This window comes from Pteropus medius, unplaced genomic scaffold (genome assembly GCF_902729225.1).
Source record: "Pteropus medius unplaced genomic scaffold, Ma_sr-lr_union100, whole genome shotgun sequence".
Lineage (NCBI taxonomy): Eukaryota > Metazoa > Chordata > Mammalia > Chiroptera > Pteropodidae > Pteropus > Pteropus medius.
The window spans coordinates 1,575,117-1,632,749 of NW_024352787.1; the positions used below are offsets into that span (position 1 = coordinate 1,575,117).

At 45.5% G+C, this 57,633-nt stretch overlaps 2 protein-coding genes across 2 annotated transcripts; one reads left to right on the forward strand and one right to left on the reverse strand.

The window, feature by feature from the left end:
• Positions 1-12,178: 12,178 nt before the first annotated feature.
• Positions 12,179-21,230, reverse strand: ZIC5 (Zic family zinc finger 5). Its single transcript, XM_039849262.1, has 2 exons — positions 19,449-21,230; positions 12,179-15,054 (listed from the first exon to the last, which is right to left on the reverse strand). Exons 1-2 carry the CDS (start codon positions 20,920-20,922, stop codon positions 14,612-14,614), a joined length of 1,917 nt encoding a protein of 638 aa, XP_039705196.1. The 5' UTR covers positions 20,923-21,230; the 3' UTR covers positions 12,179-14,611.
• A 9,736-nt stretch (positions 21,231-30,966) lies between these two features.
• ZIC2 (Zic family zinc finger 2) lies at positions 30,967-35,893 on the forward strand. The gene is made up of 3 exons (XM_039849265.1): positions 30,967-32,373; positions 34,143-34,306; positions 34,496-35,893. The coding sequence occupies exons 1-3, from the start codon at positions 31,302-31,304 to the stop codon at positions 34,841-34,843; spliced, it is 1,584 nt and encodes a 527-aa protein (XP_039705199.1). The 5' UTR covers positions 30,967-31,301; the 3' UTR covers positions 34,844-35,893.
• Positions 35,894-57,633: the final 21,740 nt, after the last annotated feature.

The window sequence follows — 57,633 nt, forward strand, 5'->3', positions numbered from 1 at the left end:
GGGAGTGGACAAAAGAGAGAAACTGGGATGTAACTGCGAGGACTGAAAAGCCCCGCGGGGGAGGGGCGGGGGAGGAACCGCTGCCGGCAGGAGGGGTGGGCTGGCTGCATGCTTGGCTGGCCGCAGCCCAAAAAACTTTAACTCAAAGGAGTCGTTTGAGTTTAATCCTCCCCCAGGACTGGGAAAGAGGAAAAAGGAAGGGGGGAGTAAGTTAGAAATCTCGAGAGGAAGGAGCTTTTTGTTTTAAAGGACTACCTCTTGGGCCTGTCCCCAATTTTCTGGGTTTTGTTCCTGGTTTAAAAGGAGAAGTTTTATGTCACCCATGAGAGTCTGCATTTTTGTGGGATTCAAATATTCCTTAATTAGGTGTTGTCTCTTTACAGAAAGAAAAGACGCCTTTTATTTCATTTTACTTTGCCATTTTAATTTACTCCCTTTCGTGTTTAATAACTAGGTAGGGAATGTTAAACAGCTGCTGTAAAATATTACAAACCCTGCTCCCTGGGAATTGTCGAGAAGGAACTTTCTAGTGCTGTCTCCTATCTCAGAGAGAAGCACATGGGAGGGGACCCACAAATCCCAGCTCTGGGGTGGAGGGTGGAGGGAGAAGGAATGTGTGATTTCTCTCGGAACCACTGGGCCCCCATTCCCACCCTGTCAACCTACACACTAGTGTTCTCTTTAGGTTGAGTTGGTGCAGGAGTGGGGGAGGGCGGAGGGGGGGTGCGAGGAGGTGGTGGATGTTTGAAAGAAGAGGGAGCGTTTGGGGGAAGGTGAGAAACATACATCCATCTCCTCCAAGTGACCTGCTTGTTCCTTTTCTTCCACACCATCATCCTAACGAAGGTTGAAACTACTCATTCAGAACTAGAGAATTTTCCCCATGAAACTGTGGAAAATCAGGGTGTAAAAATCACACCAGAAAAGCAGAAGTGACTAGAAAAATGTTCGGCCTTGGTCTATGGGAGACTAGATTTCTTACTGTGTTCTAAGTTTGAGGAAAATGACAGAAAGGGAAGGACTATAGTTCTCCTACTGCTAAAAATGTGAGGGGGGCATTCTCCCAGTAGAGTTGTGGGCCAGCGCTTCAGCAAAGGGTCAGTAGTTGTCCGCAAATTGCAGAAGCTTCCCAAGAGACCTGGAACACAAATTTGCGGGGCAGCACAGGGCACCAGTTTCCGTCTACCGAGCTGTGTATGATGCTTATACGCTCATTTTGCTGGCAAAAGGGCCTGTCATAAAATGTAATACTGACTATAAAACAAATCAGCGCTTTGAAACGACTTGCTTCAGATGTTTTCATAAATCCCTAATGGCTCAGGCACTGCCTGCTATTGATAATATTAATGTGTTAATAGTTCCTCTGAAGCAGCAGCAGCACTGGTGGGGACTGGACCTACACACACACACACACACACACACACACACACACACACACACACAGATGGAAATACCATGGAAATGGAAAACAATGCTTTGGCTCTCCCTTGAATTCCAGCTGCACTTTGTTGACCTCAGAAAGCCAGATCCAAGTGAGATATCTGATATTTTAAATTCTTGGCTGGAGCTTCCCTTTAGTTTAAAGTGTTTTACATCAGTTCATAAAAAAGTATATAGGTACATATGTACATATAAAAGCATGTGAGCACACTCATGTTCCTAGTAGCATTATTCACAATAGCTAAAAGGTGGAAACAACTCAAATATCCATTGGCAGATGAATAGATAAACAAAATCATATATATGATTACATATCACATATAATCATATATATAAAATCATATATATGATATACATAAATTATATATTTTTGGATATACACATATACCCATGCATTGGAATATTATTCAGCCGTAAAAAAGAATGGAGTTCTGATACATACTACGACATGGATGAAATTGAGAACATTATGTTCAATGAAATAAGCCAGACACAGAAGAACATATATTGTATGATTACACTTACTTTAAAGGTCATCAGTGGCTAGAGGGAGGGGGAATAGGGAATTAGTGTTTAATAGGTACAGAATTTCAGTTTAAGAAGATGAAAAAGTTCTGGAGATGGTTGGTGATGATGGTTGTACACAACGTGAATGTACTCAATGCCACAAAACTGTATACTAAAAAATGGTTCAAATGATAAATTTGAAGTTATAAGCATTTTACAAGGATTTTTTTAAATGGGGCAGAAAAGAAAGTGAGTAATGGGCATTATCTTCCCTACAACTTCCCATGTCCTTTGCTACTTGAGTTCCTTGCACTGGGCCCACAGCTCTGTCCCCAGGGCCTCAGAGCAGCACTCCAAAGGATGCTGGCCCCAGCTCCTCCAGGACCCACGCAGGGCTTCCTTTGCCCTTAGGGAAATGAGAAGTTTTATATCTACAATTCCCCAGACATCCATCTGGCCCAGGGAAACCTTCCCATTAAAACTCCGTTTCGACCTCAAAAAGGAATTTAAGGAACCCAAAATAATACTTTTCATGATGTAATTTCTCTGCTGCCTTCCTAATCTGCATCGCTCAGATTGGAGTAGTCTCAGAAAATAAACACTCTAATCTCCTTGCCTGTGGCCCAACACTAAAGTTCTTTCAAGGCATATTTCTGTCTCTGGACCACCCCAGGCCTCTGATTTATGGGGTGGATAGAGAGGTTCTAGAGAGTCAAAGTTAGAAATAACAGGGGGAGTGAGTGAGGAAGGGTGGCACTGGTTAGATTGCAGCATTTTTCCTGGACTTGCCTTTTCTGTCTTTTGGGGTTCTTCCTTCCTGGTAAGCACTGCCTAGAATCACTACATGACTTTCCCCCTCACAGTTATAAGCAGAAGAACCTGGGAACCACCAATGCTGTTGTGTTTAAGGGCAGGAAGGGTGGTCCAAGCTAAGGCCGGTGTCTACCCAGAAGAATCTCTCAGTAACACAACAGATACTAGATCTAGGCCACAGGTTTTTCTGATGCTTGCTCTTTGGGGCCAGTTTATTTAAGAAATGGCCAGAGCAATCGAACTTTTGCTCTGTGCCCCAAAGGGAGACGAACATTGGCATAAGCCAAGTCTCCAAATCTCCCTCGTGCCTTCCCTTCAATTCCTCTTACACATCATTACCCAAACCCAAGCTGCCAAGAGCTCCTGGGTCCCCTCACACAGGCTTTGGCTCAACTTTGCATCTACAGTATGACAGTGCCAGGCCTTCTTCTCCTTGCCAGGTCAGAAGGATGAAACCTGCAGCTGGTGATGAGAGAAGCCTATTAAAAGCCCTATGTAGAGATGACAGAATGTGAGCATGATGCCTGTTAGATTCAGGCTGACCGGCCCAATGGTATGGACCCCAGACAAACAAGAAGAGTGGGCTAGTAAGGAAGGAAAGTTCCATAGGAAGGAGATGGGGAACAGAGTACAGGGCCCCCACTACAGAGAGGAGGCCTCAGGTAAGGTGCCAGCGATGTATAGAACCCAGTAAAGTCAGAATCAGAACGGAGTCTGAGATGTGAGCCAGTTAATGGGCTAAACACTGTGAGGACTTGGAGGAGTAGAAATGCATAATCCGAATATCACTAAGAAACCTTTGCAGCTAGCAGCCAAATTTTCTAAATCAACCGCTTCGCCAAATTTCCTGCCAACTCATAAAATGCTTGCCTGACTTGCCTTCCTTTCTCCAAATGATGTTATTTTATTAAGTGGTGTTGGAGGTGATAGGGAGGGAGAAGTGAAGTCTGGGGTGAATTACAGTTAAAATTTATTTTAAATGTAATCTTTCTCAGTTTTGCTTCTTTCAAGGCTGTCCTACCTAAATTTGGTTAGGTCCAGGATATGTATGCCCTGATAATTTGCAGGTTGGATTTAAATATGCTATAACAGTGTGTGTGTGTGTGTGTGTGTGTGTGCGCGCGCGAGCACGCGAGCGCGCGTGTGTGTACTTGTCTGATCAAATATACATTTAACGTGCATAGGTATTCATTATACCAGAGCATAAATGTGTGCAACAGACTCTAAAGAGTGTATGTATTTACAGTGTTTGGAGATATATTCAAGATATATGCTTTATACATACATCTGATATTGCTCCTTGTAATTCTTCTGGAAGCCTGATCATTTTTTTAACTACTCCAGCATGGGCTCACTTTTGTATGGGGAGGGGAGAGCAAAGTTGCAAAGAGCCTTTATGTTTTAAAAGATGCTTCTCTCTGTTCTGATTGCTGACTTGCTGGTTGATGGGCCTTCTCTGGATCCATTTCCTGTTTTTCAGGCTGACCCAAGCTCTCAGACCATGGGGGTAGACAGGCAGCAGCTGAGGATCTCAGTGGGATCTCTGCAATTCAAGGGAGCCTATTTGGAAACAGGATCTGAGCTGCCCCCTGCCTCTTTCTCATCCTTGTATCCAGCAGGCACAAGGATGTATAAGACTCCTGGGTAGAGGGCCAAATGACCTGTGGGACAACTTTGCAAAAAAGGAGACAGAAAAAGGAACACAATGAGTGTAGAATGGTGAGACCTGAGGAAAAGGGAAACAAGAAGAATGGGGGGCTGAAGAAGGTGGAGATTTAAGACCCCCTCCTGGGAGCCCAATGCATTGTCATGGGTATTGGCTCACCAGACTGGAGGCCTCAGGGGAACCCAGGTCAGAGTCCCTGGCAAACTAAACTGCCACTCACAGTAACATAACCATACTCAGTTGAATCCAGAGGTCTTTAGGCCATATCTCAACCCTCTCCTTCTCCACTCCCACACAGGACAGACGCTGTCACCATGCAGCCACCCACTGATGCACCAAGCTCTCTTTGGGCCCACTAGAGCACAAACACTCCAAACGCTGATTCAACAAGGCAACAACCAACTTCACATATTCACTGTCTGCAAATATGATTCTGAATCAAACGGGTCTGGCCACAAAAACAAAAAAACAAACAAAAAAATAAAACAAAAAAAAAAACAGTGGAGAAATTCAAGACTCTCTCCTCAAAACTCACAGATACATGGGGTCCACCTAAGAGACTAACCTCGTGGATCCGCTGAGACCACTATTTATTCTGGAAGCCTACTCGTGAGGTGTATGTTCCATGGGCCTTTTCCTAACCCCACAGTTGTGCACTCTCGCCCTTTCCTGAGAGAGTCTGAGCCGGATCATCAGTGACCCTTCGCCTCCCCCGGCGCCCCCGGACCCCCTCCATTTCCTGAGCTGGGATCGCCCGCAGAAGTTGAGCGTTTCCTGTGCTGGAGGGACTTCCCTAACTTGCAACGGAAATCGTATCCACAGCAAGGACGCAGAGGCGCATCGCCCAAGTTTCTGGCCCCGGGAGCTAAGACTCCTACGATCCGCACGGTATTTGGTCCGCGTTGCAGCGTGTGGGGAACGATGATTACACTCGAAAGGAATCACGACTCCTCGCGGAGCCATTATTTGCGTCGCTCCGCACGCGCAGGTTCTGGCCCGGCTTTCTGCAACTACCTCTCCTCGCTAACCACTCGCTCGTAATTTGTGGGCCGCCGTGGAGCTGCGCCCGGTGCTGCAGTCCCCAAATTAAAGCACTTTTGCAGCTCAGACACCCAGCGAAACAGCTCCACATTCTGCTCGCCCTCCCCTCTCTCCGCCCAGCTCCCAGGCAGCTAAAATGGATGTGATTTCACGCACACCCTGCGCGCACACATGTGTGCGCGCGCGCGGACACACGCATTCTCCCTCTAACGCCGCCCGCACACACGCACGAGCCTGGACGTTTGCCTTTTGTGCTTGATTTGCAGGACGTGCTTTCCTGCTCCTGGCTTCCTCTTTTCGCTCCCTTCATCTCTTCTTCCTCAGCCACTTTTCCTACTGAGTACCCCTGGTCTGGCTCCTTTCTCTCTAGCCCCTCTGTCCCGGTGGCCGTCCCTCGCCCTCTCCACCCGGGAGGAGAGGGGGCCGCAGAGACGCGCCCTGCGCGCAGAACGGGGGCTGTATTCTGCGGCCGGCTGGGACCGCAGGGCTGGCCTCCGGCCTGCGCCCTGTTTGTTTTCCCTTCGCCCCTTGAATGCTAGATTAAGACGTAAAGATTACCCGGGCCGAATAATGCCGGGAGTCAACACTCCAGCAAACAAAAGTGCTTGCGCAACTCCACCAACCCCGCTGGGACCTGGGCCGCGGGCTGGGGTAGAGAACGCACTCCTCGCTGCTAATTACAAATAAATGATGATGTGCTCACTAAGTAATTGATTTAATGAAGTTCCTATGAAACTATTAAACCCGGGTGGAGGTCAGGCTGGAGGCGCCCCAGAGCGCCCATTGTGGGCTGTTTAACTCCACCAGGCTCCTCGGAAAGACATCGGGGCTAATAGGTGAAGTCACAGCTGCTCGCGCTGACTTCTCGGTGCGCCCGGCCGGCTGCGGGCACCCTCGCGCCCTCCTGTCGCGCCCTCGTGCCCCGCCGCCCGCGCCCCGCGCCGGCTAGCTTACCCACGCCACTCCCAGCCCCGCCGCCAGCTCCCGAGGGTCTCTCCAAAGGGATCCCGGCTCTCGTTAAGAGCGGGAAGTTAAGCACTGAACTTGTGCGCATCGCCAGCAATCCGCGGCATCCACCGCGGCCCACCCCTCCCTCTTCACCCCACCCCGCCGTTTTGTGCAGGAACTTCAGCCAGTGTGCCACGCAGGGTGCTCGCGCGCTCTTGGCAAGGTGCCTGGAGCCCGAGTGTGTGCCCAACACAGGCAGAGGGGGGAGGCAGGAATGTGGTTAAATAACGTGGTGTGTGTGCACACAGGCAGCGCGCGCCCGTCAAATTCAGGCCAGGGCCTGTTTGCATCCACTCCCTGGCCTGTGGCCTACCAATGGGTACAGAAAAACAGGGCAGAGGGGTGGGGGGAGGTGCAAAAAAGATTAACCAGGCCCGAGGTTAGGCCTGGGAGCCCGGGTCTCAGGTTTTGCAGACCTGCTGCCGGGTGTAGTGGTTGAGGGGTTGGGGGGATACTGGCGCACCTCTCTCCTCCCCACCGCCCACCTCTGCCAGCTTCCAGACCTGGCCAGGCGGTTCCCCGCCCAAGAGCCACGGCTCCAGTCTCCAGTGGGGCGGAGGATGTAGGCCTCAGGCCCGAGTGTTGGGACCGACAGATCCCAGCTACGCCCCCCTCCTCCTCTCACACAAAGCCCAGCCTTGCAGGAAGGTAAGAATTGCTTCAACTGCAGGATGGCTCTTGGTAGGATATGTGACCACTCCTAACACAGGAGGTTGGAGAGAGCCCTGAGAGGACACACCCTGATAGGGAGAATCAGATGTTGCAAATGGATCTAGAGTTAAGGGTGATAAACCCCTGTACCAGGCAGCAAGGATTCAAATCACATTCACACTCATAAGAAAGAGCTTTTGACTGTGTCTCCCTCAACCTCCAAGGGCTCTTGTGATTAAAGAGAGGGCCCACTGTCCACCTGGAATGCCACACTAGGAGACAGGTGCTCCTTTGGGAGTTCTGGATGCAAAAATCAAACTGCCAGGGAACCCTGCACCTCTCCAAGTCTTGTCTCTTCTCATCAAGGACTGATAATTAAGAGTTTCTTAAGACATGTATTTCATTTATGCCAGTTGGCAGTAAGCTTCATCTCTCTCTCTTTTTTTAATATTAGAAATTTCCAGTGGCTGAAGCTAACCTCAATTTGATTTTGAATCAAATGCTTAGAACTGGAATGGAGGGAATAATTTTGGTGCCCTTAAACTGAACTCAACTCTTGTCTGGGTCTCAGCTTCTGACTCGTTTGGGGAATATTGACAAAAATCTTTGAGTCTTGCTTTATGTCTCAGTTTCACAATCTGTAAAATTGGATCGCAGGGTCTTGGCTGAGGCCTTTTGGGCTTTATTATTATTATTATTATTATTTATTCGTGATCTGTGAAGGGCACAGGAGGAGGAAACCAGTAAAGAGGTCTGTTTGCATCAAGCCTTTGTCTGACTTTATAAAAGCTGGTTCCTTTGTAAAATAACGCTCCGCCCGACTACCCAATGTATTTTTGCAGGGCTGAGATTTTAATTTTTTCCACACAAGAGCAGACAAGAGAGTGGATGTCTTACTCGAGTCCCGCGTGGCCCTTGTTTGCTAAACAACACTCTCCAAAATGTGCCAAAAGCAGTGAACACCGGCTCACTCTCCTCCCTGGCCCAGGGCAGATGTTCCCATTTTGTTCCGGCCTCCCCTCCCCTCACCCCAGCCCCTCGTATTCCTTTAATGCCTGCTGATGACTGCATCCCCGCTGCCCTTAATGTAGGATGGGCCCTTCTCTTCAGCCTCCAAATGAGAAGTGACATTTGCACTCGGCTCAGGCAACGCGGGAGCAGAGCGCAGGGACACAGGCCCATTGACTGAGCGCAGCCGAGGGGCCGGCTGGCTCCGCGGCATCCGAAGCTGCCTTAATTAATACCATCTTAAATAGTCCAGCAGCCACCGAAGACAAAGTTGAAGAAAGACTTTAAGGCTGAGTGCCCCTCGACAAGCTCTTTTTCCCCGTGTCATTCAATTTTTAATGCGCCTGCTTCTAATGCTACTACTGGTGTTCCTTTCTCAGCAAGGACATTATTTTTTCACGGTGCCCATAGCCAGGGAAAGCCCTTTAGGCAAAGAAAATCAAAATGTTTGTTGTTTTGGATGACTTATAACTCTTGTTTAACACAAGCACTTTCAGGAAAGTATAACAGGCGCAGCCTCCAAAGCAAACAACACAATCCTTGTGACAGAGTCGGACACAAAAAGCACATTGTCTTGAGGACTACCCCTTTTCTCTGGTGCTAGATGGGGGCCTGTCTCCGAGTGAAGACCACGATGCCATTTCACTTTTGAACTATTGTTTTTGAGTTATGCCATGTGGTCAAAAGGAGCGAGAAGGGGGTTGTTTCCAGGCTCATAAGACAAACGAGTTGCCTTTTCATTGAAATCTCCCCGCGATCCTTGAAAACGAAGTTTAAATGTCACCTCCGCCTTTCTAATGGGCACAGGGCTGGGGGCGACCCTTCAAAGCGCCTGGGTGATAAACGACCCTTATTAAATATGGCCGGGACTTCTGGGAACGTCCCGCGCCGGGCTAGCGCGCAGAAGAGCGCCCCTCGCTGGAAGGCCCGCGAGCAACCGGATCCCCAGCTGCAACTGGGCGAGGCCCTGGAGGCCAAGGTCCCAGCCCAGGCCCAGGGGTCCGGGTGGGAGGTGGGAGCTGAGGGTGGGGAACCCGGGTGAGGGGGGCTAGTTGTAATACAACTTCTTATCTGCCGCCCCCATCATGCCAGTGTGCCCCCATCCCCAGAGACGGCGTGAAAGGTTGGTGAGTTTCCCCCTGACTTCTTTTTGTCCGTTGCCGAGTGGCGTCTGCAAGTCTGAGCTGCAAAGTTACTGATTTGCCGGCTGCATGTTAAGGCAGCCCATGTAAGTAATTTCTCCGGGCACCCCAGCAAAGGAGAACAAATCGCTGACAAAGGCGAGCGCTTTCGATTCAGCGGCGTCGTTAAGGCAACCCCAAAGTATTCCTCCTATAATAAGTTCCACTTCAAAGGGTTTCTCATTCAGCGGTGACTGCTTCGCACTTTTATTAAGTCCGGGCTTTTTCACTGGGAGGAATCATCTGTTTGGTTATTTTTCATCGTGTTTATTTTTCACCATTCACACAGTACTTGTATTAAATAAACAAAGAACAATCGCTCTGCAAATAAAAGTACTTAGGTGGGGAGAGAAGGAAGAGGAACTGGGGCTGTGGCGTTCCTGCCCCTCTCCCTCATCTTCTAACATCATCCACCCCCACCCCCACTCAGCTTTTTCTCATCTTCTCCTCATTCTTTCTCTCTCCTTTCTCTTGAGCTAGGAGATTCTATGGGGAAATCTTAACAAAAGTTGATGGAAACACACACACATATATTTATAGTGTTACATGTCACATATATAATATCGAAGCCATAATATTATATGTAAAATATATGTTTCTGAGGAGATGAAAATTGAGCTAACTTGGCATAAAAGTAAAGGTAGGTCACTGCAACTGTGTCTTAATAGAGTGTCTTGAAAGGCTGTGGACCCTCTGCCAGTGGCTTCCCTGGCCCTGCCCATTGCCATAGCAATACTGAAGCTGTGTGTGGATGTACCATAAAAGCAGTAGTTCGAATTTCAAAGAACATGCCTTTGAACTTCTCCCTGCCTGATTAGGCACTCACTCACGTTGTGTGTGAATGTGTGTGCTCTGGAGTGTTCATGCATGGGCGTGTGGGAGTATATAAGTTTCTGTTCCAGGAGAAGTGTGCTGACAATCCCAGCGTGATGGTTTCACTGTGAGTCTCCTTAGCCATCCCTCCAGTCCTGGAAGGGTGGGTTTCCCATGGCTATGTGTCTATTTTGGTAGACTAGGGGTGGATGGGCAAGCAGATAGTGAAATGTGACAGGCTGAAAGTATTAATAAGTGTCAGGATTGTTTTGTTTTTCTTGTGTTCAGCTTTCCTTTCCTCTGACTTAAGGTGATCACTTGAGACCCAGACTGGCTCCCTTTCTCTCTCCCCCAAGTTGTAGTTCCTAACCAAATAGGGATAAAAAATACGTCAGGCACGCATTTCTTGTCCCATTTCATAGAGTGATATATAAAGAAATGATAGATAGATAGATAGATAGATAGATAGATAGATAGACAGACAGACAGAATGGGATGAACTACTGTCTCAAAAAGTTTCCAGAAAATGCAAGATATAAATGACAAGACTGCAAACTATACAAATATGATGTCTGCCATAATTGGGCCTAGCTTTCAAGGATTTTGGGCCTCCTCTTTTCCTGTTCCCAATGCTACCCCTCTTGTGTGGCCATCTCCAACCCCTTAAAAAAATGTAATTCCCACCCTCAGGCTCTCTCAGTGCTTTATATTTTAGGAGCATTAGCTTTACCAAAGAACATCCTGAATGAGGAAGAAAATATACACAAACTACTAATAATTGTTGTTTAAAGATTCTCCTAGCCTGGAAAACAAAGGTAGATGATTTAAACAGTGTTTTCGAAAGCCACGAGGGCCACGTTTTGCCTAGGAAAGATGAAGTCTTTGATGATAGCCAACTTAGTGTCAATAAGTGGCTTTCTTTGAGACATATTCAGATGGGAACGTCTTGCTTGCCAATTGCCATAGAAATCTTAACACACCATGAAGATTGTCCAAGCGCCAAGCCTTCCGTTCTGGACTAAATTACTTTGAAGTGGCGCAGGACGAGCAGTGGTCAATTTTAACTCTATAGACTGGACAGAGAACGCTGGGAGTGGGAGATTGTGCGTTTTAAAGCAGAAAATAAGAAGGGGAAACTTGTTTTATACACTCTATACAAGGTTCTGCTCATTGTCAGATATCTTTTATCTTTTATATTTCCCATGAATGATTCATGTCTTGGTGGCTTTGTGTCACCCTTCTTTTCACAAGAAACTTCATTAGAGAGCTATAAGTTTTCCCATTGATTGGGGCCCTCATTGATGAGTGTTTTTCTCCTTCGTGTGCTGGTTATTGTTATCGGGCTTAAAACAACTCTTTGCAACCTGTTTCACCTTTACTACATTTAACAAACCTGACTTTTAAAAACCACTATAACCTTTTAGAGAACTCCTTATTGACATTACTACCAATTGTTTTTAACTATTTGCCTTTTATTAGTTTTGTATCAGTTAACATAAAAACAGGCAAATATTTAGCCTTATGTAGACAGGCAATTATATTAAGCCACTTGGATATCTTGTTGCTATGAAAGAAGCTAATTTCTCCTTAAACCTGCCCCAAAATGCTAACTTACTTATATCCACTCAACTTCCAAATAAACCACAATAAAATTGGACCCCCACCGCATCACCTGATGTAAGAGGTATTTGATGCCCACCACTCAACTTCAGATGTTTAACTCAATACTCATCTCAGCTCCTGATTTTGCTTTTGTCTGGAAGCCTCTAAATGTCCCTCCATCTTTTTCCACATTCCTTTTTACTCTTTTTAGAGGCTAGGCACCAAAAGAAATGCTACAATTCATTTTTCACTTATTAGGATCACTAAGGATATTAATTTTAACAAATGAATATGGTAGCTCCTAAGATTTATGCTAGTGTTACATGCAATCTGCAGGGCTTAATCTTCATAAACATATTTTATTTTCCGCATCAGATTATAAATTATACCAAACTGTAAACATTCTATCGCTTGGGGAGAGGCTAAGAAATGAAGAGGGCAAGGGAAGAGAACCTAATGTTCACTATGTCGGCAACTTATTGTTTCAAAAAGAATGGCAGAGATATGCCATTATGTAAAACATATGCAATACATAGGAAGAATACCTTTATTAAATTTTTTACTCCATAATCATTCTTGCTTTCTATTGAAGGTACACATTTTAAGTTTTTTATTTTAGGTGTATCAGGAACCAATAAATCTGTGGCAGGGTTAACCTATGCATGGCAAAATACATAAAATACATATTCCTTTGTTTCATAATAAATAAACCTGTAGAATAATAAAGAATAGTGCAAACTACCATTGAAAAAGTTGTATAAATAAAACAACTCATTACAAATCAGGAATATTTTTGTTCTAATAAGTTTACGACACATAAATTATCCCCCCAAAGTTCATACCTTATCTATTTGAAAGAGCTTCGAAAGTGAATATGAAGATCAAATAAACTTTTAAATGTAGAATTATTTTATATTCAAGTTTTATCGTCTTTTTCTTTATAAAGGAGGGTCTGCATGTTTCGTATTCACCATAATAATTTGAAGACAACATTGAAAGGCTCTCAAAGTGACAGCACCATGCACTGTACTAGTAATATAATATATCTATAAACTATATATAATTTCATCAACACAATGCAAAAAAGACATGCAGGAAGAGTCCTGGTTTTCACATTACGTTGTTCAAGTAAGCTTAAAAATATATTTTTCCATTTTCTCTTTTTTTTAAATAAACCATGGATCATAAACAACAATCTTTCACCAAAATGTATAATATAATTCTTTGGTGTGCTTTGAACTCTTCCAGGAAAAAAAAAAAAAGGATGATGTCTGAAAATAAATTAATTCAACTGTACAAATAATAGTGTTCACATACAAGTTATTAACAATGACAAGACTACATCAAACAACTCACAGCACACAAAACAAATTTCTACAAACCCCGGGGAGGGGGTGTTTTCAGGGTCTCTGAGGATAAATTAGTGCTCTTTAGTATATTTGTATGATGTTTATGATGGACTACATTTTGCACACTAGATGTGTTGTACCAACCAAAAATAAATTGACTAAGAGTTATTGTCCTAGGTCCTTGACCTTTTTCATCCTGGCTTGACAGCCCTGGCAAAGGTCACACATTCATCAATGTTTGGTGGTAACTATAAACCTTGTAAAAATTTTAATATGTATAGCAACTCCCTCCCCTCCTTTAATGTAAATCATACACTTCACACACTGTCATTTTCAAATGAGATAGAGTTCAGTGTGCTCAGTGCTCAGGTGGAAGAAAATGCATTAAAATGCACTTTCAAGCATCGAAAAATAAAGGCTTTTTAAAATGTTGATACAAGAGTATAAAAGAGGGATTGGCCTATTTTAAAAACAAGTTTTCCAAAAAAAAAAAAATAGGCATATTGCCAACATCACACTCCTTAGACTTGCCTGTTAATTTTGGCATCCCAAAGAACTTATGATCTAAAACAATCTCTTTACTACACAGGAAGTTTGGACACAGTAAGGAGGCAGCATCTTATATTTCAGATTTAAAAAAGAGGAAAAAGAAAGCACTTGAATTTCTTCTATTTTATAAAATATCATTTTCACAGTTGTCTATTGCAGCAGCTTTTTCTTCTATCCACTTGTGTTCGAGCAATCACAGTAGCATACTATATGGAGATCTATTAAGGTTGCTGCATCTTTTTTTAAATCATGTAAGCAAGGTACTGAAGAAATAATCCTGTATAAAAATACGGTGTTTGGGTGAGATCAGTTAATAAAAGAGTAGAAATGAAAAATTACAACTATTAGAACTTAAAAGGTTTTTACAAATATTTTTGGACACAGGTACAGTCCAAGATCTGTTGGCAATGCAGCAAGTGTGTGGTTTACAATCAAGAGGGCTTTTTGCAGAATTGAGGCCCAAAGAGGAGGCGAAGAGGCTCCAAAGAAGCCTGAGTTATGGTGTCAAAGGCATTTGCGAGGCACTCTAGGAAATGCAGAGGGCCTTGTTGCTGTGTTGAGTTGACTTAATGCTTTTTCTCTCCCCTTTAAGAAAGAAAAAAAGAAATAAATATATATATGTATATGTGTATGTGCGTGCGTGCGTGCATTGGCAGTGTGTATCTTGATTAATTAATCTCTCCATTCACTTTTCTTAGTACAATTTGCTCCCAGCTCTGTCCCCCTGCAACATATAAGTCCAGCTTGGTTGCTTTTTTCGTTTCGTTTTTTTTTTTGTTGTTGTTTTTTAAAGCTCCAAATATCTTAATTAAATTAATTAAATGTACAAACACCATAGGGTTTCATACTGAATAAATAGGGCTAATTAGACCCGGTGGCAAGTCTGAGTCATGGATTTGTTTCAGGCTCGGCATTGTCTCAGGTTAGGATATGGTCCAAGGATTTCCACTTATTATTTTACTTATTATTATTACTAATGAATTCTAATGTATCGTCCGCACAACTTCAGAGTTCCCATATATCTCTTCATCTTCAGACTCGGAAGTGGTTCCATTGCTGGAAGGTGTGTGGAGGTGGCTGGGGGCTCCACTGGCCTGGCAAACGTACCACTCATTGAGGTTGGTCACCTGAGGGGACAGAGTGCTAGAGCGACTCCTAGTTGGGTCCAGCACAGGGGACAAGGGGGCACCCACTGGAGTCCCCACTGATGAGTAACCAAGGGCTCCTGGAGAAGGTGGTGGGGACTTGCAGTGAATCTTCATGTGCTTCCTCAGGGAGCTCGGGTGAGTGTAGGATTTGTCACAGCCTCGAATCTTGCAGTAGTAGGGCTTGTCACTGGTGTGGACATGAGAATGTTTCTTTCTATCACTGCTGTTGGCAAACTTCCTGTCACAGCCATCAAATTCACATTTGAAAGGCTTTTCCCCTGCAACAAAACATAGGAAAGGTTAACAATTGCTTTTCAGAGACCTTTCACTTGAAAGAGAAATCTTGGAGCAAAAATGACGATGCATTTTCCCATTCTCTAGAAAACCAACTCCCAGACTAATTCCTATGTTCCAGGATGCAACAGAGAAGGAACACTTTAGGGATGGGTCTGGTGACTCCTGGCCTGGAGGCTCTCCTTGGACGTGAGCTTGTGAAAGGCTAGATGTCAGTCCCCACAGTACCATAGGGGTCAGGGGAAGAATGGCTAGACCGTGGTCCAGGATGTAACACTGAAAAACAACTAGGACCCGACTACCCGTGTCCTCACTCCCCTCAGGCTCTGTACATGAAAAAATACAGGCAGCTCCCCCTGTCAATGTAAATGCTGATAGAATGACACTTCCAATGCCACAGCTTAGGGCAAGAATATAAGAAAATGAGAAGAAAAATGAACACATACACTAAATTAAAAAGTAAACAGGGCGGTGCAGTAAAATTATAATGGCATTTTGTTTCATAGTGTTCCCCAAGATTTCACTTATGGAAAGGGGAAGAAAATAAAACAAAATCCTGTTCTCTTCAGAAATAAAAGCACCCATGAAACACACAATCCAACCACTAGATGTTTTACAAGCCTAGCTGGGCAGGGAATAGGCCATTGGCCTCTTCTTTCTACCAGCTTTCCTCACAACTTGCAGGGCAGTTAAGAGCCTTGTGGGACAGGGCCTTAACAAACATTAATAAACAACACAAGCCTCAGCCAGAACCTGGCATTTACCTGATGCCATAAGTAAACTTATTCTAACAGTCTTCTACATTGCTTAATAGTCAAAAAAAAGATGTACTTACTATTTACCAGAGTCTTTTGGATCATCATCCCTTTAAGCTACTCTAACCACCCCAGGAACACAGTAACTTTAAACACAAGGCCCCTACTCTTGGAAGTGGAAACACTCAGTAAGATTAGAAATTCAGCCACACTACACTTCGGTATTAAAAAGCAAAAAAGAAAGACAGTAAGTAACAGTATGAATTTTCCCTCTCACCTTAGTTATCTATGAACTTGATGTCCATAACTGAATAAGGCATCTCATACATATTACATATGAACATATACTACTGTATTAACATTTTCCTCATATTTAAATAATTTAAAAAATAAACATGGATTTCTTCACATTTCAGTAGCTACTCTGATGACACACAAAGTATGGCCTTTCCTTGGTTTTGGATAATTTATTAAAAAAAAAACAATAACAACTAGTTTAGTGTGTGTAATTTAAGGTGGTGAATTTTTAAATTATCTTCATACAAATATTTCAATATAGTTTTGTTATTAATTTCACCAATGATAACTGGTTCAATGCCAGAGTACGTTAACGCAGCTGAAAGCATTTCGATGCCTGGAATATAAATGACCCTACTTGAAATATTATTTAAAATTAAATTAGATATTTATTCAAATACACATCCTACATTGATCTATAAAGAGGAAGAACACAACATAACACAATAATTATCACGATTTAAAAAAATTCTCTGTAAATGAGCTGCAACAAAAAGTTAACTGATCTTTCATCAAAACATTATTTGTCCCGATTTCTGTATTCTACTTTAAATTAGAGATAATAATAATTTAATACAGCATTCTTTAAAAAAAATTATAATCAGCTTTTCTTCAGTATGGAGATTTAGGTAATTTTATTCACCCTATGCAAATGTGCAATGTTGTTTTTTTTTGGAATTCTCATGTTTCCATACAAGCTATTTATCCCGTACTGTGAAGAATAAACGGCTTGAACATTGCTGGCTCCACCACTGCATATGATAAAGAGAAGCAACACTGACTTAGTAAAGAAGAGATGAGGAGTGGAAAAAAAGGTAGAAAATTAGGAATAAAATAAGTAAGAAAAAAAGGGTGACAGAATTACCTATTTTATTCAGGGGGACTTAGAGGACAGTGAGCAAATTCTTCCTAACTAGAAAGGGTGAGACCCCATGTTTACATTTCAGATTCTAACATAGGGGTCAAGTCAGAATTTACTTACAGAGTTTTAGAGAGTAATGGGAACTACGTGTGGGTAACTCAGATCCTACCAGTTCCCTCTCCAGAGAGAACTTCAGTCCCGCCCTGAGAGGAAGGTTATAAACGGAATTGGGGGCACACATGGGTCAGGAAATGGGCCTTCGGGAGTGGCCAGGGAATTATTCCCTTTGATCAATCTGTTCCGGGATCCCAGATAACCCCCAAAAGAGAAAGCGGCCTCATACAAAGGTGAACCCGGTGGCAGTTTTTGGAGACAATGTTCAATGGCTAATCGGCCCAGGGACCGCTAAAAACACCTGACGCGGGTTTGAGTTATAAACGAGAGAGGAGCTCGCAGCCCTCCCGGAGAGACCCGGCGAGGCCCATGCAGTCACAGGAGCCGGGCGTTAATGTAACCATGCGCACGACGTGGAACCAGAGAACAAAACGGCCCGGGTCTCGCATGCCACCTCACGGCCAAGCACGCGCGCACGCCCCCTCCTGGGGGGCCGCGGTCTAGGGCTACGGGAGGCTCTCTGTCCCACAGAGGTCGGAGTGCTAGGACGAGGGTCAGTTTCCGCGCCATCAATTTCCAGTTCCTAGCTTTACCCGGCAAAAAGGGCCCTCGGCTCTGGGCAGCTTCCCGTCCGGCAAATGGAAGGTCCGCTCCCCCTCTGAGGCCTAGAAAGGAGGGAAGGGCCAGGCCGCAGGCTCTGCTTTTAGGTCTTCAGCTCTCGCGCCCTGCGCTTCCCCAGGCCCTCGCCCAGTCGGGAAGTACTGGGCACAGGGGGAAGCAACTGGTTTAGCTGGCCAGGGTTTTTATGAGAGTCTTGTGGGAAGTTTCCTCGGAAAAACATTTAAGCGGACGGATCCGATTAGAAAAGAACCAGACAGGCAAACGAAGCTCCCGGGAAAACGTGCTCCCGGCCCATTACTCGCTGGTCCACACGAGGCCAGTCTGGTGTCAGCCGACAGGAGCGTGGCCCGGAGCTCCAGCCTTGGGTTACTGGCTCCTCCTGCAGATCCCCCTAATGCCCTCGGCCCCCGCCGCTGGCCAGGCGTTGGGACGCACGCCCTGCGGCTGCCTCCTCGCCGCCGCAGCACCGATAAATCAGCCAAGTAATTACTGAAAGTAAACTACAGTTACCTAAGTGTCCTCTGAGGGGTAATATTGTCTTTCCTTATAAATCTCGACTGCGCTCGCGTTCATCAGCGCTTCCGCCCAATACGCCTGTCCGTTCAAAGGGAACACACGACCCACAGGCGCCATCCCACCACCCCACGTCGCAGCCGCCCTCGCCCGGGGCCACGGCACTCCCAAGGCAGGGCTTGGGATGGCTCCCCACGGCGCTGGGGACTTCCCCTAAATTCTACGGCGGGGGGAGACCCCCAAAGACCGCGCGCGGGAGGCTCTGCAGCTCACCCTGTTCTCCAACTAGAACCTTCTTTAAAAGGACAGAAACCGACTTCTCCAGCACCCTCTAGGGCATGTGATAAATATGTGTGATGGCGCTGTGTGACGGCGCGTGTGAGTATGGATGTGTATTAAGGTGTGTAGACGAGGTAGTGTGAGTGAGGGTGTATGTGTAAAGCGAGTGTGTCAGAGCATATGGGTGTCCTAGCTGGGAGGAAGGGGGTGGGGTGTTTGAGGGAATATGGGTGTGTGAAGTTTGCGTAGCGTGTGCACGTGAAAGTGTATGTAACAATGAGCGAGAGTGTGTGAGTAGGGGGGAGGTCGCCAGGGGCCCCTTTCCTTTAGTATTTGCACCCTACCCAGGAGAGAAGGGGCCCCTGCTCCTCCTGGAAGGGCCACGCCGAGCTGGGCCTGGCGGCCCCAATACCGCAGCAAATCCCAGGCGCCCCATGCACGTCCGCTTTTCCAAGCGTGGCGACCGCGCACGGGCTTGCCACGGGTGAGAAGGAAAGAGCCCCCAGGGCGGCTTCGGCTCCAGCACCCCTTTTTCCCATCGCCCACCCCAAGTTCCCGGGGCCGGACAGATAGGGGCTGCCGACCGTCCTGGGCTCCTTCCTGCTCCGGCTGCTGCTGCTTCTGCTCCGGGGCGGCGGCGGCTGCGGCTGGAGCGCGTTGCCGGTCCCGGCGGAGGGGCTGCGGGAGCGCTGGAGACTCCACCGTGTGGGAACCCAGCGCAGGGCCTGTGTGTGCTATCGAATTACTTATTCATAGAAAAAAAGGGGGGAGAGAAAAAAAAGAAGTCACATGTCCGGGTTATACGTATGCGAAGAGAAGCAGCAGAAGGAGGGAAAAATTAAGGCGAGCAGGAGGAAGAGGAGGAGGAAGAGAAGCAGCTGCGGAAGCGGCGGCGGCGCGGGCGGCGGCGGCGGCGGGGCTGGGGACAGACACCCACCTGTATGAGTGCGCTTGTGGATTTTGAGGTTCTCGGAGCGCGCGAAGACCTTGCCGCAGCCCGGGAAGGGGCAGGGAAAGGGCTTCTCGCCCGTGTGCACCCGGATGTGGTTGATAAGCTTGTATTTGGCCTTGAAGGGCTTGCCCTCGCGTGGACAGTCCTCCCAGAAGCAGATGTGGCTGCTTTGCTCGGGGCCGCCCACGTGCTCTACCGTGACGTGGTTCACCAGCTCGTGCATGGTACCGAAAGTTTTGGAGCAGGGCTTGGCGCCGCCGGCCGGGGGCGGTGGTGGTGGTGGCGGAGGCGGCGGTGGCGGCCCGGCCAGCTCCTCATGGTCGATCCACTTGCAGATGAGCTCCTGCTTGATTGGCTGCCGCATGTACCGCAGGAAGGCCCCGGCCGCCCCTGGGAGGTGGGGGTGGTGCTGGTGCGGGTGCTGCGCGGGCGCCGGCGGCGGCGGAGGCGCCGGGGGCGGTGCGTGGTGCTGCAGGTGGGGTCCCGGCCCGGCCGCCGCGGCGGCAGCCGCCGCCGCTGCCAGGTTCAGGTTTAAGTTCACTGCTCCGTAGCCATGCAGGGCGGCAGCTGCAGCGGCCGCCACCGCCCCGTAGTGAGCATCCCCGGAGCGCGGCGCAAAGGGCGGCTCCGCGCGGCCGTACAGCTCAGCCGCCGCGGCTGCCGCCGCGGCTGCCGCCAACCCTAGGCGCATCTGGCCGTTGAGCGGGTGCGGATGGCCGCCGGGGGCTCCCGGCGTGTCGTGCAGCGCGGGGAAGAGCGCCGGGCCCCCGCCGCCGCTGCCGTCCGGGCCGGCGTAGGTGCCGCTGGCCGAGATGAACATGCCAGCCGAGTGGGGAGGCGGGGCCGGGTGCTGAGGGGAGCCGGTGCTGGACCGCTGCTCCCCTCCGAGCGGGGTCCCGTGCATGGCCGCCGCGGGGGCCGTGGCGGAAAGGTCCCTCCGGAGGACGAAGTCCCTGCTGTGGCCTTTGCCGCTGCTGCCGCCGCCGCCACTGTTGGTGGTGGTGTAGCCCGAGAGGGCAGGAGGAGGAGGGGGAGGGGAAGGGGGTGAAGGGGAGGGAGGAAGAGGAGGGGCTGGGGGCGGGGGCGCGGAGGGCAGCGCGCTGCTGCTGCCCCCGCCGCCAGGATAGGTACCGGCTCCGGGGTGCGCGACCGAGGCTGCAACGCGGGCGGCTGCCGGCGGAGCCTCAAGCTTTGCCGGGAGCCCTTGGGAGGGAGGGTTGAGGCCGAGCGCGCTCGCCTGGGCCATGTGCTCGGGTCCGAGCGGAGTGATGGCCACGCCAGGGTCAGCGCCCAGGTCCGGAGGGCGGAGGTGCGCAGCTGTGGCGCGGTGTTGGGAGTGGGCGGGCGGGCTCGCCAGCGCCTGGAAGCCTGTCATATTCTGAAGAGGCCTGGCCTGAGCCGTTGCCAAATCTGCTAATCTCAGCGCTGGCGGGTTCCTCTTGCTCAAAGGGGGCTCCATCAGAGCTACACAATCAGACCCATAAGACCCTCACTGGGGGGACTTTTTTTTCCTCTGCCCGCCTCCAAAAACATGTATATATTAGGTACTCTTTAACTTCTTTGTCCCGGCCTCCTAACTCTGCTTATTCCTGTTCTCACTCTGTCCTCCAGCGATTGGCAGAGCGAACACCACATTTGAGCTGCACAGTGGGACCGAGATTTTTGGAAATGGCACGGGTAGGATTGGAGAGAGCTGCGTGATTGGCAGCAGCCGTGGCTGCCCGATTGGCTCCCTTTCAGGCCCTTGGCCCAGCAGGGATCCGCCCCGGTGTTCACCACCGCCTTCGCTTTCGCTTCGCGCCCCCTCCTCCCCTGGAACCCCGCGTCCCCGCCTCCCCGGGGATGCCCAAGTTGCACTTGCAGAAAGTTTGCACCCGGCGTGCGCGCGCAGCGCTCAGTGTTTCCCTGATGCTCCTTGCAGAGAGCGTGCGCCGGCACGCGGCCGAAGGGCGCGGGATAGCTAAGGGCTGGTGAACCTCCTGGGAAGTAAAAGGCGGGGGGAGGAGCCCCAACTTCAAAAACCACCTCTTCACCGCACGCAGAGTCCCTTCCAACATCCAAACTTTTTCTACTTCCTCCATTGGAAGAGCCCTGGGCTGTCCTCTGAAAGAGAAGGGTGAACAGATGTTCGCCCATCATCGTACTGGTAGAGATGACGCTAGAAACTTCTTATTTAAGAAGGACACCCAATCTGCCAAACGCTCACGTAGGGTTCACAGACAGAAGACGGAATGAGGATGGATATTAAAGTACTATTGGCTAAAAAAACAATTTGAGCGATTTGACTCTGCAAAACAAGTAAAGTCAAAATAAATCTTTCCCAAAAGGAACCGTTTTACCTCGACTTTTTAGCTCATGGAGTCCTTTTCAACATGCTCAAAGGAGTTGGCTCAAAGTGTAATCTCACTGCTCATCGGTTCTAGATCTGCCACTTCCAATTAGATCTACGGAGCGAGTGGGGTGGGAGCATTGGTCTGCGATTCTAACTTTTGCCTCTGGTAGATACAGTGGCAGGGCAGGCCAAACAGCATCTCTCCGGAGGAAAGCGGCTAACTATCCTTTAAGCAGAATTTCTCCTCCCGATCCAAAACGCACTCCACATGTATGCCTCAGTTTCTTCAAAAGGATGACAAATTAGAACAGATATAAGAAAATAATTATTTTAATATCAAGCAATGTCTTCGCTATTTATGAATAGAATAATTTTGTTATCATTTTCTAATAAACTGATCTAGCAGGAGAGATGTCTTACTTTAAAACCATAAAAACTGGCTTTTAAAAACAGCAGACCCCATATCTTTCCAGTGATTTGTATTCAGATAAGTTTATAAAGAGAAATAGGTTCCTGCATCACTTTTCAGGAGGGTAGAGAAATGGGGCATCCACCAAACTTTGCAGTTCTTACTGTCTGAAAGTGTCATATCAGCTTTTAAAAATAAAGTGTCTTAAAATTTTGTGATGTTTCAAGATGCCCAAATTTAAAGTTGGGGGTTTTAATTTCTATTTTGCTGACCTGCGAATAATTATTTGTTAAAAAGTGATAATGACTAAAATGTGATTTTTTTTTTCTTTTGGGATACCATAAAATATGTTAATTCCTTTTCGGACCAAGTAAAAATAAACTGCATAAAGCCATCATCTGGGAGATGGTCCTGGAAAGAGGTAAGAAATGTTTTCAAAAGGGCTGATTTGATAGCCCCATTTACATTGAAGTGAATAATGTTTAACAGGGAACTTCCCTGTGAACCTGGAGAAAGACATTTCTCTTATAAAACTGACAACCAAACCAAGAAAATACTACAATCAAATGGGGCTTTAAGTTTCAATGAAATTCAAATACTGGGAAATAAGAAAGGCATGAGTGCAAACACAACGAAAAAATTTTAACAAACAAGTGACAAAATTCACATCTGTATTTGAAGAGCTCAAGTCCTTTCACAATTTTCTTTTCAAAGACTTAAAACATCTCAAGTCAACCAGGCAAAGGTGGACCGAGAACTGAGCCATCTCTATGAATGGTTTATGGAGAAAGCAGCATATTTGGAATTGTCACCACCATCTTCATTTCCTCTCAGAACATCTCAAATGAGTTCCCTTTATTTGAATTCCTTGGCAATGAGTGGCAATACTTCCTTAACGGCTGCTTTGCATTCAATGCTGCAGGTTATAAGTAAAAACAAGACAAAAAGAATGAAGAAAGAAGAACATAAACACAATCTAGCCTCTAATATGGACCGTTGAGCATTTTTATTGTGCAATAAAATGGGTACCTCCACTCCTTTCAAAATAGCTTTTCTTCAAAATTATAACTGCTTTGTTTTATTGAATTGCTGAAATTTAGTGGTTTAATGAGTGAAGGCATGAAGGAAAGGCTGTAAAAATGTGAATAATGGTGCAGCAGAGCCGTGCGGAATCTGGAACCCGCCTCCTTGTACAACTCTTGTTAAACACAGCATGATATGTATCTGTCATCGATTTAATATGTCTTAATTCAAATATAGCTCCCTGATCAATTTCTTTTTATGGAAGCCTTGAAAAAAGGAAAAACTTTCTTAGGAAATAATAGAGATTTGGGTGGCAACTGGGAAGAGGGATATTTACAAAGTGCGTTTAATAAAATTTGCAAATTTATGACCAAACCCGGACCCTAAAAAGATAATTGACTCAGGTAAATCGACTTGAGATGCTAATTCTTAAAAGAAAGAACTGGGAGCAAAATTCAATCAACACCAATAAGGCGCCAATAAACCGCCTGCCAATTAAACTTGAGAATAGGCCTAGCTAGACGGTCATCAGGAAGGCTCGCAGTGGATTTCCGGGATTGCCTTTCTTTTTAAAAGAGCTTTTTATTTTGTAGACGCGGTTTTTGTTATTGTGATGACCCGCCTGACCCCAGGTGCACTGTTTCTTTTTCAAGCCATTTGGGAGCCAAATCAAAACCCGTTAACATGCGGAGTTTCTAAGGACCCAGTAACTGTGTCACACTTCCTAAGTAAACACCAACAATTTCCAGGGCACTGAAGAAAATAATACTAGTTAAAAAAACAAAACAAACAAAAAACAAAACAGGGACTATAGAAGTCGTTATGCCAGTTTTCCTTCTCTGGATTTAGCCCTATATTACCGCGATGGTGCAGGTCGTCAGAGCCGATCCTGAAAACTCATGCCCTTGTCTGCGCCTTTACAACGGAGGTGCTCGTGTAGGGGCAGCAACGTGGCAATGCATGGAAATGCCCTTTCTAGGGTCAACAGGTGCTCTTGGGGGAGCATCAATTTCCAGACTTCACCGTTGCACCCCAAATCCCAACCTCCTCCCAGTGCCAAACAAAGGCGTGAGGAAGCTGGGAGGTACAGTAAACGCCGAGCTGGCCCGAACTCGGCTGCCACACCGCTCTCAGCTGCGTTGAGGCGACAGGACCGTTCTCTGGAGATGCCCAGGCTGGCTCTAACGGCTTCCCGCTGCGTGGAGGGGGTCTGCGGCTTCCCGGTGCCCTCCGTTTGTCACTGAACAGAGCCAAGTTTCCTTGTGATGGGTGTGGGCAATTAATAAACTCTAAAGGAAGTGAATTGGACATTTCCTGGCTTTTGAGCCTTTGTTTGATTGTTTCTGCAGGCGGGGGGAGGGGGTAAGCCGGGGACAGTGAGGTAGACAAGAAAGGAGCTGGGGGACCCACCCAGCTGCCTTTTATTGCCCTTGCAACTGTTTTACAGCTCACCGGTCCTGGGTGGTTTTCGCGAGGGCGGCCTCCTTGCAGAAGGTGTGGGTGCTCAGCGTATTTAGAGCGCCTAGTGCCATTTGGGCCACGTCAGAGGCGGGTTCAAGGGCGAACACGGTGCCCCGAGTTACCCAAGAGATCCAAAGACTTGAAGCTTAGCCGAAGGGTGCCAGTGTGTGCTGAACTAAGAGGGGGAGGGTTGTTAGCAGACACTGAAAAAAGGGGGATACACTCGAGAACTCTCTAAAGCAGAGGTGAGGTGAGCAAAGGGTCCCGCAAAGCTGCATTTTATTTGAGTTTTGTCTCAGCCAGAAGTGATGAGGACTTTGGGTTCTAGGGCTTCCCAAATCGGACTCGCCAGGAGTCTAGGCAGTAAGGTTCCAAGCTGCCTGCCCCGCCTGCGCTCTCCAGGGACAAGATCTCCGCTCTCACCACTAGCGTTCTAAGCCCGTGGGAGCCTCCACCCGGCCCAGGGGCCCTGAGTGCTCTGAAGCGCCGCAGCCCTCTGAGCGCCTCTATGAGTATTGCCTCTCTTCCTTTTCTCTGAGTTCGAGCTGAATCTTCAGGCTTCACTGATACGTGTGGGGCTAAGAGTAACCAAAAATGTGCTTTTACTAAAATTTACGATCCCTGTGCCATGTACATGGACTTAATGAGGTTTTTTGTTTGTTTGTTTGTTTGTTTAAGCAGAAGATTGAGACCGTGTGGCCATGACTGAAACTTTGGATTCTTTGGGTTTGGGGTTTGTTTTGGATAGCCAAGAACTGGATGTGTCCACCTGTTTTTAGTGGTTAAAAACCTTTGAGAATTTTTGGGTCTCTTTACTCTCCCATTACTATAAAATAAGCAGAATAAAATTGGCCGGTCATCAAATATTCTCATTTGGTTATCAATCACATTTACTCTCAGAGATGGGGGTATTTGGAGACTGGCCTTTGACCCACATTTGATCATTAGGGTTGGTAATTTCTTGAGAAATGCCTAATCATCGTGTTCTAAAATATGCTAATAAGGTCAAAACAGGAACCACAAAACTCCCTTGTACGTTCATGGTTCATATAACCACCCAACATTATTTTTATTGGCTCCAGGATGTGTTCTTTTCCCCTTCTTTATCCTGTAGGATGTTTTTTGGATGGGGAATAAAGGAGGAGCAGAGGTGGTACGGTGGATTTTTTTTAATCTCAAATTTTGTGAGTAGTTGTCTCTCACTTCACACCCCTTCCAATGTCTATACTTCAATATTTGAAGAAGCTGTTGAGATAAATCAAATAATGACACATTGACGGATTTACTTGTGTAAGCAATATGGTTGACATATGGCATTGTTATTTATGAATGACAGCATAAATTGTATTACAAAGTGTATTGCAATAATACTGCAGTTTATTAGAAAGATGCTTTCCTGTCACTGGTATTCAACTTCCCTGAATATAGTTTGCCCGAAAACCCCAAAAATAGCAGTCCTCAAAATAATTAAACACATTCATGTAAGCTAATGTATCCTGTTTTTTTGGTTTGTTTTTGTTTTGTTCTGCAGCAGTAGAAACACTCCCATCAGGAAAGAGGAGACAAAGTAAGGACAATTAGTTTTCTTCCTTTTGCAAAACCACACTGTCACATGGAAACACTGGCATCTATTTTTTTTTTCTGAGTCCCTAATGACAAATACACAAACGTTTGCATCCCTATCACTAACCGGCTGGTGAGCATATATTTTATATAGAGACTTTTTATAAGCCCAGTTACAGAACAGTAAATTTTAACTGTAGGAAAAGTTTTTAGCAGACAGGAGAAGGCCTTACCCTATGATACTTCCCCACCTCCATTCAACCTCCCCCTTCTTAAAAATGGCATTTAAAGGTTACAACATTGGCCAAGATTTTTCACGATTTCCCCTTCTTTTATATTACAGATTTCCCCCTTCTTTTACATTACACTTCTCTAAAGCTCTGACAAAGAACTTTTGTTTTAGGTAGGTTTTACGGAGGGGGCTCCCCCACCACACATGTGGTCCTCCATGGGTCAGGGGTCACCTAGCCCAGGAGTGGCTGAGAGGGCTGAATCAAAGGTGACCTGCAACTTAATATCCTGTTGATGATCTTGTTGAATTTATGAGTCTGTGATACAGAGGATGGTGCTGAAATCCTGTGAAATCCTTTTTTTTTTTTTTGGTCTGGAGTATACAGACAGCTGATTCCACATTTGTTTCTCTCATCTCTTCCCCCCCTACTCATCCCTTTCATTTAGAGGGAAATGAAAAGTTTGAATGGTATAGCCACCGAGTGTTTCTGCTTTCCAATTTAAAGGTTGGTTTTGTTTGCTTGATTGTTTTTAGCTTCTCCTGGAAGATATCCCTATGGGTGTGTGAATGTGTTGTGTGTATATATACATTGTTTTTTTTTATGTGTATATACACACAAAATACTCATCATAATACAAAAGAACTCAGTCAACCATTCACAGAGGCCCACAAACACAACAAGGTGCTCAGTGAATGAGTGCCTGGGTGTTTGATGGGATTTTCTGTATTTTGAAGACAATCCTAATTCTCTGTCGCACTGCCATTCCCTCCACTTGGGAAAAGGACGCCAGCCCGGGCGCCCAGGAACCCGCCATGCAGGGACATCCACATTCAGAAAAACAAAACAAAACAAACAAACAAACAAACAAAAACAGTCTCGCCAGCCTGGCACAAGCTCCATAAAAGCTCCAATGAACAATTTTGGAAAACTTACAGAGGGGACATATTTGCCGGATGAAGACAGTTGTGGGTCCCGCGGATCTGACACTGCCACAGCGGGCCCTTCCAGAAACCTGTTGAAAAACTGAATTCATTCACATGGTGCAGAGCGGAGCTTGGCCGCTTTTTTTCCTTCGGTCAGGGAAACCAAATCTACATTTGAGGCAATGACTTTGAAAGCCTTTGCAGGTTCCCCACCCCACCCCTTTAGCTTTCTTGCTCGAGCGCTCTCTATTCCCTTTCCTTCCAAAAAAAAAAAAACCTGAGGAAAAGGGGCTTTGCGGTTTGTAGAGAAATAAAGCACTTTTAAGAGGGGACGGCGACGTGACTTTGAACTTGGCTCAGCTCCTCTGTGTCCTGCAGAGAGAGGAGAACTGGAGCCGGGAAAGAATAGCCAGGAGGGCCCAGCCTGCGGGGTCTCTCGCGGGAATTAAGGCGTCTGCCTCACCATCCGGCCGCGTGCGGGCCCCGGGATCCAGAGCGAACGAGCACCCAGCCGTGCCAATCCGAAACGCGGGCGCTGCAAAAGAGGAATCAAAGCGAAAGGAGAGAATGGTGCACGGAGAGGGACAGAGGAGTGAGGAGGGGGCGAGAAAGTGGGAAAGGAGGAAAATTTGAAATCTGATGGTTTGAAAGAAGGAAGGGAAGGGAGATTTTGGATGTGCAAAACTGCTATTCTCACTACCAAACTCTAATAAAATAATTTCTTTTGGAAATACTTTTTGAGTAAGCTTTTTCAATTATTCTCAATATCGTTGATGATGAATAAAGTAAACAAGTGTGAAAGGCTGTGTGCACGGGCGATTTTTTTAATTCAAGTAGCAGGGCAGCCTTTTCGACTGGAGATTTTCCTTTTTTTCCTCTCAGGTCCGTGTCTGCTTAGGGGGTCAGTTTGGCATTTGCCTTCCCCCACTCCCTTTTATACAAAGAGAGGTGTGTGGAAAAGAGGAACATTTCCGCCTTTCAGAGAAGGCGAGAATCTCCAGCTTCCAGGCAAACTCCTGGGCTTTCGGACAAGATGCCCTAGCTTTCATTCCTATTCCTCATCCCATAGTGAAGAGGGGGTGGTGCATAGATTGTGGGGACAGCGGGAGGGCACAGGGCCCCTTATGCAGGGGGCAGCGGCTAGGTTCCACCTTCAGACATCCGTTTAAGCCAAGAGAGGCTGCGTGTGCTGGTGCCAGAGCCCATGCTCTGCAAGCTAAAGTTGTCTTCCAACGTTTTTGTCAATTTAATTTCAATATGAAATTTTGAATGCATGTTGATTATTTTCTATTACTTGAATTTTATTTCAACTCTCCGAAATTTGTAAATTAAAGCAGTTCTCCACGCGAGATAGGTGAAGCAAGGCTCTGGCCTCGGGCCTTCCATTCACACCTTCGTAGTCCCTGGGCCCGCAGTTCCCTCTCTGGTTACCTCCGGATCATAAGCTTTCCGTGGCAAGACAGGAAATGTCCGCAGCGGCCAACCAGGGGCGGGGATGGGGGGACCGGAGCCCCAGAACCAAAAGCCAGGCCCCGTGCCGCACAGGGAGCAGCTGTAGTGGGGACGTTCCCACTCCTGGAGGAGTGATAAATACGTTCTAGAAGCCCTACCAGTTTGGAGATTTCTTCTCCAAAGGCCGTGAGTCTGACCTGTGGCCAAACTCCAGCCTGAGGCTCATTTGGCCCCGTGCCTCAGGCATCCCTACACTTCCTACCCCATCGTGGCAGCGGCTCGGGCTTCTGGGCATCTACCCCGAGGGTGACACTGTCTTTAAACGACTTCCAAACAACCCCCTCCCTCGGAGGGGCCGCTGCCCAGTGTTTACTGCTGTAATCAGAGGACGACACGAGCGGCAGGGGGAACAGAGCGCGTGGAGCCCCGTGTGCGGAGCACTGCCGGGGTGGGGGTGGGGGCGGTGTCTGGGTGTCCAGAGAGTGAGAGGAAGGGGCACGTCTGGCTTTATCTAGGCTTACCATCCTGCACCTGTGTTTTTCAAGACCACAGAGCAAGTTACTAAGTGGGGAGGAGAGCGATAGGGAGCGTGCCAACCGGTTAGGAGACGCAGTGCGCTCCCGGCGGGGCCCGGGGCCTGTAGTGTCCCGGCGCTCAGGGCCTCCTGCCCGGGGGCTTGGAAATAGCCACGTTCTCGAGCATGCTCGAGGGTACTCGCTTTCGATGATCGCCGGGATTGACTCCGGTCCGCGGGGAATCAGTGGCCTCTGCGGAAGGGCGCCGTTCCCTCCCCGCCCGGCCAAGGGCGCTGTAACCCAGCGGCCTGGGCCCGCGCTATGCTGGCCACCCAGCTCCGTGGAGCTCCGCTGCCGGTCGCGACGAGGCGCAGCGCTCAGCGCGCGAGTGAAGAGCGGAAGGCTTGCAGGCCCAGCTGGCTGCCACAATCCGCCGCCGCGGGAGAGGCGGGGAGCTTCGGGGGCGCAGGGAAGGAGGGGTGGACTGGCCACGGGGCGGGGAAGCCGGATTGACAGGGCCATGACAGCCAATAGAGGCGCCGACAGGGCGGGAGGGCGGGAGACGCCGTTAAAGAGGGCGGTGTGACCAGAAGTCCAGGCTTGGAGCTGGAGGGAGGGAGGGAAGGCCGGGGTTGGAGACGCGGGGGCTAGGGAGGAGGGGAGAGGAAAAGGAGACCAAAAAAGCAAACAAATAAATAAAAGGCTGCGGCGTCGGTGGCGCCCACCGAAATAAATGGCAAATGAAGCCCACTTCAACTGAAAGGGGGGAACCTGCTTTGGCCTCTTCGCTTTTGCTTGGGCCGCGGATTCCGCTTCGTCCCCGCGACTGCGGTTGCCTGCTCCGGGTCCAACGCCCCGGTCCGACTGGCCAGAGGGAGCAAGAGAGCTAGAGATCACTCTTTTTTATTGTTGTTATTGTTTTACGGCCCAGCCTCCCCCTCCTCCCCTCCCTCCGCTTGCCTTCTCCTCCCAGCCCCTTCCCCTCTCCCCGCCCGCACAACAAAAGAGGGAGCAGCGCGGCACCTTCCTTCATCTGGGGGAATTCGTGGCCGCTGCAAGTTTACTACGCCAAGCGCAGCCAATGCCAAGCGCGGAGGACGAGGAGGGCTAAACACTGCGGCCGCGGCGCGGAACAATACCCGTCGCGCAGGGAGGCGAGAGCAGGGACTCAGGGGAGGAAGCTACCGACCAAGCGCGCAGTGGAGAAGGCGCCCGGCCTCCACCCGCCGCCCCAGCGACCCCGCGGCGGTCAGGTGGAGCTGCGGGCACGGCGGATCCCGGTGCCGAGTGCGGAGCTCGCTTGCGTTCTCATTTTCTCCTCGCGGGTCTGCCTGGTCCGCGCGCGGCCGCCGCGCTCGGGCACCGTGGCCCCGCAACTCCTGTGATTTCATTTTGCGGGCGCCTTTTGGCGCCTCCTGGCCGGGGGTTCGCAAGGCGTGCGAGAGTGTGTGCGTGCGCGCGCGAGTGCGCGCAGGGGTGGGGGCCGCGGTGCTGCGCTTGCCCCCCGTCATCCCCCCTCTTCGCTCAGCTCCCCACACCTCCCTACTGCTCCCTCCTCCCGCCCGCCCTCCCCTGCCCTGCCTGCCCGCCCGCCCCCGCCACAGCTCCTTTAATACACTTTGGTTCTCCGCCTGGCTTTGGACTCTTCTCCTCCTCCACCTCCTCCTCCTCCTCCTCCCGAGCCTCCGCCGCCTCCTCCTCTTCCTCTCCGCGCCTTTGCTCCGCTCCCGGCCTCCCGAAGCAGATCCAGGCGGCGGCAGAGGCGGAGGCGGCGGGAGCAAAGAGCGCGGCTCCCAGGGCTGAAGCCGCCACCACCACCACCGCTGCCTGCGCTCGGAGCCGGGCAGCCGCTGGACGCACTGCGCGCAGATCGGGAGTGGGAGCCTAGGAGGCGAGGGGCTCGCCGGGGCGGGCGGGCGCGCTGGCCATGCTCCTGGACGCGGGGCCGCAGTTCCCGGCCATCGGGGTGGGCAGCTTCGCGCGCCACCATCACCACTCCGCAGCAGCGGCGGCGGCGGCGGCCGCCGAAATGCAGGACCGCGAACTGAGCCTGGCGGCGGCGCAGAACGGCTTCGTGGACTCAGCGGCCGCACACATGGGCGCCTTCAAGCTCAACCCGGGCGCGCACGAGCTGTCTCCGGGCCAGAGCTCGGCGTTCACGTCGCAGGGCCCTGGCGCCTACCCTGGCTCCGCTGCGGCAGCTGCCGCTGCTGCCGCACTCGGGCCCCATGCCGCGCACGTCGGCTCCTACTCTGGGCCGCCCTTCAACTCTACGCGGGACTTCTTGTTCCGTAGCCGCGGTTTCGGGGACTCGGCACCGGGCGGCGGGCAGCATGGGCTGTTCGGGCCGGGAGCAGGCGGCCTGCACCACGCGCACTCAGACGCGCAGGGCCACCTCCTCTTCCCTGGCCTCCCTGAGCAGCACGGGCCGCACGGCTCACAGAATGTGCTCAACGGGCAAATGCGCCTCGGGCTGCCCGGCGAGGTGTTCGGGCGATCGGAGCAGTACCGCCAGGTGGCCAGCCCGCGGACCGACCCCTACTCGGCGGCGCAGCTCCACAACCAGTACGGCCCAATGAATATGAACATGGGTATGAACATGGCAGCAGCCGCGGCCCACCATCACCACCACCACCACCACCCTGGTGCCTTTTTCCGCTACATGCGGCAGCAGTGCATCAAGCAGGAGCTCATTTGCAAATGGATCGACCCCGAGCAACTGAGCAACCCGAAGAAGAGCTGCAACAAAACTTTTAGCACCATGCACGAGCTGGTGACCCACGTCTCCGTGGAGCACGTCGGCGGCCCAGAGCAAAGCAACCACGTCTGCTTCTGGGAGGAGTGTCCGCGCGAGGGCAAGCCCTTCAAGGCCAAATACAAACTGGTCAATCACATCCGCGTACACACAGGCGAGAAACCCTTCCCTTGCCCCTTCCCGGGCTGCGGCAAGGTCTTCGCGCGCTCGGAGAACCTTAAGATACACAAAAGGACCCACACAGGTAACCGCGGGCCGGGACAGGGACGGGGCACAGAGTTGGGAGAGGCCGTAATTGGTTTCCTGAGAGAAACGCACCGACAGCACGCCCCTGCCCTGGGACGGGAGATGTTTTTGTGTGTGTGCGAGAGAGCCAGCGGCTTGTTTTTGTTGGAGAACGAAATATTACTGGGCTGGGTTTTTCCATGTGCGGAAATTGAGTTTTAAATAACCAGTGTAACATCAAATGTATGATTTGGGTGATGCAATCCCTTCGTTTGCTCAGCCCGGTTAATAATTTCCGTACTAAGTAGAGCGCACAAAATAAAACTCTCCAACTCGGTGCCCGGGAATGGAGCCTAGAGAGGATTTGCCAGCTTGTCTGAATATGCTTTTCTGCTCCGGCTGTGTGTCTGTGTTTGAGTGGCTTGTGTGTTTTCCCACTTATTTTACTCGGTGTCCAAACGTCCTTCCCGGAACTGTTACCCATTAAATGAATCTGGTGTGAGCCGAAGCAGTAAAGCATCTCGTTTTTAAAGCCCATCTCGGGGTGGGTCGCATAACTTTACGGTGGGTTTGCAGTGGTTTGTGAAATTCTCTAATGAGCACCAGAGGGTTTGCGATTTCAAACTAGGACCTACAACCTGGTCATCGAGTGCCCGGGGCAGCACGACCCCGAGGCGCAATTGCGTGACAAGAGAGAGCCGCAAAAGAACACGCCGCTCGCTTCATAGATTATTCATCTATAACCAGGTCCCAGCCAAAGTCGTGCCAGACGATTTTCTAAAAGAAAGCCAAATGTTTTAGCAACTTCCCCCGTCAATATTTACTCCAAAGTGGGGATGCGCCAGCGGCCTATTGTTCTCTTCCGGGAAGGGAGGGAGGTGAGGTGCGAGACAAGCTTTTAACAAGGTTTAAAATTTGAGAAATTTATTTGCATGAAATGCTTGCTTTCGAGTCCTGTGTCTGAGCGGATGTCTTTAAAAAACAATTTAGGTGCTAATGGAATTTAACGTTAAATGGTTCCCTTTCCAAGTGGAACAATGTTTGAGTTCTCACACCTCTAAATGACTCCACGCATTTGGAATTCTGGCAACAGGATGCTGGAGCCGCCAGAAAATTAAACAGGGAGGTTTTGAAAGCCTTTGCTGACGTTCCCACCCCTCAATGCTTAGTGTGTGCCTCTGCAATCGTTAGATGCTGCCTTATTCCTAATATTTACCTTTTTCCCGACTTATTTTTTTAAACTGAGAATGAGACTAGAATTACAACTAATTTAATTTGCAGAATTTTGGATGAAAAATACTGGCTCAGTCACTATCCACAGCCCGGTCTCCAAACAACACACAGCAACTCCAAATCTAATTGCTTACTGGCCCTAAAGAGATACCGACAGCAGCCCAGCAGCCTGTGTGATTTTGATAATGCCCCAAATATTTTGTCATAATAACAGCTTATCCATGGCGAGACTAACTTGTTGGATGCTGCGAATCCAAGAAACCCCATAGAAAGGCGGGCAAGGCCAGGTGCTACCCCAAATTCGTTATAAACTTGAGGAAATGGGCTTCAGTCGAAGAAAAGTAAAATATAAAATAAATAAGCAGGATTGTCAGCTGCGAAGGCCGTTAATTTTATCTTAGTTCTGCCACAGAGGGGACCCGACCTGTTTAAGGGACCTTGGTCCTTCTTGCCCTTCCTACTTCCTCAACGAGGCCTTGCCCCCTCGGGGGGCTGGCATGGTGGAGTGGGTGGGGGGGCTCGATGTCCACAGCAAGCGCGGTTTGCCGTCCACAGGGGAGAAGCCGTTCCAGTGTGAGTTTGAGGGCTGTGACCGGCGCTTCGCCAACAGCAGCGACAGGAAGAAGCACATGCATGTCCACACCTCCGATAAGCCCTATCTGTGCAAGATGTGCGACAAGTCGTACACGCACCCCAGTTCACTGCGGAAACACATGAAGGTACCACCGGGGTGGCCGGGAGAAGGGCAACCAGCCCGGACGATTTCAGCTGGCCTGAGAAAGCCAGGGTTCCCCGGGGCCAGGGCGGCAGGGTCATTTCTGGGAATGCTCCTCCGGGAGCCTGGCCCCACAGCAGCTGCACTCACACCCAGTCCCCTTTGGTCTCCCCTCCCGACTTTTGTCTTGCAGGTCCATGAGTCCTCCCCGCAGGGCTCTGAGTCCTCTCCAGCTGCCAGCTCCGGCTACGAGTCATCCACTCCTCCAGGGCTAGTGTCCCCCAGCACTGAGCCCCAGAGCAGCTCCAACCTCTCCCCGGCGGCGGCAGCTGCAGCGGCGGCTGCTGCCGCGGCGGCTGCGGCAGTGTCCGCTGTGCACCGGAGCGGAGGCTCCGGCAGCGGCGGCGCGGGCGGTGGCTCTAGCGGAGGCAGTGGCGGGGGCGGCGGGGCGGGCGGCGAGTGGCAACAGTTCTGGCGGGGCAGCGGAACAGCTGGGGGCCACAGCGGCCTCTCCTCCAACTTCAATGAATGGTACGTGTGAGGGCCCTGGGCCTCTCTCCCTCTCCCAGTCCCCACCCTGGCGCAGCTGCCCTCCCGCGCCATTGATTCCCTTTGATTGTGTTATTAAAATTATGAACCTGATTTTTATGATGATGAAAATGATTTTACCAGCAGAAGGATTTTTTAAAGTTTTTTTTTTTTTCTTAATGGCCTAGGCATGAAAAGAAAATATATCCCTTCCGGAGTCTCTGAAGCTGAAAATATTAAATAAATAAAAAAGTAAATAACCATAAAAATATTGAACCAAACCCCCATTGCCTTTCCCCATGCCCGCTTTCTTTTTCACCCCATTCCCAGTCGTCTAACTGTGTACATAGCAGACTTCTTCCTTCTCGGAGGTGATTTTAACGGCTTCTTGGTGTATAGAAGTTTGTCTATTTCTAACTCCAGATTGCGTTCCTCCCTGCCTTCCCTTCCTTTTTCAAGTGATGAACTTTTTTTCCCCTTCATTTTAGTTTACCCAGTTTCTTTTTAATGTGGAAGAAAATCGTTTATTTTGTATCGTGGTATTGAATATTGTGTTCCTTTCCATGAGGCAACTTGATTGTAAACTTCATGCAACTATAGACTGGAAAAAAACGAGCCGTGCCAAAGTCTCCCTTCTGTTTCTTCAACACACTGATCCACAGCACACATACACACCACGACCACCAATGCTTGTGAATGTATTTTTCTGTTAGCTGGGTTTACATGTGATGTTTTAGTGCTTTTGCAAGTTCAATTTGTTAGTTCCTGTATGAAAGATTGGGGGGGAGGGGAATAAACGTTGTGCCGTTAGATTTTTCCGTAATAACACCCTTCTGTAAATACCCGTTACCATATTTATCCATTTGTAATTAAATTATGGTATTAACTTGCTACAGAGGAAACAATATTTATAAAGAATGTTTCTTAACTATAAATATGTACAATTGTGGGCATAAACTGTTTCAGATTTTTTATTTGAAGGTTTTAAGTGGTTTGATCATTTCTTGTGATATGTTTTGAAAGTAATGCATACAGAAATATAATAAAATGTGTTGAAACTGCATGAACATACTAATTTTTCTAGCAAAGTTATTAAGTAAAATGGGAAGGTGGCAGCTGAGGGTCGACACGGATATATATAGTTCAGCTTCTTGAATGAATGTGAGGCACCACCTCATTCTGGGGAGGAAGGTACATGCATGCAAAGAAATGGGGCCAAACTGCCCCTTTGGCAGAAAGTCTCAAAATTCTTTTCGCTGTCCTTTGTTTTGTCGCTGAGAGTGAATTAAATTTTTGGAAAGCCCCTGTGAGGAATGGCGGCAGGAACGTTCAGAGTTTCTAATGGCTCCATTATCTGAGGGAATGCCATTCTTTCAGCTATTTGGACTGGATTTAAGAGCACTAAATATTTCCTTATTCTTTGTTTTCCCTCATCCCTGCCCCCTTTCCTCTCCCTCCCTCTGAAAAGCTGAGGTACAGTTATTTTTAATTGCATGTTTAAAACTGAGCTGAGTGCTTTGTTTTTGAACTTGGCCCAACGATTAAAGTTTAAGGGACTATTTCTACCGAAAGTTTTTTTCTTGAATTTTTTAACAGCTTACTCAAGAAATGTTGCTTATCTGTAAGCTGCTGCACACCAATAAGCAGAATGTTCACGAGAAGGTGATAAATAGACTACCTTTTCATTTAGGAAAGCCGCAAACCATTGCCCCCAAATGAAAGGGAACCTCATCAAGAATTCAGTGAGATAGAATAAAAAGACTAAAATAGCAAGGTGGAAGTGAGGCAAAGAACCAACCACCAGCTTTCTGTAAGGTTTGCAGCCTCACTCCCCTCCCCCACAAGAGTTTATCGAATTTTCAAACAAGGTGTTCCAAGGAAAAAGGTAGAAATAATTTTAATCAAAGTATAGAAAGGAGGAAAATTCTTTTTTAAGTCCCTGAGCCATCGAGATATCTCCTTGAGTATCCCTATAGCTTCCAGAGGCCCTGGCCGCCCCAGTGGTGAAAAGATTTAGGCGGCTTCAGCAACACCTCCATAAGATTGCTAAGCTCATGCAGGGCTCTGGGAGGAGATGGAGAGCACGGGTGGCTGCCACGGAAATCACTGCTTCTCCTTCTCTTTGGTCCTCCACTGATCCGCAGGGACAGGCCAGAGGGCAGTTTGGTAAGAGAAAGGCAACCCTGACCTCTCAGAGGCCACTACACTAATTCAGTGGGGAGGGAAAGACTTCAGCCCTGGGGGCTGTGTGTGTGTGTGTGTGTGTGTGTGTGTGTGTGTGTGTGTGTGTGTGTGTCCTAGAGGTTGACAGAGACTGGGCTAGCCCTCCCTAGTGGCCCTGCGAACTGCCCAAGGCCAACTCCTGAAGCAATCAACCTCCTATTAAAATCAAATTTATAACCCCTAATAATATTAAGGAAAATTATTAAAATAATTGGCATATGTTACTGATCCTTGAGAGATTTCATTGAACACATTATAAGCTGTGAGGAAAATCCTTTAGGGTTTTCTAACACCCCCCATCCTTGGGAAGGGGGCAAAGGAATCAGACTAAAAATTTGTCATAACTTGCGTGAAATGAGATGGTATGTGTTTTAAACTTTGTGTGCGTTTGTATAAATGACTGGCTTTGAGACACCGCTCAAACCCAAGAAGGATGGAATGGGGGCGGGGAGGTTTTGGTATCATATAAGCTCAAAGCCTTAGGGCTTTTCTTCTCATTTGGGGTAAGAAGAAAAATAACAAGAAGGGAATGAGCTCACAGCCTAGGCCAGATCGCTTTACAGACAGATCTGAATGTAAGACAGCTATCAGAGGCTCTCTTAGGTCTCCGGTGCTATGCTAGTTATCAGTAGGATATAAAAATGGGAAAGGGGAAGGTGTGAGGAGGAAGATCACAGCCTGAGATCGGCCTCCTAGTCCACTCCAGGATGTGAGGAGCGGATGAGAGCAGCTTTCTCGCAAAATGGCTCCCAGTTCTCCGGGCCCCTGAGTCTTACCGCTTTGTCCAAACGAGTTACGGACCCGACAGCGACGCCCAATCTCCGCCTTTCTCTTCGGCCCTTAGAACCCCGGAGACATGGTGGGGAGGAGGGGGAGATGGCAAAAGTGTAAGGGTATCAAAGATGTCAGAATTGCTCAACTTAGAAAGAGAGCGGGGACTGGCGGCCCAAGGTCCTGAGCGGCAATGAGGCGCCTGGGCCTGGGCCTGGGAGTGCAGGCAGTTCCTTTACCCCCGACCCTAATCTCCCCATCTAAACGGACCTGAATTCTAACCTGCCCTTGTCTTGACTCCAGAACCACAAAACTGACGCCGGTCTTCGCCTCCCTCAGGGAACCAGAGTTGGGGTGTGGTTCGTAGCCCGCAGGGAGACCCGACTGCCGGCCTGAGGATCATCTCTCCTTGCCACCGCCGTCAACTTGAACTTCAGAATACCCAAGCTCGCTCCCTTCCTTCGTGCTCGGTTCCATCTACCACCGAAAAACTGCCCTCAACGCGAGAATCGCTTTATCCGGAGGCAGCTGGAGCCCCCTCGGGAGGCCCATCATTATTATTATTAATTATCGTAATCCTCACTGCATTATTAATGACTACAATGATAACTAGCATCGGTATCAGCTTCTCCCGGTTCACTGATGTACCCTGAAGTCCCGGGCGGGGAGGAGGTTACTCCTGGAGCAGAGGCCGGGTCCGTTCTGCTCCGGGGGCAAAGTAGGGAAGGCTGCTGGGGTCGAGGCCCCGCGGATCGCGAGTGAAGGAAACAGGTCCCAGGTCCAGCACACCTCGTCGCCCGCTGTCCCGGCCCCTTTCCTTTCTTCTGGCACCTTCTCTCTTCTTTCTACTCCCTCCTATCCCCGGTCCCTTTGTCTCTTTTTCAGACGGATGTTTTCAGTCTCAAGTGATGTATTTTCCGCACAAAACTCGGAGATCAAGAGCAGATAACAGGCTGGACCGGAGGTTCGGGTCTCCCTACCCTCCTCCTTGTTCTACCGCATCCGAGCAGTGGGGAGGGGGTGCGGGGGCGGGGCGCGGAGGGCCAGGAAGGCTTGGGCTTTCCAGGAGACCTGTCGCCTGCCCAGGTCTGCAGGACTGGGGGAGATGCGTTCGGGTAGGTCCCTGATGAGCACACCAGTAGCATACCGGAACATGGGGGGACTCACCAAGTACTCACTAAGGACTTGAGTCCTACCCTCTCCCACATCACGCCATCGAAATAAACGCAAAGGGCGCTAGGCCTGCGTCCGAGAACTAAGAAATAAAGGTCTCAAAATAACACCCACCAAGGCTTGGTTGAACCCTTGGATGCATTTTTACTTAAATGGACACGTTCCCTGGAAAACAACCCTCGGGATCCAAAGTAGACGTTCAATAAATACTGGTGAATTGACTGGTTATAGTCTGATAATATCGCTCTGGTTCCACAGAAACTTGGAGTTCCTCGCCCACTGCTACCCCCAGCAGACCGCAATGAATAGTTTCTATTTTTAACTGGCAGTTCAGAAAAGGCCTGGAGAAATGTTACCCTCCTCTCTAAATTCCCTCTCCATCCCCCAACACATTATTGTTGGGTTTTTATTTTAGGAAAGAATCTAGATCCTCCCAGACTGGATTGGGTGATCGGTCATAAACCCTCAGACCCACCCCGCAGGGTGCCTGAGAACAAAGGCAGCCGTAGCAGTTTGAACAGGGTGTTACGAATGACAACTTCTATAAACCATAACCAAGGCGGCCTGAGGGTTCGAGTTCATGGTCAAGGTTTGTGGGGCGACTGGGGCTGCAACGTTCACGCCCCACCCCGCCCCTAAGCTACCGCGGCCCAGAGCTCGGACAGAGGACCCCGGGCGGGGGTTTTCCCTTCCTGCACCGCCCCCACAGGGCCCAGTCCCGGAACTGTCGGTGCTGGGGCCACCCTGTCGCCCTCCTATGTTTCCCTTGAATTTCCAGCGGCGGACGAGCTTTTGAAGAGGTGACACCTCACTTGGTCTCCAGCTCTGGGTCCTGCCCTCGTCCTACGTCAGCATTCCACTTGTCTCGACATTCGGGATGAGGTTCAGCGCAGCTACCAGGCTAGACCTGGGGGGCACCCCTTGACTTGCGTGTGAGCAAACAGATGGACAAACAGACTGACACACATACACATACACACAAAAATCTCTCTTCTCTCTCTCTCTGCCCCAATACACAACACACATGCAGTCACAGATGCTTACATGCTTACCTCCTTCTGTATCCCCCAGCCACGGGCTCGCGTGGGCGGGATGGACTTGAGTCGCAGAGATTGGGGTAGGTAGCGGAAGGAGCCATCAAGAGATGCTCCTCTCACCCCTCCATCTTTCCCAGCTACCCCACCCCTCCCTCTAAGGGGGCCAGGTGCCCAGTGTTCTGGAACCAACTTGGCTTTAAGAGTCTACAGCCCAGGCCGCACTTCCGAGGCCCACACCTGGAACCACCAGTGTAAGACTAAGTTGGGTGGAAGTTACTGCAGTTGGGGTTTCTCAGGCCCACTTCTCTGGGGAATGTGAGGGGCCAAACTGTCTAGCCTGCCCTTGTGCCCTCAGACCCCGGGAGTGCGTTGGTGTGTGTCTGTGTGTCTGTGTGTGTCCTCTCACCTCTGTTAAACCAGGGAAGAGGAAGGAAGAGTTGACTACTGGCCTCCCGCCTTCCGTCCTCCTTCCCCCCCCCCCCCCCGCCCCGCAACAACACTGCACACACACAACTCCTGTTCCCCAATCCCTGCCTCAGCATCTTCCTTTTCTAACCACCTGAAGAAGCCAGGGTTTTTTTGTTTTTGTTTTTTGTTTTCCTGTTCCTGAGGCCAAGGCGATGATTCTAGGAAGCAGAACTAAGCGTCGCGCCGCCAGACAAGGTGGGGGGTAGAAATAATAGCAATGTTAATAATGTCAAAGATAATCATCGTAGTTAACGCTCCGCTCCTAGGTTGCTCCTTAGAGGCCGGCGGAGGCCTGGGGAGGCTCCCGACCGCGCGGACCTGAGGGTGGGCGTGGAGTTCTCTTGTGAGGAGGAGACTCTTATGTTGCCTCCCCCACAAACAAAATTTCATGTCTGGAACCTGGCAGAGCCAGCGAAGTCCTGGCCAGGAGCCGCGCTGGGCCCTTTACTGCAGATGCGGCTCTTTTTTTTTTCCTTTTCTTTCTCCTGGCCCACTGGGCCCACAGTGGTTGGTGTTGCGGAGTGTGGTTTCTCAAAACTCTTGGGAGCCGGTTGTGTCTGTTTGCTCACTGCCTCCCCCCTGCCAAGGCTACAGCTGCCCTCCCCTCGGGCTGTCCCCCAGTCCCGCGCCTGTTCCCCCTCCTTCTCCCCTCTGGCAGATGAATGGTAGCTTTAATGAGCATGGGCGCGGTGTTGACTGGGCTGTTCTGAAGATGCTCAGACCTGTAGGGAGGGCGCGAAAGGTCAAGCGCACGCAGGGCCGGGCTTGGGCTCCTCCCAGGCCCACGCTGCTCCGATATTGATCCTGGGAGAAAGATAAACAGAAAAGTTGGACATTTGGTCATGAATACTAATGAGCCAGAGTAGAGTTTTAATTGCTATAGACTTCCTTTTTCCAGTTAATCTTTATTGCAGACTTCGCTGGAGTCTGTCTTTCGGAGCTTGGTTTTGTCTCCTTCTCTCCCCGCCCTCCTCCTTATATTTTCATTTGAAATGCCCAAGCGAAAGAGATCCGTGTCAACTTGACTTTCTCCGTCTTGCAGTGCCCGTGTGAACGCGAGAGCCCACAGCCCAGCGTGGCGCTTCTTCTGCTCACTAATTCTGGAAATGTAGGGGATCCTATAAAATAAATTGTTTCAGTGTGGCTTTAGGGAACTGCTTCTTGACTCCCTCACCTTTATTGTTTCAAAGACTTCGTGTGTCCTTGGCCTTTAAACTTCCTCTTGACAATTGCATCTTTTCCTCAGGCACTGAACTCCTTTTCTATTCCAAACCGGTGCATTCCATCTCCAAACATTCCCGTTTCTCAAGACTCCAGGATTTGGCAGTGGTTTTGCCAACCGCAGGGTCTAAGTGTTTCAATCTAGCAGTGAATTCTTAGGCCAGCTAATTCACCACTTTACATAAATATAATATTTTCTTTGGTACCTATAAGCAACAGTGAAATCCGAGACAGAAATCTAAGGGAATTTTAGAAAGACTTCTACTTCCATTGTTGCTATGCATTTGATAACTTAGTTATCCTATTTTTTCTTAAAATAAACCCATTCTTGAATTAAGTTTTCTCTTGAAGCTGTACGAATTAACTGTAAATCCCATAAAGCAGTTTTTGGCTGTGTGATCAGACGAGGGAAAAAAGCAAGCTTATTTCTGCAACAGACTATGTAGAAATGTGTTGAAACTCAAGACAAAAAAAAAAAAACCCAAAATCAAAAAAACAAAATAAAAAAACCCCCCAGCTGTACCAGAGTTATTTCTAGTATTATTCTGATCCTTAAAGTTTTGGACAAAATAAGTCCATATTTCACATCATTGTCAATGGTCCCAGCATTGAATTCTCCTGAGGATTCTGTTTCACTTACACTTTTCAGACCAAACTTTTTTTCTTCACACAATGATTTATTATGTAGGTAATTTTAGAGGATACAGTTTACAGCTTGAATTATTAGACTGAACACCTCTGGCTGACACCACGACGCCTTTTTTTTTCTGCCTGCAGCTGTGAGTCACAACCCCATTTTCATACTCAACCGCTGCACATTCCTTCACAATGTATATTTCCTTCTAGCAAAGATCAAACATGCTTTGGTCAAAGTGTTTATTTTAAAATACAGGAAAATTAAAACTAAACACAGCTCTACTGAAAAATCCCCAAATGTATCATATTTTCCTCCTCCTGTGCCCACAAAAAAAAAGTAACAAATTGCACCACTCTCTGGAATAAAATTTCAAATTGAAGGGGAACACATACAGACACAATTTTAATTTTATTATTGAAACACATTGGGAAACCCTCTTCTTTTCTTTATATTTGAAATCCTGTTTGGATGTCTTTAGTTTTTAACCAAAAAACAAAAACAAAAACAAAAAAACCTCACAAGCCAAACAACAACATGTCTGTAGGAAGATGCTTATAGGCATCTACTTTATTCACCAATCTATACACTTATTTCTAGTTAATTTTTCCATATTAGTATTTTTCTTTTAATTGTATCTTCCAGAATATAACTTCAAGGGGAGAAGAATGTTTTGAAGTATTTACCAAAAGAAAAAAAAAAAGATCTCCGAAGCAAGTTAACATTTCCAAGCATCTCAGTAGGTGTTTGGTGTGTGCATGTGTTTCCTTTTCCTCCAAATTAAGGTGAAAAATTACAAGGTAGAATCGTTCTTTCTCAGCACCTAAATCGTGTAAAATTATTTTAGCTGTGGATTTGGGTAGACAAATTGTTCTTCTGCAGCCCACTATCTATTGCTTTTTTTTTTGAGCTTCTCTCCATTCTCATGTGAAAGGGGAATAGAATTCAGCTGCTCCTCTCTGAGGCAGTTTACTTAGCTTCTCAAGCCACATGGAGCAGAAACTGTTAGGCTGTTTTTAATCAAGTTTAGAAGCTGAATCTTTTCCCTCTGACGACTGTGCCCAGGGGTGGATCCGGCTGAATGTCTGGCGCTGCGGGCAGCGGGTTCGGCTACCCATTTTTCAGACACAACACCAAAGAATGGCGTTGAAATAATAGCATGTGGCAGAAATGTTTAAAAATATTAACCCCCCTTCTCATATTTCTGAGCTAAAAGGTAAAAGAAGCCAAAAGGAAATTCAAAATGATATTAATTTACCTACTTAAGGCAGACTAGAAGCTGAAAAGTGTCTTGATGCTTTGAAAATGTACTCTACAGAATCTTTCAAATTAGATGCTGCTTAGGATCAATTGTAGTAAAGATTTTTTTCTATGGTTTGATTGGTTAAAACTTTCGTAGATATTAATGACAATTAATTAACAGGCTAGAAGTCTCTTTCTAGGAAGAATTTGGGAGGCGTATGGAAAATAATCTATATGTCATCCTCTTCTTCATGTTCTTTAAAGGGAAGTAAATTATAGCACATACCTTTTTTGTTTTACTTTAGAGAAATAAAAGAATATTAGCCTTCATATATTATTGAAAATTCTTTGCAAGAGTGAAGAATCAGAGATTTTTAAGATAAAAAACAAAACAAAGAATCAGATTACAATCTTTAAATACATTTTTTTTTCCTCTGCTGAGTTTTAAAAGGATTCTTAGGGCGATATTTTTGTTTACTTGAACAATCTCTTCAAATTAAAATGCATTAAATATTTCCCCCTAGATAGCTTAACTTCTAACAAGAAAACATGTCTAAAAGTTCTCAATGAAAATCAAAGACTTTTTATGAAGCCTTAGTAACAACATTTTATTTCATGACCAAATCAATTTATTTAAACTTCCTTTCATTTTTGGTAGATTATCTAATACATCAAAAAAAAAAAAATCTCACCCTGAAAACGTCAACTCTTCTGTCAATCTTATGAGAAACTAATTTTATAATATGCAGTTGGGTTTATGATTTTTATTTCTATTTTTTAAATCCAAGGGAATTAATTTAAAAATTGATTTAGACTAGAAGGGAGACATTATCAGGTAAAAGTCTTAAAGTATAAATCAAACACATCTCAACTATCTCCCAGTACATAGATACAGACGCATCTCTGTATCTATGAGAAAAGGAAATGTTTAAACTGAAGAGAGCTGTCATATCGGCCATCTGAACTTTAAATGCCTTCTAGAAAAATCAAACAGAGATATTTTACAATATGGCAAAAACTGTCATCTAAAGTTTCAAGGTGACATCTTTCTAAATCTTCACGTGGTAATTTACTAATTCAGAAATTTAGAAAAAAATTGACTGTATTGGACAAAATATTGCTTCATAAATTTGTTAACATAAAATATTTTGCATAGAGAGCTATTGTAATTTGTGTAAGTTTTTTCTCTCTCTTCTTTCTTGTTCTTTTTATTTTTTTGGACAATTGAGTTCACTTGTAGGCAGTCTACTATTCTCTTGTGCCCCTAACATTTTTGTACTTGACATTTGAATGTTGGGCACTCTGAGGTTGAAAATTAAACTGATTGCCTTTCATGGAAGCAAAAGATATCTCCCTCTGACAGATGCTACTTTGGATGTCCTTTCCGCTAAGCATATCTCAGAGGTAAATTAGCTTCATCAATTGGCATTCTATTTTTCTAAGGTTTGTGCTCCAAGCGGCAGCCCTCTCTGAAACATACTGTAGGTTCTGTCCCACAGTGACAAAGTCGCCTACTTCTTTGCTTCAGGTTTCATTTTGTGTTGAAAATACAATAAAATAAGTTTACAAATCATTTTTAAGAGAACACTTTCAAGAAACACTTCCTTTCCTACTGCCAGACAGCGCTGCTCCCTAACCTCTTGGCTGGAACCTTTGCTTTCGATTTGTTTGTTTCATGCATTTCCCTAAAGAACCGGGCTCTTTTTGCGCTGTTTAATTCTGCTTTAAAAATGCATCACTTCTGCCCTGAATCCTTCTCTGAAACAAATTGCTATCAAAAGTGTATCAGATTCGTTCCAAATATGGCATTTGAATCAATATTCCCATGCTAGAAATATTTTTAAAATTGTTTTTGTCATGAGTCCACACTTTTGCAATATATTTTCAATTGAAGTGGGGTTGCTTGTAGTTCTCCTGATAAACAAACAAAAAGTAGCAATTACCGTCTGCTTAGACCTTCCTTCTTATTATTTTTAGCCCGTGTATCATTACCTAACTGGTATGTGTTCTTCTGTCCAGCTCTTGATGATCTAGTTGAATTCCAGATATTGTGCCAAGAAGTGTATTTGAGGCAGATAAGTACATATAATACAAATGCGTTTTGTTAGACCTGATGGATGCTATTTTTCTTTTAATAGGTTTGTAGCAAACTAACACAATAACACAATGTATTCCTTTTCAAGGTACATTGTTGAAACAGGTCTATTAAGAGCGCGTTGAGCTATTTCTCGCTTCTATTGAACAGTCTGTTGCTCAAACACAACAGCCAACAAACGCCAGCTGCCTCAACAAAAGTAGAAACCTAACCCTTTTATGTAATGTTTTAACAGAAAGGGTAGCTCTGTTTAATTAAAAACATTGATGATTCAGTGAAACAATGGAAACTCAAGTTCAAGTGGTGTTCTATTGATTTAAGATGATTTTTACTAGCAATGGGTATAATTCATCCCTCCCCCCCAAGCTCTCTCTTGTGTAAAGGGGTTCCTTCTTGGGGCATTATTTGGGAGAATAGCAAAGGACGGAGATGGCTATTGCCTTAGAAACCTGATTAACACACATTGCTTTGAGGGTAAGGTGTTTAATTTATAAGTGCACCCCATATTTTTTTGTCAGTTTATTCGCGGTGGGGAAGCTTTGAAAGTAGCTCTTCTCAGCAGGTTAAAAAGTGAAGTCTGCGTTCTGGCATTTAAATGTCTTTGTTATTGTGTCAACCAAGTTGTTGAAAACCGCATGCCCAGAATACTAAGGCTGGGCAGCTAGATGAGGCAAGTCGTGTGTGTGTGTGTGTGTGTGTGTGTGTGTGTGTATGTGTGTGTGTGTGTGTGTGTGTGTGTGTGTGGCGTGTGCGCGCGCGCACGCGCGCCCCTGGGCGCTACGCTGTATATACGAGGACAGTTATTTTCATCAGCTGTTTGTTTGCTCACGCCCGACTGCTCCTCCTTGCAGAACCGACGGCCTCCGGGCTTTCAACACTGGAAGCGAAGGAGGAGGAATTCCTCCCTCGAGACTCCCTCCTTGGGAGCGTCGAACTCTGCCCTGGGGAGTGGCGCTCGGTCAAGGGTACCCCTGGCAGGGGCGCACTAAAGGGCTGCGGCGACGTTCTGGGTTTCGCCCTCCTGCGACCTCGGAGAGGATGGCCCGCGAGGGGCGCTAAAAGATCTGCGCAGGACGGGAGGGCTGCGGTCTCGGGGTCAAGGTGCGAGGAGGCAGGTGCTTCCCTCCACCCCCGCAGCCTCGCAGCTGGTGCCGTCCTAGCTGCGCTCAGCTGCCGCATTTCACACTCCTTCCTCCTAGCCCGGCTTGGAGACTCCGCTACGCAATTCCCGCACTCTCGGGAGTGAGAGAACGCAGCTCCCGTCGATGTCCCTCCTTCACATAACGGCCACGAAAGCCAGAGTCCGCAAAGCCGGCCCTACAGGCCGCCCCTAGGGCCTCCGCGCGGGCCACTCTTCCATAGGACGCCCTTCTCCTTCCAAGGGAGGGTAGGGGCGGGGGCCAAGGACAGTGGCCTCCTGGCCTCCTGGATCCCTTCCGGCGGTCGTACTAGTCCCCGGGGTAGGGCTGGCGACCGAGCGCCTCGAGAGTCGTTTGTTACAGCTGCTGCCCAGGCCGAACCCATGGCCTTAGAACCGCTTCCTCCAGGCCGCGACAGCCCGAGGTCGCACATTTTCCCCTGCTCCTGGCGTCCTGCGTACCCAGGGTCAAAGGGCGCGGAGACACCTCCCGGGATTCGGTATTTCTAGCGTGCCGCAGGCCACCCGTGGGCCTCAAGGCCAGAGGACGGTGGCGATGAGGCCACACGTGGCTGCCCGGGCCGCCTGTCAGGCTCACCTTCTCGGATGAAACCCGGGGGGAACTCGCCCAGAAAGGGAACCGAGAGGGAAATGTCCACATGGACCCTGCAGGCCTAAAGTGAACTATTTAAGCTGTTCCTGGTGTTTAAAGAGGTTTTTCAGTTTAAAAGAATGTTGTAAAAAAATATCAGCCCTTGTTAACTCCCTCATTATATGCCTTTCCCCCCTCAGCTGAACAAGCCATATTTCCTGAAACTAAGGAGCTATGTAAGTGTTTAAACATGTGTCAAGTGTCTTATAAATAATACAAATTCATAAAGAAGAGGAGGAAATATATCTGATACCTGAGGTACTTGGCATAGCTACATTTCACTATTGGGTTATTTTTGGCTGTGGAATTGTAGTAAGAAAGCGACTCTGAGATTATAGGGCATCTCATGGAGCCCTTCCCTTTTCTTAGCTTTCTCTCTTTGCATTCATTCCTATCTAGAAATGCCTTCGTGCAGTCTATGAAAGAAGTTCAAGTGGTCTGCAGAGTCTATATAATATAGAGTTATTACTCAACTCAGTATTTTGGAGTCACCTTTCTGTCTTTTCCAATCAGCCCCCTCTCCCTTAAAGTGTCTGTGACATTGCTGACATCCCACACACTCCATGTCAGGATGAGGGTTAGTGTTGCTTCTGGCAACACTAGGAGACATTGAGGTATGGGCTTTAAATTTGGAATCTGGGCTAGCAAATCATTTAAGTTTTTGCATTCATTTTCTTACCTAGAAAAGCTGAAAAAAGATGTTGCCCTAACACAATTCGAGTACCTCTGCGGAAGGTAAGTACAAAGTATTATTTTACAGTAAAATGACATATATTTTGTTTTTGAAATTAAACTTTAGAGTTTTTCCATGTTTTAGTTCCTTGGATGACATTTTTCATCTTGGTTGTCATTCTGTGAAAAGTTTCTGTGGGCATTCTATTTATAGCTGTAAAAATATCTGAACTAGAGGAAAATGTAGGCATTTTCAGTTATTAATGTAGTTCAATGTCTTCATAAAATCTGAAGTATCTTAATTTTAAAACATCATACTCCTATGAGTATAATTTTCTTCAACGTAGTTTATTAACAAAAATTGACTACATTGAAGATTTAAGGAATAGGTTACAAATTCATGTGCCTAAATAGTATCCCCCTAACATTCTCAATTACAGGCTTTGTGCCTCTTTCTCATACTTTGACCACATTGTTAAGTTAGCCCTGATCCTTGTGCTGTATGTATCCCCAATGTTCTTCCCACCCTCCACCCCCCACCTCTGGTAAAACTCCCTCCAGATATTTCAAGAGTGCTCGGGAGATGTCTTAATTCTGGTAAGCTACCAGATTTAATAGTTAATAGCATACTGCATTTTTAATCCATTTTGCAATAATTTACCTTTTTAAATAGGTTTTTTCATGCCTTTTGGTTGCCTCACCTGCATACACTGTTGCTAGTTTTGCTGGGTGTTGACCATCTTGTCAGGCATCTCTTCTGTTGTGCATTGTTACTGCTGCTTCTGGATATAGCTGGTGATGACTGTACTGTTAATAAGGAGATGCGAAGACTCTACAGCATTCATTGTCGATTATCTGCGATACACTCTGTCAGAGGGTTTCAGAATGGTCTTCAGTGAGGTCTGTCAATGGTTTTAATGCCAACAGATATTTTCATTTGTATTTATAGCCCTCTCTCTCCTTAGAACATAGATTTGAATCCATGGTGATTTGAGCTAGGGGTAATGCCCAGTCTCAGGAACTATGGTACATTCAAAATTACTTATCTCCTGGCAGGTAGGGGGAGGGTAAAGTGGGTAAAGGGGATTAAATATATGAAGGAAATAGCTGAAGGAAACTGGACTTCGGGTGGTAAACACACAACAGAATATACGGATGTCAAATTATAATGTATACCGGAAAATTATATATAATTATATATAATTAACCAATAAACTTAATTTTTCAAAAAAAATTTAAAAATAAGAAAAAAATTACTCATCTCCTTTAAGCACCAAGACTTTGTTTCAAAATCAAGCTGCCTAATCTTCTCTTTGCTTAAGATTATAAGCTTACTCCTGGGAGCCTTCTCAGTCTTTCATGTGAATAGATTTCAGGTGGTTGTTTTCCTGTTCTTTCAGAGTTGCTAGATATGCGTGAATTCTGATGATGGAAACAGCTCAGACTGTATAGTGGGGGAATAATTGAGAGTATTCCCTTCTCAATAAATTCACTCAGAGTCAGACCAAAGACACTGACAAATTCTCATCTAGGCAGATGAAAGCTTTGCTGAACTTAACAAATACCTTTTTGATGTTTAAATAGTCCATAGTAAGAATGCCAACCATCTGTTGAAAGCCAAACAATAAATTGTGACTAGAATAGTCCTTGCATAGATAATTTACTCATTTGTTATTTGTACTGAAACATTAGCCAGTTGTCGGCAAATTGATATCTAGGTACTCTCTGAGTCGAGCCTCTGTTGCTAAATTCAGGTAGGACATTTCGATCTCTCTCTCTCTCTTTTTTTTTAATGTGCCACTCCCCAGTCCATAAGAGAACATGGTGCCTCTTTATAGGAAAAGATGTACAGCATTTAGTCCAGTGTCAGGTAGCTTGTTCTCTAATGGTAAAGTTAAGGCAGTTATATAAAATGACTAAACAATGCAAGGAAAGTAATACTAAAGTAGAGAATGACTAAATACTGTATAGTAAGCGACTTAAAAGAAATGTCAGTAGGTGTTCAAAGATGGACTAGATAACATCACAGACTGTAAAAGTCTATATACAAAGAAAAAACGTTTAGGCTAGCAGCATACTTCTCAGCATTAACAAGAGACACCTGAAGACAAAGCAATGATATTTTGAAAACGCTGAGAGAAAATAACTGTAACCCAGAATGCCATACCCAGCTAAGCTATTATTTAAAAGTGAGGGCTAAATAAAAACATTTTCAGACAAAAAAATGTGAATTTACCACTCACCTTTGATAATTATTATAGGAAATTATAAGAGGTATAGGAGGAAGAAGTCTGTTAAACCCAGAAGGACAGAGTAGACTGCAGGAAGAAATGGTACATAAAGAAGCTGATTATCAACAGTGGGAATATTGAAACAATTATTGCATATATAAAACAATAATGATGCTGACTAATTTAGGGTGTTTAAAAACATCATGGGAACACAACTTACCAAAACCTAAAGAATATGACATAGAAAATAAATATAAGTAGATAATGATTAAAACTCAGCAAAAGAGGGCATCTTTCTCAACTAGATAAAGAGTGTCTACAAAAAAACCCACAGCTAACATGATAGTCAAAGAAAAGACTGAATACTTTCCCTCTAAGATGTGGAACAAAATAAGGATGTCAGTTCTCACCAACACTATACTAGAGTGGTCAGTTCTCACCAACACTATACTAGTTCTATTCAACACTATACTAGAGCCTAATGTATTCTTTAACTAATGCATTGCTTTAAGAAGTAGAAAACCTATATGGAATATACAACCATTAAACAGATGGAATTATTTGTTTTAAATTTTTCCATAATAAAACACACCAGGTCCATAATGCTTTTAAATCTTTAAAGTTGCTCATGACTTTTAACCTGCAAGGAACAGATAATTCCTATTTTATGCCAACGGTTTCATAAACTTTTTAGAAAAAGAAGAAAAATTCTCTAACTCATTTGATGAAGGTGATTATATTTACCAAGGATAGTAAGAGAAAGAAAAATTATAGTTCAGTTTCACTTATAAACTTTATGTTTAGAATGCAAAAATCCTAGATAAAATATTTAGCAGACCAAATGTGGTACATATAAAAAGCACAATCTTAGTTAAGGAGGATTTACCGCAGGGACTCGAGGATGGTCTAACAGTAGAAAACTTACTGATATAATCTACCACATTTACAAATTATAGGAAGAAAATGATATGATTATCTCAAAAGATACAGAAAAATGTTTTGGTAAAATTCAAAACATATTCATAATATAAATTTAGTAGGAATGACAAAGGAATTCTGTAAACATTATAAAGAGTTAAAACTCAGAGTAAGCTTCAGAAAATGTTCCCCAATAAGTCAGAAACAAGACAAAGATGCCAGTTTCATGACTGCTATTCTACATTTTACTAAAGATTCTATCCAGGGCAATAGTAAAAGAAAAAGAAATGAAAAACAAAGACTAAAAAAGAAAATCAAAGTTGTTATTATTCACTATGATTGCCTATATAGAAAATCTAAGAAAACAAAACCATTAAAATTAAGAGAATTCAGAAAAATTTTGAATTATAGGATCAGTTATACAAAAGACTCAACATTTCTATTTGCTGACAACAGACAAGTTTAGAGAACAATTTTAGAAAGTGTCAAAGAAATAGTGAAAAACCTAAGAGACTTTGGAATATATTTAACAAAAGATGTTAAAGATAGTTATAGAGAAAATTATTTAAAAAATTTATTTAAGTACATAATATACAGACATAACATGCTCATGAGTGGGGAGACTCAATTTTGTGAAGATGTAATTTCTTCCTATATTAGTTTATGCATTCAATGCAGTTCCATTATAAATCCTAACAGTTGTTTTATGTGTTTGTATGAGTGTAACTTGACAGATGAATGTTAAAATTTAAATAGAAGAGTTAAATGTCAAGAACTGCCAAGGTAATTTTGAAAAATAGTGAGGGGTTTGTCCTGCGAAATATCAAGAATTAGTATAAAGTTTTAGTAATTATAGTAGTGTGACATTGGCACAAGGTTATAAGCGCAGACCACTGGAAGGGAAGACAATGATAATTCACTGTATGACAGAGGTGGCATTATAAATCAATGAGATGGAATATTCAATAAATAGTGCTGTAAGCATTGGCTAACTGCATGTAAAAACTATAAATCCTTACCTCGACTATATACAAATCACATTCCAGTATTAAAGCCTGCATTTGAAAAGCAAAACTTTAAAGTTTTTTAGAAAAAAAAACACAGGAGAATCTTTTTTATGATCTCAAAAGGGATATCTTATACAAGACACAAAGAACAATCATCCTAAAATAATTACTCTTTGTATGTTATCTACGAAATCGTTTTTAAACATCTTTGGCATATTTGGCCAAGTATCTATAAAAAAGATAACCCAAATTCAGTGTCTAGTAAGATAGAAGTTTATTTCTCTTTTATGTAATAGTTCAGAGTAAGTAGATGGACTTTGTTCCACGAAGCTATACTGGAGAACCAGACTAGTTGGTAGCTTTGTTGTCTTCAACATGTAGCTTACAAAGTTGTTCTAACTTTTTAACAGTTAACATAACAGTGTGAAGGAAGGTAAAGATAGTGATCAAACACATGCCCAATATTTTAAGGCCTGTAACCGGAAGCAGCACACATTACATCCAGGTGTATTCCATTGTTGGCAACCAAGTTGCAAGGGAGGCTGTGAAATGTAGCTTAGCTGAGAAGACATATGTCTAACTCCAGCTATTACTGTGGAAGAAGAAGAGAATGGGGTTTGGTGGATAACTAGAAACCTCTGCAGTAACTACATTAAATTTTAAAATTTCTTCATAATAAAGACACCATCAAAAAATTGAATAAACTAAAGACTCCTAGAAATTATTTTCAAGGCAAATTGGCATCAAGAATATATATGGACTCCTACAATCAAAAGTGAACAAATAACCAAATAGAAAAATGATTAAATAGTCATTTCAATGAAAAGGAAACTATAATGGTTAACAATGCTTATATTTGGTAGTAACCCGGGAAATGTGAATTAAAATAACAGGGAGAGATACTATTTCACACCCATCAGATTGGTAAAAATTGATATATTTGATAACTCGAGTTATTAGAGAGCATGTGGGAAATTGGAATTCTTTTTCATTATTGATAGGAATGTAAATTGGAGTAACCTCTCTTTCAAAGACTTTTAGAAGTACTCAAAATGGCAGAAACTGCTAGTTGCTAGTTGCTGACCACAATACCAGTATCTGTTCTTCCCTTTTTCCTGAAAAATAGGCATTCTAATTTTTAGTTGGGTACATGGCTGTTTAGAATAAAGACTGCATTTCTCATTCTCTCTTGCAGGTAGGTGTGGCCATGTGATTAAATTCTAGCCAAGTCCTGGTAGTGTCTGATCTAGAGAAATTCTACAACAGGAGACATGTTCAAGGATTTATTGCATCACTATTTGTAATAGCAAATAATGGAAATAATCTGTCACTCAACAAGGAAATGAGTACATAAAATTGTGGTTTATACATACAGTAGAACACCATACAGTACCTCAAATTAATGAATGGGATCTATATGATCAGCATGAATCTCAAACATAATATATGAAAAAAAAAAGTAGGTTTCACAATGATACACATAGTATATTATTTATGTAAATTTTAAAACAAAACAATAGTGAACATGTAAAAGTAAAAAACAGGCATGAGAAGAACACATACTAACTTTAGGATATGATTGTCTCTAGAGATAAAATAAGATTTTAGTTGTATTAGTAACATTCTTACTTTTTTTTAATATCCTTTTTAAAAAAAGACAATATGAATCAAATATGGTAAAATCTTAATATGTTTGAGTATCATTTAGTTTTCTGAGATTTTCTGTATGTTTTAAATAATTCACAATTAAGAGATTTAAAAAATATAGAAGTACAATAATTATTAAACTGGTAAGCTCTTGAAATGTATTTCATAGATTAAAAATGTGCTTAACATCTAATTTACTATATAGCATGAAAAAGTAAGGCAAGAAAGATAAAATTGATGAGACAAAAGATGAGAAAAGGAACACATTGAAACAGAGAATTCAGTAGGAGCTGTGGGTTTTGGAGGAGAAGATGACACATTCAGCTTAGAGTTATTAAAATACATATTTTAGTTCTTTTGGGATATCCTAATGGAGGTATCAGGAAGGCAAATGGAAGTGCACATCTGCTAAGTAGGCAGGTCACAAACTTCAAAGTCACCTGTATGGCCATTGACATCATAGGAGTGGATGAGATGCTCACTATAGTTTGTTGTGCTCTGATCTTGCCCCCCTTTTCTGGTCTTAGTTCCTGGTGGCTGCCACTCAGTAGAATCTAAGTAGTAAAAATAGGCCCTAATGCAAAGGCTAATGTAGGCTTATTCCCAAGAAGAACAAAAAAAGCTTCCCCCTCATACATAGGTATATAACTTTATCATCAAATAGTATTTTTTTTTAATTTAAAAATCCCTGCAACTATAGACTTCCTTTGGAAAATTTAAACTTGAAAGCAACATAGTATAAAAAGTAAATACAGTATTTTTCCACTTCCAACAACATTAAAATTATCAACGAACTTAAAATAGTTTGTGCAAAATTATCTAACTTATGCAGCTTCCAATTTTTGAGTTGCTTAAATTTCTATCCTAATTAGTAGTAACTAATTTAAGTGTTGTTGACTCATTATAATCCAGAAATGGTTCTTAATTCATTTTAATTAAGAAAAGGATGTCTTGCTATAGATACAGACATGGATTTCTCAAAAAATTCAAAAGAATACCTGAGTAAAAAACATACTTGTGCAGTAATACTTTATATTTCTCTCGGCAAATTTACGGTTTGTTAAATTCTTTTTATTTTAATGAATTTAAGTAAAGCAGTAATGATGTTGCTAAAAATTGTATTAGATTTCTTGGAATTTTCTTTTGCCATCTTCTATAAATTTCTCACACTGGAACTTTCTTCCATTTGAAGTATGTATGTAGAAACAAGAAAGGAAAACAAGTCAACCAGTACACTTGGTCCTTGAGATTAGGGAGCAATCTTATTGAATTATTGATAAACTAAAACAGGCCATGCTAAAATCTTTGGAATATACAAAACCTATATGAGAAAAACTTTAAACTTTAGGTAAAGATAAATACAAATAATAAAACTTATGCATGGCAGCAAATGCCACAAACAATGTGAAAAGACAAATGATTAAGTGAAGAAAATATTTATAATTTATATTACAGAGAAGTAAGATCCCTAAACTATAAAGAATTTTTATTTATCTATCTATCTATCTATCTATTTATTTATTTATTCTTTTAAAATAATTTTTAGAAATAAATAAAAAGCAGAGTAACAACCCAGGAAAAACATGTAGAGATATTTTAAAAGATCGTTTCAGGAAAAGATATTTTTTAAACATGTGATAACATGTTCAGTCTCACTCATAAATTAAAATCCTGCTGAGATAAATCATTTCTCAACTATCATATGGGCAAAAATTCAAACATTTGAAAACACACTTAGTTGGAGAGATGGTGGGGAAATAGGCACATTGCTGGTAGAATTCAAACTTTATGGAGGGAAATTTGGGAATATGTACAAAATTTACACTTGTATTTACCTTTTATATTAGTTTACTATTGCTGTTGTAACAAACTACCACAAATTTAGTGGCTTAAAACAACACTAATTTATCTTATAGTTCCAGAGGTCAGAAATCCAAAATGGGTCTACAGGGCTGCATTCCTTCTGGAGACTCTAGGTGAGCATCTGTTTCCTTGTTCTTTTCCAGTTTCTAGAGGCCATCTATGTTCCTTGCCTTGTGTCCTTTTTTTCCATCGTCAAAGGCAATAGAGTAGCATTTCTCTCCTCTCTGACATGCCTCCCTCTTATTAGGACACCTGTGATTACATCCAGCCCATCCAGATCATCCAGAGTGGAAGTAAAGAGGTCTTTAGTTTAATCACATTGTAGTGTTCCTTTTGAATGTAAGGTAACATATTCACAGGATTCTGGGATTAGGATGTCCACATCTTTGAGGGACCCTTTTTCTGTCTATTACACCCTTTGACCTAGCTTTTCCACTTCTAGGAATCTATCCTACAGATACATCTGCATATATAAGGATATCATTGCTTATAGTAGCCAAAGATTAGAAACAGTGTGTCTGGTAATAGGGGACCGGTTAAATAAACAATGGTATATCTACGAAATACAATAGAATGCAGAGAATGAGAAAGATCTTGATTTACTGGCATGTGGAGAGATCTCTAGGATATATTAAACAATGAAAAAAGCAAAGAGCTGAAAAGTTTATATTATGCTACCTTTAGTATAATGGGAGAAATATGTTTTGCTTGTGTTACATAAAGAAATACTGGATTGACAAAAAATAGCTAACTCTATAGGGTAAGAGGGACTGGAGAGGATCTCTCAGTGAATACATTTTTGTATTATTTTGATTTTTGAATCATGAACATATATTACAAAGTAAAAATAAGACCTCATGAAGCAGACAGCTTTCCCCCGCCCCCCAGACAATTTTTTATAAGGCTTAACTTCGAAGACGCTATGAGCCATTGTCCTGCCACCAAGTACCTGAAGTTTCTAATTTGAGTCTTTGACTTGAATTAAGTGGCTGTGTTCAGTGGGTCCCAGTTAACATGTAAATGTGTGACATGCTAACCCAGATAATCATCCATTTATAATTTAATATGCTTTAGAATCTAAAGTTTAGTTGACTAATTTCATGGAATATGCAGGAAAGTCCTGATGGAAGTCAGGGGGGGTTGGAAAATGTCACAGTCATGGGTCATAGTATGTTCTAGGGGTGTTCCCTTGGGCAACTAAGGAGCCATATGAAGGCACTTGAGTGCCTGGGGCTTGATATTAGGGGGAAGAATCTCAAATGCAAATTTCACCTAAAAGGTGGTTTTACCTTTAATTTAGTTTCTCATTTAGCACTGTCTGGAAAACAGTGATTTCTGCCTTATGCCACATATCTTCATTTCTCCTTCTTAGGTAGTATATTTCAGCAGAACTAAAGAAGACTGGGTTTGTGTCTCAGTCAGGTGATGTTTACTAGTCAGGTGAAATTGGACAAGTTACTAAACTTCTCTGAGCCTCAATATTCTTACCTTTGAAGTGGGGGGCTAAAAATACAAAGATAATTGTGAGTACCCAAATTAAAATAACATATGTGACAATATGGACTAAGCCTTGGACAATGAAAGTTACTATCTTTTTGAAGAGATGAACACTCAAGTCACCTTTGAACTTTTGAAGCTGGAGTCAGGAAGTGGGTAGGCCCTGGAAACCTCGAACCTATTTGCTTGATATCCTAGGCAGTTCACAAGGGAGTTTCACAAAGAAGGCTTGAGTTATTCTAAATAATGTTGTAGAGAAAAGTCATGAACTTAGAGTGAAATGGAAGATTGAAGAGCATAGGAGAAGATAAATC

Coding starts and splice junctions, on each gene's coding strand:
- ZIC5 (XM_039849262.1), bottom strand. CDS start 20,922: ATGGAGCCCCCTTTGAGCAAGAGGAACCCGCCAGCGCTGAGATTAGCA. Junction 15,055..19,448: donor CCACAAGCGCACTCATACAG/GTGGGTGTCTGT, acceptor GTTTTGTTGCAG/GGGAAAAGCCTTTCAAATGT.
- ZIC2 (XM_039849265.1), top strand. CDS start 31,302: ATGCTCCTGGACGCGGGGCCGCAGTTCCCGGCCATCGGGGTGGGCAGC. Junction 32,374..34,142: donor ACACAAAAGGACCCACACAG/GTAACCGCGGGC, acceptor TGCCGTCCACAG/GGGAGAAGCCGTTCCAGTGT. Junction 34,307..34,495: donor CACTGCGGAAACACATGAAG/GTACCACCGGGG, acceptor TTTGTCTTGCAG/GTCCATGAGTCCTCCCCGCA.